General features: G+C 43.2%; 1 pseudogene; it reads right to left on the bottom strand.

Annotated features, from left to right (window-relative positions):
* Positions 1-49006: 49006 nt before the first annotated feature.
* Positions 49007-50169, bottom strand: LOC133901528 (phosphatidylinositol/phosphatidylcholine transfer protein SFH6-like; annotated as a pseudogene).
* Positions 50170-72089: the final 21920 nt, after the last annotated feature.

Genomic DNA, 72089 nt, shown 5'->3' with positions numbered 1-72089 from the left:
AAATCAGCACAAAGTGTGGCATTCTGGGCTTGGCCATAAGGTAATCGCATCGAGTCTTTCGACTCAGTGCATTGGCGACCACATTTGCATTGTTGGGATGATAATGAACTTCCAGCTCATAATATTTGATCAACTCGAGTCATCTATTTAGATTAGTTTGAGTGAAGATATACTTGAGACTTTTGTGATATGTATAGATATGACAAAGATTACCCAATTGGTAGTGGCACCAAATCTTCAGAGCGTGCACAATTGCCACAATCTCTAAGCCATGAGTTGGATAATTTTCTTTGTGCCACTTCAATTGGCGTGAAGCCTAAGCAACAGCCCAACCTTCTTCCATGAGGACACATCCAAGGCCGTTGCAGGAAGCGTTGCAATAGATGTCAAAACCCTTGTCCACTTCAGGTTGAGCAAGAACAGGAGCGGTGGTGAGCAGCTTATTCAAAGTTTGAAAAGCTGACTCACATTCACCCGACCACTCAAATACACTTCATTGCTTCAATAGCTCAATCATGGGCTTAGTGATCTTGAAGAAGTTCTCAATGAACCAACGGTAATAACCCACTGTAGGGATCGGTGACGTCCTAAGTCGGGGGTGAATTTGGACACTTAGAATTATTCCGGCTCCAAAATCAATACAAGATAAACATATATCAATTTCTATCTAAATGTGCTCTAGGTTTATCTAGTGTGTCTACTCTACCAATTAAAGCGCTTGCAACCTATCTAAGAAGGTAAATTGCAAGTAAGTAAATGGGGAAACGTAAATAAGGTAGAAAAAGCAAACTCAGCACAAGGATTTTTTTTCCATGGTATCTATGGCATGAATGCCACCCCTAGTCCATGTTGGAGCTTCACAAGGATATGCTCTTGGTTGCCACCCGGTCACGGCTCTTGAGCCACCAAGTCACAAAGGCAAGGCCTCCACCCAAAGGAGCATAAAAGCAACCAAGGCAAGGTCTCACAACTAGCCTCTCTTCGAGTTCCTTACCGCCGTGATCACTTCGGAGCTTAAGCCACCAAGGCAAGGGTCTCCACGTCCCCGTACACGGTTCTCGTCACCGCTCCACACCAAGTCAGAGGGTCAACAAGATTGAAGTCAGAGGGTCAACAAGCTTAAGCAACTCTGGCTCAAGTTGCCGGCGAGTCACCAAGACTCCAAGATGCTGGCGTACCAAGAGATACAAGCTTGGATCACTCCTTGATCCACTCTCTAGGAAGCAATCATCTAGAAATACACTCTCTAGGCTTATAAGCACTAATCACCCTCTAATGTTGTGCTTAATTTGCCTTGGATGATCACTTTAAGCACTTTGGTGGCTTGGATGTTTTCTGAAGTGTATATGGGTTTCTCTGGACAGCCGAACAACATTATATATTTTGGGTATAACTTTTCACTCCGAACTCTAATTTTGATGATCTTGGGCTCTATGGAAAGCTTGTGAAGAGCTCGATAAGATTACATAGAAATCCATCCCATTTGATCACATCAAAATTCATAGAACAAGTCCAATTCATTCCTCTCTTTATTTCGACTTTGGTGACTTCTCTTTTGTTGCATCCATGAGACCTACTAAAGTATATACTTGGCAAACATGTTAGTCCCATTGACTATGTTGTCATTAATCACCAAAATCACTGTCATGAACTATAGGGCCATTTTCGCTACAATCTCCCCCTTTTTGGTGATTGATGACAACACAATCAAAGCAGGTGAAAAATAAATAAATGATGTCAATGCCAATTTTAAAAATCATAAACGAGCACAAGATCTTAGCACATTGCTTGGATGCGTGTTCTTACCATTTAGTCCCCCTTTGTGGTGGCTCCCTCTTTCTCCAATGCCGCTATCTCCCTTGATTGACCTAAGCAAGAGCTTCTCCCCCTTTGCTAACATTCATGTATCTTGCACTTTCTACAATATCCCCACCTTTGTTCATCTTGCATTCCTTGCTTTGGTCATCAAACTTCTCCCCATTTATCAACAATCTCTCAAAAAGGACTATTTGCACATGTTGAACTCAAAGGAAGAACATTAGAGCACATGGGAGAGAGCTTCACAAATCATGATCCAATAAAAAAAGATGCCAATTGTAATGATACCAATTGTAAGATTCACCATGAAAGCACGGTTATTTTGAGGAGGTTGGACATGTCCTTTGCCCTTCAATCTCTCCTCCTTGAGCTTCTCCACTTCTTGCTTGAGATCATCATTCTCTTGTGCAATGAGTTCATTAAATTGTTCTACAAGAACATTCTCAACACAAATCTCTTTGCAAAGGAGTGAGCTAGATAAAGCATATAAATTATCACAAGAAGTGGAAGCATCTACCTTAGAGAGGTAGACTACTTAAAAGGGACCTTAGTTTGAGATTCAATGCACTCAAATTTAGCCTTAAGCTCTTCATGCTCCTTGTTTAGCAAATTGAATTTGCAAAATAATTGTTCATAATTAGAAACAAAGGTAGCAAAAATATCATTAAGTGCATTGAATTTCTTAAGCTCATTAGATTGTTTTTTAAGGGCCCTTTGTTGCTCATTGATCAAAATGAAGGAGTTCATCATAGGAAGGAGTATTCTAATAGGATTCATCATCACTTACATCGCTATCCATACCTTTGGCCATAAGGCACTTGTTAGATGGCTTACGAGACGACTTGTGTGAAGATGACCTTGAGGAAGAGCTTCTCTTGGATGAGAGGATGGTGAAACTTTCATCAGTTGATGATGAGCCCATGACTCCTTCAAATACGATCAATACTGCCAATAATCCTCAAATCATACAAGTCCAATTACAAGAGCACGTGCATGACAATTAGACTACCAGGTGAACTTGTTTCTCGTTGTTCATGCTTTCTTGGATGGATTCCTACTAAATTCTTGTGATGATTTATTGCTTAAACATGGGAGAAACACCACAACCTTACCTGGAGGTCACCCCTCGAAGGTCAAGTCTACTCGGACTCGAGGCTGAGCTCTAGTCGTGGTCATGGTCGAAGTCGTGGTCATGGTGGAGTCGCAGGATAGCACCTCAGTAAAATGGGCATAACTCTCTCATAAGAAGTTTGTTTTATCCAATCTTGGACATTCTGAAAAGCTTACGATGAGCCCTTTCCAATGGATATAAGCTTGACAAAATATTCCTTATAATTTAGTCAGAGACAAAGAAATAAGGTGATACACCACTGTTTTGGACCTAGTTGGGTTTTGTAATCGTGTCGGGGTCAGAGTCCAGGTTTTGTACGCCTCTTTCCATGGTTGCATAACCCTAAGTAGACCTCCTCACGTCCCTCTATATAAAAACAATAGCGCTCATAGTTTAGGCTCGGGTTGATCTTAGATTATTCTGTTTTAGATTGTTTTGCTATTTATCGGTTTGTTGAACCCCAACTCGAGTACTTCATTGGTAATTAGCAATATTCAGATTGCATCTACCTGTTTTTTCTTGTGTTCTCGATTCATTTGCAGGAAAAGCCTTCTTAGCAAGGTTAACCACTTCTTGGCATGGTTGATAACCACGGAGTAGTGGTGTAGTGTTTCAAGGGTTCTCGATCTGTTTGTCGGAGCCTTTGGATCATCAACGTCGAAACTCCACCAATTGACTTATCATATTAACTTTCGGAAGATCAGGCAAATGCGCATCAAGTGGTATCAGAGCCTTGATTGCCCGTTAGGTAATCTCAGTTATCCCCTTTATTTTGCCGTTTTCCATTACCTAGACTCCAGAAAATTGCCCCACAAAATTATTTAGATCTTAGTTTTTTCTGCTGTCCAAACCACTTTGTGCCTTCGCAATTTTGTTTTTAGTATTCGCGTTGTTGAGTTTGAATAAATCGTTGGTGTCTTTGTTGCTAGTCGAGTCATCGTGATCTAGTTTGTAGTGTCAAGTTTTGTTTTTTAGTTGTTGTGTATCTCGACCTGCCCTTATCTGCAATAGTCGAGATTGTGTCTCTAGTCAAGTAAACCATCAACTCAAGTTTAACCACTAGTCGAGTCGACCATCAAGTTGCCTTCAACCACTAGTCACTTTAACCATCTACTAGAGTTTGACCACTAGTCGAGTTGACCATCTACTCGAGATCGACCACTAGTCGCTTCGACCTTCTACTCGGGATCGATCACTAGTCGTTCTGACCACCCATTCGGGTTCCGACCAGACACTTCGACCACACACTCGGGGTCCCGACCAGTCACTCTGACCATCTGCTTGGGGCCCGACCAGTCACTCAGATCACCCCCTCGGGTCCCCACCAGTCATTCCAGCCACCCACTCGGGGTCCGACCAGGTACTCCAACCACCCACTCAGGGTGCCGACTAGTCACTCCAACCACCTAGTCGGAATCGCCCACCTTCTCGGATCCAACCACCACAGCCGAAATAGAGGTAGCCAAAGTTTATAGAGAGAGAGAGAGTATCTTTTATTAACTTTATACCCCTGCTCTCTGGAAAAAAGTTTGTGACCCACATACCTCAGTAGCCTTAGAAAAGGCAGTAGAATAGTTTTTGAGTTTGTGTTACATTTGCAAAAAAAAAGAAAAAAAGAAAAGAAAAGCAAGCAAGAAGAAAAAAGTGCAAAAAAGAGGAAGCAAAAAGTGAAAAAAAGAGAGAGAATTAAAAAAAAGAGAATCAATTTGCATTGCGAATTTTGTTCCATTGTGCTTGTGTCTGTTATAGTTTTTGGCTTGCTTGAGCTAGTTTTAGGATTGTGTTCGAGCCAGCAAGTGTGACGAGTACTGTGGACTTTTATTCAGCTTTGCTAGTCTAATTTCAATTATTGCTATTTGTTGCTACTAAATACTGCCTGTCCAAGGTACACCTTCTCTCGATCAGAACAGTTTCTCCCCTTGAACTACCTCACTCGCACCTCATAAGGTATCACGAACCAGCCACCGGTTGTGCCAACTGCGGTGATTGGTAAGAACACTTGCAAGAACGTGGTAAGACGCTTGAGAGTGTGTGACTCCACCCCCACCACCTAGTAGTCGATAGGGATAATTTATCTTTTGTTATTTTCTATCTTCAACTAACTATGGTAGGAGAAGCATCCGATGCACAGGAGTGCATTTTGAGGGAAGAACTCACAATGGTGTTAAATGATCATGGACAAGCAATCAATGACGACATCGATAAGAAGCTTGCGGAGATAAACACTACATTGCAGTGAATTAATGATAGTATTGCCATGCTTCATACATGCTTTGATCGAGTGGTTAATCAGCCACCAAACCATAGGTGTGTGGATCCTCGTGGTGCAGACCATGAGCAAGAGGAGTCCGTTGCAGATGATGAAATTTTGAGACAAGAACAAGACGCCTTTGATGCACGACAACGGGACCAATTAAACTTCAACCTTCAAGGTATGAGAGGTAATAGTTTTCAGCAACATAACTTACATGGTAATGATGATCCATTTGCTAAGGTTATGTTTACCATACCATCTTTTGCGGGTGCTTATGATGCTGAAAAGTATTTAGATTAGGAGATGATGGTTGAACAGAAGTTTAATGCTCATTTACTTTCTGAAGTGCATAGAGTTAGGTAAGCCACTAGTGAATTTAAAGTATTTGCAATTATCTGGTGGAATAGAGTATGCATCGATGGATTAGCGCCTACCACATGGAATGCTTTAAAGGTTGCTATGCGTAAAAGATTTGTTCCACCCTCTTTTAAACGTGATTTGCATAAGGAATTAGTGCTTAAACCAAGGTGATAGATCCGTAGAAGAATATTATCAGGAGCTACAAATTAGTATGTTGTGTTGTGATGTTATTGAGGATGAAGGGGCTGTAATGGCATGCTTTTATGGAGGATTAAGACGTGAAATTAAGGACATAGTTGATTACAAAGAATACAATAGTATTCCTAGATTGTTCCAACTTGCATGTCTAGCAGAAAAATAATTGCAGGGACGACAGTAGAGGCCAAAGAGCAAATTTGGAAGCCCAACCACTTCAAAATCAATACCGAGACAAGTCAAAATAACCCCACGTTCAGCTACATGGTCTGCTGCCCCCATCTCGAGTAGGGTGCATTCAGCAATACCTTCGACACCGTCACACACTCCCGAGGTAAGCAAATCTGTAAGTGTGCAGGGTCCAGCCAAGAGCTCTTCTTTGGTTGCTTCTACAGGCCGATCGACCAGAATTGTATGCCACTGATGCAAGGGAATTGGCCATGTCATGAAAGATTGCCCAAGTTAGCGAATGTACATTGCAATAGAAGATGGTGGGTATGTAATTACTAGTGATGCTGAGGATGAATATGCACTTGCAGCTAACCATACAGGTGATGAATACGAACGGATATCGACAATGAGGAAGAATTGAGTGCAACTGATATGGAGAATTATAGGACACTCATTGTGCAGCGAATGTTAAGCACTCAAATGAAGCAAGCGGAACAGCTACAGTGCCACAATTTGTTCCAGATGTTCCTCATAGTCAAGGATTATCGTGTTCGAGTAATTACTGATGGAGGAAGCTGCAACAACTTGGTAAGTTCAGTTATGATCAAGAAGCTTGCCTTGCCGATAAGAAACCATCATCACCTGTATCATATTCAATGGTTCAACAACAATGGTAAGGTGAAGGTAATGCAAATAGCCAGAGTGCATTTTTCTATTGGTTTATACCATGATTGTGCTGATTTTGATGTACTACCCATGCAAGCATATTCACTTTTGTTAGGACGACCATGGGAGTTTGATACTGATGCAACACATCATGGTAGAAGTAATAAGTAGACCCTTAGGCATAAAGAAAAGAAAATAACTTTTCTACCGTTAACCACTAATGAAATTGTGTTATATGAATAAGAGATAGCTAAAAATAAGAGAAAAGAACTTGAGAATGAATCTGAAAATCAGCAAGTAGACGAAAAGGTTTTTCCACCAAAAAAGGAAAAAGTAACAACAACTTCTATGTCCGATGGAATTATACTAAAAGGGTGAGTTATGCTTGCTACCATACTAAAATTTATGCTAATGAGCTACCATGCTATGCTTTGATATGCAAAGAGGCCTTAATTTCACTCGAGAATATATCTTATGCTTTGCCTCCTGCTGTTGCTAACCTTTCGAAGGAGTTTGTGGATGTATTTTTGATAAGGACATCACTCTTTCGGATACACACACACCGAGTATTCCTCCAACAATAGGTCCATTGACACGAGCTCGTGTACGTCAACTAAATCATGAGGTGAGCTCGTTCCTTAGTGTTCCTTTATATTTTGATAAGGATAGGATGCTACTAAATAATTGTGATGTATTGTTACTTAAGAACACGGGAGAAGAACAACAAGGGCACCCAAGCCAAGGTGGAGGTCCAATCAAGTTCGAGTCCGTTTTGGAGTCCAGGACCAGCCTGCACTAAAATCATCGCTCAGGACATATACGGACTCCGTTTTCGACGTTCTACACATGGTTGGAAAGCTAAGGAGATAAGCTTTCCAACGGGACTGGTCCCATGTCCAAATTCTTTCTGAGTCAACAGAAATTGTCAAAACAAGTGGACATCCATAATCTGTCAGGGTGTTGCGCCACCATCTTTTGGGCCGTGTAACGTGTTGGAGTCCATTAGGGACGCATCCAGGGGTCCTTGGCCGACCCTATTCTTTTATATACAGTAGCCTCCGCCTTAATTAGGGTTGGGTTTTGTTTAGATATTGATCTACACACAGATTGTGAAATTTTCGCTCTTGTTCCGGACCGACTAGGCCGCCGCAAGTGTTTGTGGAACCCCGACTTCGAGTGCTTGAATTCTATTTGCAATATTTCAGATTGCATCTTCTACGTTCTTGCTTGTGTTCTCGGTACGCTTGCAAGGATTGAGCCTTCTTAGCGAGGTCAATCGCGCGACACGGTTGATTACCAATGGAGCTGTGGTGTAGTGATTGTAAGGGAGACGATCTGTTCGGGTCGAAGCCTTTGGATCATCGACGTCGAGTTCTCCACCTACCGACTTATCGCTACCTATCGGAAGATCAGGCCAACATTACTCATCAACTGGTATCAGAGCTTCAGGTTGCCCGTTAGGTAATTTCGTTTTTCCCCTTTAGATTAGTATGTTTTTCATTACCTAGAGTCCAGAAAAAGCCAAAAAAATTCCGTCAATTTCCGCTGCCCTAGAACCCTTTGTGCCTTTGCAATTTTTGTTTTCAGTTGCGCGTTGTTGAGTTTGTGTCCGTGGTCGAGTCTTGTTGCTGGTTTTAGAGTCGTGTTCTTGGTCTTTAGTCAACGCTCCGTGCTGTTTTGATCACGCCGTTATCCCATCGCCACCATCCCCACCAACAAGTCGAGCCACCACATTACTCGATTTGCCACCGCGAGCCGCCTTGTATTACTTTCCGCCACGTCAACCCTAGATAGGTCGCAAGCCGCCTTGTATCAATTGCCCTGCCACCGCTGCCCTCCTTGTTCATCTCGCGATCCTATTGCTTGCAAGAGGTCAATTTCTGCAAGAGGTGCTTTGAAAAAAACCCTAACTCGACAGGGGTTTAGTAAAACGGCCATAACTTTCTCATACGGACTCGGAATCAGGCAAAAAAAATTTTCACGAACATCTACAGAAAAAGTTACATCCGTTGCTCCCCACCTTGTCAAGTTCTGCCGAAATTATTTTCCCAAATTCGGCTCGGAAGATTGAGTATTCGAGCCGCGAAGTTTCCGCACGCTTTTTAGAGAACGTGCTTGATTTTCTATAGGCCACATCTTGCATCCGTTTGAGCTGAAAATTTCTGTGGTTGTTTCTTGTGTGCTCCTAGTTCAGAAAAAAATATCAGAAAAATACGAAAAAAAAATTTCGTTATTCCTACTAGTGCTAAAAGACAAAAAAGAGGAGCACATAGAGAACACCCAAATTATTGTGCTATTTGCTATGTCTTTCTCTGATCATCCTTTTTAGCTTTGTTTCAGCTGTTGTGCTAGGACTAGGGATACGTGATAGACCAGCAACTGTGATTCATACTTTGGACACTTATTTAGCTTTGCTCATCTGATTACAGTTATTGCTAATCCTTGCTACCATATTGTGCCTTTCCAAGCTCCAGCTTCTTTGATCCGAACAGGTTCACTCTTGCAATCATCCCACGCTTCCAGACTTGTCACCGGTTGTTCCTCCTTGCTGTGTTGGTAAGAACATTTGCAAGAGCGTGGTAAGACGCTTGAGTGTGTGTGATTCCACCTTCCACCACCTAGTAGTTGATAGGGATAATATTGTGTTGTCCTTTATTTTCTACTAACCATGTCAGGTGATGGCTCTCCGTCGGATTTTAAGGATTGTGTGTCCAAGGAAGAACTCAACAAAGCCTTGCAGGATCATACTAGACTATTGACAGACATTAGAACAAGCATTGCTAACCTCGTCACGCGAGTCAACGACCTTGAGTTGCGACAGCCACCACAGGATGATGAACATTCACATGATGATGATACTAATAATGGTGACCAAGAAGATGGTGAGGTTTTTGTTGGGCAAGATGCGTGTGCTGAGCAACGTCCTCGTGCTGAACAATTACGTCGTGACCAACAACAACGTCGTCAAGGTAATGGAGGTAATAATGTTAATCTCAACAGTCGCGATGATCCTTATTCTAAGATTAAGTTTTCAATGCCTCATTTTGATGGTGCATATGATGCTGATGCTTATTTGAATTAGGAAATGACGGTTGATCAAAAGTATAGTTCTCATATGGTTCCTGAAATGCATAGAGTTAGACTAGCCATTTGTGAGTTCATGAATTATGCTATTATTTGGTGGAATGGTTTAGTTTCTAGTGGCTTAGAACCTGAATCATGGCCTAGACTAAAGCATGCCATGCGCAATAGATTTATTCCTCCTGATTATACACGTGAATTGAAAAAGAAATTGCAGCGCTTAAATCAAGGTTCTAAATCTATGCATGATTACTATCAAGAGCTTCAAATTGCTATGCTTCGTTGTAGTATACAAGAGGATGATGAGGATACCATGATTCGTTTTTACTCCGGGTTGAGACGTGAAATTCAGGACCTTGTTGATTATAAGGATTACAATACTACCAATAGGTTATTCCATTTTGCTATCTTGGCAGAAAAAGAACTGCAGGGTCGACAACAGGTGCAGAAATTGCAGAACAATTTTGGGAGTACATCTACTTCACGAGTACCACCGGGACAAGCAACAACATTCCCTTCTACATCTACATGATCTGCTGCCCCCTCCTCCAACACTTGGGCGCGTTTAGCAGGAGCACCACAACCATCACGTGAGGTGAGCAAATCTACTGTTTTGCAGGATCCAATGCCAAGCTCTTCTTCAGGTGCAGCTAACACGGGTCGTACAACGGGCATTGTGTGCCGTCGCTGCCAAGGTATTGGCCATGTCATGAAGGATTGCCCAAGCCAGCGAGCATACTCCGCAACAGCAGATGGTGGATATGTTAGTCATAGTGATGTCGAGGAAGAATATGCATTTGAAGCTAATCTTGCAGCCGATCATGACATGGATAGTGAGGGGGAGGAGATTAGTGGTACCGCTGCCACGGAGAGTTATGCAGCACGCACCTTCATTGTGAAGCGAGTTTTGAGTTCTCAAATGGGGCAAGCGGAGCAGCTACAATGCCATAATCTGTTCCAGACATTCCTCATTGTCAAAGATGCACGTGTTCATACCATAATTGATGGCGGGAGTTGCAACAACCTCTTGAGCTCCGATCTTGTGAAGAATCTTTCCTTGCCAACACGTGCACATCCTCATCCATACTACATTCAGTGGTTCAATAACAGCGGTAAGGTTAAGGTAACACAATCTGTGAGAGTGCATTTTTCTATTGGTTCCTACCATGACTATGTTGATTTTGATGTAGTGCCTATGCAAGCATGTTCACTTTTGTTAGGCCGTCCTTGGGAATTTGATACCGATGCTACACACCATGGTAGAAGTAATAAATACTCTCTCATGCACAAGGGAAAGAAAATCTCTTTGCTTCCTTTGACACCTGCTGAAATTGTGCAATGTGATAAAGCGCTAGCTGAAAAAGAAAAGAAAGAACGTGTTTTGGAATCTGAAAATCAGCAAGTAGCTCAATCTATTTTCCCACCTAAGAAAGAGAAGAACACACCTAAGTCCGAAGGCATTAAGTTAAAGGGTGGTGTTTTGCTTGCTACTAAATCTGACCTTGCTAAAATTCAAGATAATGATATTTTGTGCTATGCTTTGGTATGCAAAGAGGTTTTATTTTCAATTGATGATATACCTAGCTTTTTGCCTGCTGCTGTCACTAATCTTTTGCAGGAGTATAAGGATGTCTTTCCAGCTGAGATACCCCCAGGGCTGCCACCATTGAGAGGGATAGAGCACCAAATAGATTTGATCCTGGGAGCGACTTTGCCAAACCGCACTGCATATAGGACCAATCCGGAGGAGACTAAGGAAATTCAACGACAAGTCCAAGACCTTTTGGACCGTGGGTACGTACGAGAGAGCCTTAGTCCTTGTGCTGTTCCTGTTCTTTTGGTTCCTAAGAAAGATGGTACATGGCGCATGTGTGTTAATTGTAGAGCCATTAATAATATCACAATAAGGTATCGTCACCCTATTCCTAGGCTAGACGACATGCTTGATGAGTTGAGTGGTTCTATTATTTTCACGAAGATTGACTTGCGTAGTGGTTACCACCAAATAAGAATGAAATTGGGAGATGAATGGAAAACTGCTTTCAAAACTAAGTTCGGTCTATATGAGTGGTTAGTGATGCATTTTGGTTTAACTAATGCGCCTAGCACTTTCATGAGATTGAAGAATGAGGTTTTACGTGCTTTCATAGGAAGATTTGTGGTGGTGTACTTTGATGATATTTTGATCTATAGCAAGTCACATGAAGAACACATTGATCATCTACGTGCTGTTTTTACTGCTTTGAGAGAGGCACGTTTGTTTGCTAACCTTGACAAGTGCACCTTTTGCACGAATAGAGTTGCTTTTCTTTGCTATGTTGTTACTCCACAGGGAATTGAAGTGGATGAAGCTAAAATTGAAGCCATCAAGAGCTGGCTGACCCCTGGGACTATCACACAGGTGAGAAGCTTTCATGGCCTTGCAGGGTTCTATCGGCGTTTTGTGAGAGATTTCAGCACCATTGCTACCCCACTCAATGAGTTGACAAAGAAGGGCGTTCCGTTCCAATGGGGGCCAGCACAAGAACAAGCTTTTAATACTCTGAAACATAAGCTTACGCATGCACCTCTACTCCAACTTCCGGACTTTGGTAAGACTTTTGAGTTAGAATGTGATGCTAGCGGCATTGGAATTGGAGGAGTGCTACTACAAGGAGGTAAACCCGTTGCTTATTTTAGTGAGAAATTGAATGGGCCATCTCTGAATTATTCGACATATGATAAGGAGTTGTATGCTTTAGTGCGAGTTTTAGAAACATGGCAACATTATCTTTGGCCCAAGGAGTTTATTATTCATTCTGATCATGAAGCTTTGAAACATATTAGAAGCCAAGCCAAACTGAACAAACGTCATGCTAAATGGGTTGAATTTATAGAGTCATTTCCTTATATCATTAAACACAAGAAAGGTAAAGACAATGTCATTGCAGATGCGTTATCTAGACGTTATACCATGCTGTCCCAACTCGATCATAAGATTTTTGGTTTAGAAACAATTAAAGGATTATATGCTACTGATTTGGACTTTAAAGATGCTTTTGAACATTGTAAAGAAGGAAGAACTTGGAATAAATATGTGCTGAATGATGGATTGCTATACCGGGCTAACAGGCTATGCATCCCAGCTAGCTCTATTCGCCTATTGTTCTTGCAGGAAACGCATGGAGGTGGTTTGATGGGACATTTTGGAGTGAAGAAGACCGAGGATGTACTGGCTGCTCACTTCTTATAGCCTAAGATGAGGCGCGATGTCGAGCACTACGTGGTACGCTGCACTACTTGCAATAAAGCTAAATCTCGCTTGAACCCACATGGACTTTATATGCCTCTTCCTGTTCCTAGTGTGCCTTGGGAGGATATTTCTATGGATTTTGTTTTAGGATTGCCTAGGACCAAGAGGGGGAGGGATAGTATATTTGTCGTTGTGGATCGTTTTTCAAAAATGGCACATTTTATACCTTGCCACAAGAGCGATGATGCTACAAACATAGCTGATTTGTTTTTCAGGGAAATCATTCGCTTGCATGGAGTTCCTAACACCATTGTTTCAGATCGTGATGCAAAATTTTTGAGCCACTTTTGGAGGACACTTTGGAATAAACTTGGGACAAAGATGCTGTTTTCGACGACATGTCACCCTCAAACCGACGGACAAACGGAGGTTGTGAACCGCACATTATCCACCATGCTGCGGGCTGTTTTGAAGAAAAATTTGAGGATGTGGGAAGAGTATCTACCCCATATTGAGTTCGCTTACAACAGATCAGTTCACTCCACCACCAAGGTAAGTCCGTTTCAGGTAGTATATGGTTTTAACCCCTGTGCCCCTATTGATTTACTTCCTTTACCAACATCCGAGAAATTGAATTTTGATGCTAAGACACGTGCTGATTTGATTATGAAAATGCATGAGTTTACTAAGGAAAATATTGAAAAGATGAATGAGAAGTATAGAACTTATGGTAGCCAAGGTCGGAAACATATTACTTTTGAAATTGGTGATCTTGTGTGGTTATATTTGCGCAAAGATAGGTTTCCTGATTTGAGAATGTCTAAATTGCTGCCTCGAGCTGATGGTCCTTTTCAAATTGTGGAAAAGATCAATGATAATGCATATAAGCTTGAGTTGCCTGCAGATTATGGGGTTAGTCCCACATTTAACATTTCGGATTTAAAGTCTTACTTGGGAGAAGAAGATGACATTGCGTCAAGGACGACTCCAATTCAAGAGGAGGAGGATGATGAGGACATCACTCTTTCGGATACACACACACCGAGTATTCCTCCAACAATAGGTCCATTGACACGAGCTCGTGCACGTCAACTAAATCATGAGATATGAGGTGAGCTCGTTCCTTAGTGTTCCTTTATATTTTGATAAGGATGAGATGCTACTGAATAATTGTGATGTATTTTTACTTAGGAATATGGGAGAAGAACAGCAAGGGCGCCCAAGCCAAGGTGGAGGTCCAATCAAGTTCGAGTCCGTTTCGGAGTCCAGGACCAGCCTGCACTAAAATCATCGCCCAAGACGCATACGGACTCCGTTTTCAACGTTCTACACATGGTTGGAAAGCTAAGGAGAAAAGATTTCCAATGGGACTGGTCCCATGTCCAAATTCTTTCTGAGCCAACAGAAATTGTCAAAACAAGTGGATGTTCAGAATCTGTCACGGTGCTGCGCCACCATCTTTTGGGCCGTGTAACGTGTTGGAGTCCATTAGGGACGCGTCCAGGGGTCCTTGGCCGACCCTATTCTTTTATATACAGTAGCCGCCACCCTAATTAGGGTTGGGTTTTGCTTAGATATTGATCTACACACAGATTGTGAGATTTTCGCTCTTGTTCCGGACCGACTAGGCCGCCGTAAGTGTTTGTGGAACCCCGACTGCGAGTGCTTGAATTCTATTTGCAATATTTCAGATTGCGTCTTCTACGTTCTTGCTTGTGTTCTCGGTACGCTTGCAAAGATTAAGCCTTCTTGGCGAGGTCAACCGCGCGACACGGTTGATAACCAACGGAGTTGTGGTGTAGTGATTGCAAGGGAGACGATCTGTTCGGGTCGAAACCTTTGGATCATCGACGTCGAGTTCTCCACCTACCGACTTATCGCTACCTATCGGAAGATCAGGCCAACATTACTCATCAATTTCCAGCTGAGGTACCCCCGGGATTACCACCTATTTGAGGGATTGAACATCAAATTGATTTGATTCTGGGAGCCACTTTGCCAAACCGTGTTGCATATAGACCAACCTGAAAGATACTAAGAAAATTCAGCGACAAGTCCAAGACCTTTTGGACCGCGGCAAGTCATATGAACTACACTTCTATCACTTCAATGATATTTTTAATGCTTTGAGAGATGCACGTTTGTTCGGTAACCTCAAAAAGTGTATTTTTTGCACGGATCGAGTCTCTTTTGTTGGCTATGTTGTTACTCCATAGGGAATAGAGGTGGATGACACAATAATAGAAGCCATAAAGAGCTGGCCAACTCCTGAGACTGTTACACAAGTGAGAAGCTTTTATGGTCTTGTGGGTTTCGATCGGCAATTTGTGCAGGATTTCAGCACCATTGTTGCTCCATTAAATGAGTTGACAAAGAAAGGAGTAGTTTTTAAATGGGGACCTACAGAAGAACAAGCATTCAAGTTGTTCAAAGAGAAGCTCACCCATGCTTCATTGCTCCAACTCGCTGATTTTGGTAAAACCTTTGAACTGAAATGTGATGCTAGTGGAATTGGAATTGAAGGTGTGCTAATTCAAGAAGGTAAACATGTTGCTTATTTTAGCGAGAAATTAAGTGGGCTAAGTCTGAATTATTCCACTTATGACAAAGAATTGTATGCTTTAGTTCTTGTGCTTGAAACTTGACAACATTATCTATGGCCCAAATAATTTGTTATACATTCTGATCATTAATCGCTGAAACATATTAGAAGTTAAGCTAAACTGAATAAACGACAAGCTAAATGGGTAAAATTTATTGAGCCTTTTCCATAAGTCATAAAACATAAGAAAGGTAAGGACAATGTGATTGTTGATGCGCTTGTAGGCATTATATCATGTTATCTCAACTTGATCATAAGAGTTTTTGTTTAGAGACCATTAAGGACTTGTATGCTGCTGATTTAGACTTTAAAGAAGTGCTTGAACATTGTAAAGAATAGAAAACATGGAATAAATATGTGCTGAATGACGGATTGCTCTATCGTGCTAACAAGCTATGCATTCTAGCTAGCTCTGTTCGTCTTTTGTTGTTGCAGGAGGCACAAGGAGGAGGATTGATGGAGCATTTTGGAGCAAAGAAGATTGAAGATGTGCTGGCCTCATTTCTTTTAGCCAAAGATGAGATGTGACGTCGACTGATACGTGTCATGTTGCACCACTTGCATTAAAGTTAAGTCTCGTTTAAATCCACATAGTCTTTACATGCCTCTTCCTGTTCCTAGTGCATCTTGGGAGGATATTTACATGCATTTGTTTTAGGATTGCCTATGACAAAGAGGGGGAGGGATAGTATATTTGTAGTTATGGATAGATTTTCTAAAATGACATATTTTATACCTTGTCATAAGAGCGATAATGCTACAAACATATTTGATTTGTTTTTCAGGGAAATCGTTTGACTACATCGAGTGCCTAATACTATCTTCTCAGATCATGATACAAAGTTTTTGAGTCACTTTTGGAAATCACTTTGGAATAAATTGGGGACGAAACTGCTGTTTTCTACTACATGTCATCCCCAAACCGATGGTCAAACAGAGGTTGTCATACATTATCGACCATGTTATGGGCAGTTGTAAAGAAGAATTTGAGGATGTGGGAAGAGTGTTTACCACATATTGGATTTGCTTACAATAGTTCGGTACACTCCATAACCAAGGCAAATCCGTTAACGATAGTGTATGGATTTAATCCGTAAGCTCCTATTGATTTACTACATTTGCCTACTTTTGAAAGACTTAATTTAGATGCTAAGAAACGTGCTGAATTTATTCTTAAGTTGCATGAAACCACTAAAAAATATAGAGAGCATGACTGAATAGTATAAGATTGCTGGAACTAAAGGTAGGAAGGAAATAAAATTTGAACCGAGTGATTTAGTTTGGTTGCATTTGAGGAAGGTTAAGTTTCCAGACCTAAAAAAGTTAAAATTGATGTCAAGAGCTGATGAACCATTTAAGATAATTGAGAAAATCAATTATAATGCATACAAATTAGATCTACCTATAGATTTCAGGGTTAGTCCCACGTTTAATATTTTTGATCTGAAGCCCTACTTGGGAGAAGAAGAAGAGCTTGAATCGAGGACAACTCCAATTCAAGAGGGGGAGGATGATGAGCCCATGGCTCCTTCGGATATGATCAATACCACCAATAATCCTCAAATCATACAAGGTCCAATTACAAGAGCACGTACACAACAATTAGACCACCAGGTGAACTCGTTTCTCACTGTTTATGCTTCCTTGGATGGATTTCTACTAAAATCTTGTGATGTTTTATTGCTTAGAAATACGAGAGAAGCACCATAAACTTATCTAGACGTCACCCATTGAAGGCCAAGTCTACTTGGACTCGAGGCTGAGCTCTAGTCATAGTCGTGGTCGAGTCGCAGGAGAACACGTCAGTAAAACAGCCATAAATCTCTCATACGAAGTCCGTTTTAGGCAATCTTGGACATTCTGGAAAGCTTACGATGAGCCCTTTCCAATGGATATGAGATCAACCAAATATTCCTTATAGTTTAGTCAAAGTCAAAGAAATAATGTGTTGGACCACCGTTTTGGACCTAGTTGGGTCTTGTAATCGTGTCGGGTTCAAAGTCTAGGTTGTTTATGCCTCTTTCCATGGCTGCATAACCCTAGGTTGACCTCCTCATATCCCCCCTATATATACATAGTAGCCATCATAGTTTAGGCTTGGGCTTAGGTTAGATTATTCTGTTTTAGACAGTTTCGCCGTTTATCGGTTTGTTGAACCCCAACTCGAGTACTTCATTGGTAATTAGCAATATTTAGATTGCATCGACCTATTCTTGCTTGTGTTCTTGATTCGCTTGCAGGAAAAGCCTTCTTGGTGAGGTTAGCCGTGCCTTGGCGCGGTTGATAACCGTGAAGTAGTGGTGTAGTGGTTGCGAGGGTTCTCGATTTGTTCTGTTCGAAGCCTTTGGATCATCAACGTCGAAACTCCACCAACCGACTTATCGTATTACCTTTCGAAAGATCAGGAAAACGCAAATCACTTGAGTTTGATTCTTCATCGTCGTTCACCCATCTTCCTATGCTTGCAAATGCCTTGGCTCTTCCCCTTGTCCCCCTTTTGTTCTTGGTCTTTTTTTTCTCCTTCTTGATATGATCAATTGTTTTTACCAAGTCCTTCATGGAGATTGGGTGATCAATCTTGGCATTGATCTTCTTGATGTTCTTCGCCACTTCTGAGATGAGTTGGCAACTTCGAGATCCATCTCTTTATCACTTGAGGTGCTTTGGTCATCTTCTTCATAGCTCTCTTCATCATCTTCACTTGAGCTTGACTCTTGCTCTTGTCTCCTCATCCTTGCCTTCATGTGTTGACATTGAGCTTGCTTGCTTGTGAGAGCAAGGTTCTTGGTGTCGGCTTAGAAAGAAGCTTCCGCCCCTATGTTCATTATCATCTCATGGGCGGTGATCTTGCTGAGCACTTGACTGAGAGTCATCTTCTTGATGTCATTGTTGTCGTAGATGATGTAGACGATCAACTTGTACTTTGGAAGAAGAGCTTGAAGTATTCTTCTCACTACCTGATCATCTTCAATTGGTGTCAAATCTAACCCATTGATCTCATTGAAAAGAATATTCAAACGTGAGTACATATCATTAACACTTTCATGGGGTAGTTGCTTGATGCCATTAAGCTTAGTAACAAGCACATGATATTTCTCATTCCGCACATCCTTTGTGCCTTCATGTATTTCAATGAGACTATTCCAAATATCATGTGCTTTGGTGAGAGAATAAACACAATTAAATACATCAACACATATAGATGATAAAAGGATACTCTTTGCCGATGCGTCTAATTACCTCTCCTTATTGGTGATGTGTTGCCTCATCCCTTCCTCGATGACTCTCTAAATATCTAAGCCTCTAGCTTGTAAATAACAAGACATTAGAATTTTCCAACGCAGGAAATTTGTGCCATCAAAAAGTGGAGCACTATGGGAATCCATCCAAACCTCAGACATCACAACTCTAGGATGTTAAGCCTATCAGGAGCACGAGACTTCGATACCACTTGTAGGGATAGATGATGTCCTAAGAAGGGGTGAATTAGGACACTTAGAACTATTTTGGGTCCAAAAATAACACAAGATAAACCTATATAAATTTTTATCTAAATATTCTCTAGGTTTATCTAGTGTGTCTACTCTACCGATCAAAGCGCTTGCAACCTATCTAAGTAGGTAAATTGCAAGTAAGTAATTGCGGAAACGTAAATAAGGTAGAGACAGCAAACTCGGCACAAGGATCTTTTCCCGTGGCAATGGCATGAATGCCACCCCTAGTCCACATTGGAGCTCCACAAAGGATATGCTCCCAGTCGGCACCTACTCACGACTCTTGAGCCACCAAGTCACAAAGACAAGGCCTCCACCCGGATGAGCCACCAAGCCACTAGGGAAAGATCTCACCACTAGCATCTCTTCTGGTTCCTTGTCATCGTGATCATATCAGAGCTTGAGCCACTAAGGCAAGGTCTCCATTTCCATGTACATGCTTCTTATCGCCACTTCACACTAAGCTGGAGGGTCAACAAGCTTGAGCAACTCCAGCTCAAGTTACCGACGAGTCACCAAGACTCCAAGGTGCCGACATACCAAGAGGTACAAGCTTGGATCACTCCGTGATCCACTCTCTAGGTAGCAATCACCTAGCAACAAACTTTCTAGGCCTATAAGCACTAATCACTCTCTAATATTGTGCTTAATTTGCCTAAGATGATCCCTTTAAACACTTTAGTGGCTTGGATATCTTCTCAGGTGTATATGAATTTCTCTGGACTCCAGCTACCTCAAATGAATGAGTGGAGAGGTATTTATAGCCTCAAACTCATGCACTACCTGTTAACCCAACGGCTCAGAAAAAGTTCTTAACACCGGATGATCTGGTGAGAACATTAGTACTAACATCGGATCATCCGGTGAGTACACTCTCACAAACTAGCCGTTGAAACCCCCACTCAAGCCTTTGTGAACACCGGATTATCCTATGATGAGTCACTGAACACCAGACAAATGCACCAGATTATCTTATGTGCATATGTTCATTTTGGAGATCTCTGGAAATAATAGTCTGGTGTGTTTATTTTGTGAACACGGATCATCCGGTGAGTATAGCAGAAGAAACTAGCCGTTGGAAACCACTCAGACTCATTTGTGAACATCAGATTATCCTATGATAACTCACTGAGCACCGGACATATGCACCAGATTATCCTATGTGCATATGTTCAGTTTAGAGCTCTCTGGAAATAATAGTCTAGTGTGTTCATTTTGTGAACATTGGATCATCTGGTGAGGCAAAAGACTCCGCTTCAAACTTTCTGTGAACACCAGATTGTTTTTCATTGTTCTCATCGGATTATCCGATGTAGCACCAGGCTAATTTTGACGTGAGCACCGGATTATCTGGTCAAGTAAATTTCAGCAGAACAACATAATGTATTTTGGGTATAACATTTTGCATTTTGCTCCGAACTCCGATTTTGATGATCTTAGGCTCTATGGAAAGCTTGTGAAGAGCTCTCAATATTATATAGAAATCCATCCCATTTGAGTACATCAAAATTCATGGAACAACTCCAATTTATTTCTCTCTTTGTTTCAGCTTCGGTGACTTCTCTTTTGTTGCATCCATGAGACCTACTAAAGCATATACTTGACAAACATGTTAGTCTCATTGACTATGTTGTCATTAATTACCAAAATCACAATCATGGATTAATAGGGCCATTTTCATTACACCCACGAGTTCGAGAAAACTCTGGATGTTGGTGACATTCTTGGGTTGAACCCAGTTGAAAACCTCTTGTACTTTGCTCGGGTCAACAACAACTCCATTCTCAGACAATACATGACCCAGAAAAGTGACTTCTTTGAGCCAAAACTCGTATTTGCTAAACTTGGCATAGTGTTTGTGATCTTGAAGTTGGCCAAGAACAACTAAGAGATGCTCAAAATGTTCTTCTTCAGTCTTGGAGTATATGAGAATATCATCGATGAAAACCATGATAAACATGTCAAGTTTCTCCATGAAGACTGTGTTCATCAAGTACATAAAAAACACTGGTGCATTAGTCAAGCCAAAGGACATGATAGTGAACTCATAAAGTCCACAACAGGTAGAGAAAGTCATCTTTGGAATATCCTCTGGTCGGATCTTGGAGGAAACCTAAGCACCAATCAGTTGATCGAACAATATATCAATCCTAGGAAGTGGATACTTGTTCTTGATAGTGACCTCATTCAACGGACGGTAATCCACACACATACGTAGGGTTTGATCCTTTTTCTTCATAAAGGGTGCTCAACATTCCCAAGGTGAGGAGCTCGGACGAACAAAACCCTTTGAGAGCAACTCCGGAATCTGCTTCTTCAACTCTACCAATTCATTTGGAGTCATCCGATAAGACCTCTTTGTAATCAGGGCCGTACCGAGCAAAAGATCAATAGAGAATTCCACTGCTTGGTCGGGTGGCATTCCTGGTAATTCTTCTAGGATGACATTAGGAAATTCACAGACTACAGGAATATCCAAGAGACATGTGGTTGCAACGCTCGTCAAAGAATATAAGTGGGGACTACCCTCTCCAAGGTGAAGAGAAATTCGAATGCTCTTAGGATTCTTGAGAGAAACGACTCTCTTGGCGCAATCAATATGAGCACCATATTGGATTGACCAATTCATCCCTAGTATGACATCCACTCCCTTAGTATCAACCAGGACCAAATTCGTAGAGAATGCAACTCCTTCAATAATAATCTTGGCCAAAGGAACAAATTGATTGGCTAGCAACTTAGCACCGGGAGCATCAATACAGAACGAAGAAGGTAGAGTCTGGGTGACTATATTGCAACTTTGTTTTTAACGATTGTTCAACAGATATTCATCTAAATTCAAGATCTACCAAACCATGTCAAGTCCATAATTTTTGTAATTTAATTAGTTTTTAATATAATCATTTGATTGATTGTTGGTGTGTGTGCTTTTGATGTATGTTGTGTTTGTTAGAGGAAGGCGCATTCGAGGAAGACCCAGAGGATCCGGAGTTTGAACAAGGAGCAGACGAGGACTTCAATGAAGACAAGTCTTACACCGTTGATCATGTTGATCCTATGTTTTCAAATACAACCCGTAGAGCTATTGTTTCAAATTATAGGGATATGCATGCTTAAGTTAATAACTGTAATTTTAAAGAATATGCTAATATAGTTATGACCTAGCTTGGTTATGCCATGCCTTGATATTGTCACCTTTATTCTGTTGAAACCCTAGAAGGTCCCCAACATCAACTATAATGATTGTTTGGACGGATACTTGTTTACTAGAATGCTTAGGATTGCTTTGCTCAAATGAAAGAACCAGGATGATTACATATGTAATCATGCCTTTTCAAAAAAATGTGAAGTGTTGTGTGCATGGTGTGTGTGTGTGAGAGAGATTTGTGTTCTTGGAAAACTCTAGTGTATTGTTGACGGGGGTGAGTAAGGTACCCCACAAAGGTGGAAACTACCTTGGAGCAAAGTTCTCCTTTGTGGTGTTCTTGCTGAGAGACACTTGCCTTGGTCGTACAAGAACTAGTTCGCTGTGACATCCTACCTAGTATTCAATCGTACAACCACATAACCCGAATGGGCAGGACTTGACCCAACCCCTTCAACTTAGTTCGGTACCCACTCAGAGGTTGGTTGTGGCAACAGGGACCAACAGAAGACTTGGGCAGTACGTAACCCAAGGTCTGGCTGGTGATATTGTTAAGGCTATGTCAGAGTCTTGGGTTGTTAAGTGCTCCCTCCCGTGGATATTCTAAGGCCCCTAGTATGTTAGTGCCCCACGGGTGGATATTGTGGCTACATTGTGAGGATGTTGCATCTCGTTATGATTGTTCCACCAGTTGCTAAGGTTGGAGTTTGAGCATATCTTGTGGTTAAAGTGTACAAACTCTACAGTGTTAAACCTATCCAGATAGCCATGTCCTCCGTCAAGGACATGCTATGGTTCGGTCACTATGATTAGCTTTCTGGTGTGAGTACCTCCTTGCCGTATGAGTGGGCAATGTGCCAGTATTTTCAAAAAGTGTTGGCTATGTGCCTAGAGTATCCCGGACTGTGTGTCCACTGGCAAAATAAGTGTGAGAACTAGCGGGACAGAAGTATCTCCCCCAGGGCCAACAACCCCATAAACTCAACTTATATGTTCCCTCAAAAATGCTTTAAGATAGTCTTTGCAAATTGAACCTTACATCAAAAACTAGATTTCTGCAAATCCTAAAGACTCTACAGCCTTATCCTTGATATACCTTTATGCACCTGATGCCTTCTCTTGAAGTAGGACTTGCTGAGTACCTTATGTATTCACTCTCGCTATATTTGGATTCAGATGATCCAGAGGTCGACTTCGTCGAAGGTGAAGATGAAGAATATGAAAATTTGGTTTCGTCTACACTCAAGCTGCCTATAGGGCATGGGTCATTTTTGCGTTATTTCTATTATGCTGTGAGGCTTTATTTAATTATACCTACGGGCCTTTATTGTAATAAACTCTATGTTGTACCCTAATATCATAATTTAATCGACATATGCCTGTGATGTCTACTTCTGTTGGAAATATATACGTACCAGCTACTGATCTAGGGACTGGTCTGAGTTGCACAAGGTGACCCGAAGGAGGGGTCCGACAAGCAGGGCGACGCTAGCGACTGGCAGGTGGTGTCAGGGTTCATGGCATTGGTGATGGGCATGGTGGCCATGTTCCACGTGGGCAAGATCATGCCGAAGCAGGCAATAGATGCGGCCGTGAGCGTTGCCACCATGGAGGTGATGGCCAAGAACCGGAGGCTGTAGAAGCAGCAGGTAGCCGGGCCAGACATGGTGATGGTGTCGGCCACACAGTACCAGGCACTGGTGAAGCGGCTGAGCGACCTGGAGGAGAAGGTGGCGGCGCTGGTGACGAAGGCCCCAGAGATGCCATGGAGAAGGAGGTCATGCCCAACAGGAGTTGCTTAAGGCCGCCATCAACCGCGTCGGGGACCTCAAAACCGAGCTCGAATCCACCAAAAAGGTACTATCACGTGACGCATCAGCTCTGCATTGCATATATATGAAGACTTCCTGATAGTTTCTAGTAGTAGTAATCACTAGCATCACATTCTCTAATCTTGAAATTAGCATGAAGATAAAGAATGTTAAGCATGAGCACCGACCTAACATGCCTGTCAAACAACGTTTGATTCTTGCAGCTGTTGGAGACATCTGTTGGGCAGCAGGAGGAGGTGCTGGCTTACATCGAGAAGAAGGAAAAAGAAGAGCAAGATGGTAGTGATTATATTACTTGTGCCTCGGTGTTTTCAGTTAGTACCATGCCAACATTTCGCACTAGCATCAGGAATTCGGGATAGCCTGCAGTGTTGGTTGATTGGTTGATTGGCATTCGAGCTTTGTGCATTGCTTCACTTGTCTCGTCTGATTTCATTAATGTTTTGCCTCCAATAGCAGAACCCGTTCCGTTGGTGAAGCGCAAGCGAAGATCCGTGGCCCCTGGAGCAGTGAAATCTCTGAATTTCTTGTGTTTCTGTGCCTGTGTCTTGTGGACCCCTGCTACTAAAACTAAAAAAAAAAGTATACACTGGGAAAAGGTATACAAAAGGTGAAACAAAAATGTCTACTATTGCTAAACTATCAAATTGATGTGCAACCATGAGTTTACCCCACTACTGTGCAGCTGCAGACTATGAAACATATATTTGTATCAAGTGTAAATCGCTCTCTGAAGCTCTGCCGATTCTGCCTGCGCTGATATGATTCAACAAGCGATTGATCGTCATATGCTAGTACATCACGTCCATCGACTCTTCCAGCACGAGCTCACAAGGTATAGCACTCAGTTAAAAGAGAGGATAACCTTATAGTTGCAAAATCTCCAGCTGACACGAGCCCAGCTGGCTTAGACTTGGCACGAGCAAGGCAATCCCTATGAGTCAGGTCAATCAATCACCGAGATTGTTGGAATATGTGTCGAATATGTGTACATAGTAGGTTACAGATAGATTTGAGCTGTAATTAGGTGGGACTAGGATTAGAGTCATAGTCGAACTCCTAATTCCGGCCCTTTAAATAGAAGATATCACCGTTGTAACCAATGAAAAGACTGAAACAGTTGGGGAGGAGCGCCCGTAGTCATGCCCCGAGGATGTAGGCAACTTGGCCGAACCTCGTTAAAAAACATCGTGTCTTGTATGTTGATCTTGTACTTAACTTGATGATCCTGGTGATGCTTTCGCTAAAATCCTAACAAGTAGTACCAGAGCGATGTTGAAAGATCAAGGGAAGACACGAGGATATGTTCCACATCGCGTAAGGCTTGCACGGGTCTGGGAAAGGGCGGCTCAAGGTGGAGCATGGCAGTGATCGACGATTCGGTCGGTGGATTCAGACACTTCGAGCGCGGCGGCTTGAACCGTCCGATGGGCGGCATCAACGGGGATCCGTCCAGACGTGGAGATCGGGTTGATGGAGGCTGGTGGCTGTTGTTCGATAGGGGTCAGTCAAACATGACGGTCAGGTTCGATGGTGCTGATGGAAGATGTCACGGATAAGGCGGCGACTTTGACTCACAGTCTGATTAATGGGCGGTCAATCTAGATCAGAGCGGCTGTTGTTTGCTCAAGGTGAGCAGCGACAGCAGTAACGAAAATTATGGTGGACTTCGAAAGTTGTGAATACGTTCAGAGTTGTGTCGCGCGGGGGAGGTCTCTGTCATGATGCACGCTATCGTCGGCAACTCGGTGTGTTGGCTGTGACGACTAGCGTGTTGGTGTGGGTTTCAGTCTGCTGGGCGCGCAGGCCGAGGAGACCCACTCAGCACGGCAAAGGAGACCCTAGCGCACGGGACACGTGCGGAGCGTGGAAGTAGAGTCGCACTCGGTTCAGTCCGGAGGCGATGACGGTCTCGGTGACGGGCTGCTTGACGGCTGGCCTCTGGGTGCACGCTCCTGCGGGATGAGTCATGCTGCAGCTAGAATTTGGGTCGATGGACATGTCGTGCGGGTGCGGCTGGTACTCGGAGGCTTGGTATTGGCTTGGCTGCAAGCGGTGGAAGGTTGTTGGCGTTGCAAAATGCAGCGGCGGTCCACATGCACACAGGAGACAGGAGTTAATGCAAAATGCAGCGGCAGTCCACAGGCACGCAGGAGACAGGTGGAGGTTCACGTGCTGCATGTGGACAGGTGGGTCCAATGTTTTGCATGCAAGAGGCTGGCATAGCACGGTAGTAAATTCAAGTGCTGGTGGTGGGGCTGGAATCTTGCATGTTGTGATAATGGAATAAAAAATAAAGTACATGTCTGCATGGCATGGGAATCCACGGGAGCAGCATGCACGGAGACGGCCGATGTTGCTGGTGTGTGGGCGCAGGACGTGGAGAGCACTTGGGGCTGGGCAGGAGGTGCTCTCGGCGGCATAAAAAAAGGAAGTCACGGGCAGCGATGGGATCGGATGGCTCAATTTATGAGGTTGAGCAATACAGTTCGGGATCGAATCCGGACTCTTTTCCAGTACTAGTCAGACATGGTTGGTTGGTTAGGAGTCTAGATCTGGTTGGATTTGTAATGTTCTCTCCGCTGGACATAAATATGAGGCGTGGGGTCCAGGCAACAAGGTGCAGCAACAGAGTAGAGAACAAAGGCAACCGAAGAGAAGTTCACGGAGGGATTGCAAAAAATTGCAATCAGGATATTCGTGGACCGTTACTTGTGGCGGTTGACGGTGAACAGTGGACAACTATCGAGCGGGTCGGCTTCGTTGTGTGCAAGCGGCGTTGTTGTCGACGGGGCTCAAGAGCGACGGATTGTGCGCGGACGGTGTACGTGACGGCGTACGCATAGTTCAACGTGTGCATGGCGGTGCGTCCAGGCGGGGCGCGGGTACGAGCGTGGGGAGGCGCGTTCAGCACACGTGATGATGAGGACATACTTTCCACGGATACACACCTTCCTACTACCACACAATATGATGAACAGGTGATAGAAGGACCAATAACGCGAGCACGAGCACACCAACTTAATCATCAGGTGAACTTGTTCCTAGGCTGCCCACAAATGTTTACAAGAATGGATTACTATTTAACTATTGTGATGATTTTATTGTCCTTAGGAACCAGGGAGAAGAACCACACAAGCCCAAGTATATAAGTGGAGGTGAGTTCAATTCAGATTCAGCCCTCCTGACAGCAGCAAATGATAAAGGCCATAACTATTGATTCCGAAGGATTCTCGGGGCCCATGAGTACTTGATGGAAAGATAATTTCGTCTACTTTCAGATGGATCCAGCCTCATCTCGAAATTCCTCCTGAGCTATCCGGAATCGTTAAAGAGAGTCGCGTCTATTTTCCAGTTCGAATCAAACTTGGGCCTTGTATTAGAGTCCAATTCGGCTTCCTGTGTTTTGGTTGAAACTTCTCCTCTTCTATCTCATAAATAGACAACCGCACACTCTTCTAGGGTTTGGGTTTTGATAGAATAGATCTAGCTTTTGCTACTTCGCCTTGTAAACGTGTGTGTCGGCTAGATCGCCTGATTACTTGTTTTCGGAACCCCGCCACTTCTGTTTTTAGACTGCGCTCTTCATCTATATTCGCAATTAAGTTTCTTGTTCATCTTATTCTTGCTCGTTCTTTGATTGCTTGCAAGAACAAATACCCTCGTGGTTAGGTTGATCGTGCTCCGAAAGATCACGAACAACTTCTGGAGTTGGTGTATCGATCGCTAAGGCGCAACGTTCTTGGACGGTGTAGTCGGATCATCAACGTCTATTCCACCTAAATCGACATCTACCCCTCTCATCGAAAGTTCGGGACCAGTGCCTCTATCAAGTGGTATCAGATTTCAGGTTGATCGGTGAGAGAGTTCTAGTTTTTCTTTTGCTTTACCTACAGTACACAAAAACCAAAACAAAAGTAGATTAGTTTTTTTCCCCGTGTTCGAAAACACGGTGTGCCCTTTACTAGTTCTGCGTAGTCGCGGCTTGTTGAGTTTTCAGTTGCATCATCTTGTCGAGTTGCTGGTCTTAGCGTCTAGTCCTTTAGAGTTTCGAGTTCTAGTCACGTTTGTGTCACCACCTCCACCACCACCACCACCAGAACCATCGCCGTGTTTGTTTACATCATCTGCTCACAAACTGAGTTGTAATATGCAAATGGGAGATCTCTGCAAGTGTGAGATCCTTGAAAAAACAAAGAAAAAAAAGAGCAGCAGTATACCCTTGGTCACAAAAAAAGTTTGAGTTGTTTTTTTGGGAGTTCTTTTTGACTTAGTGGAGGATTTCGAGCTCCTGCAAAAAAAAAGAAAGAAAAAAAGTGAAAAAAAAAGAAAGACGACGAAGAAGGGAAAAAAACAATTCAGAAGCTTGTGCTTGTGTTTTCTGTTTCGCTTCTGATCGGTGACTTCGTTTATGCCTAGGCTCGCGTCTCTAGTACGGTCTAGCCTAGGACCAGCACGGTACCATTGTTGAACGATTTTTCAACTTATTTTGACTTACGTGGTTCTAGTTTTTCCTTGCTACACTTTCAGCCTACCTAGAGCTCCACAAATGCGATTACTACTTCACAAGAACTAGCGACTGCAGCATCGATACAACCATTCGCTGGAGGTTGTTCCTATCTTTTCAGTTGCTATCACCTCCTGTTTAGCTATTAAGAACAAATAAGAGCTTGGTTGAACAGGTTGAGAGTGAGAGAATTGGCATACCCATATTCGAGTAGTTCATAGGGCATATTCTTGTGATTTTATTGCTTTGCTGTTTTTGTGGTTTTTCATTAGCAATGGCAGGATCTCCGAAGAATGCTACACCACCACATTCTCCTCGTACCAGGGGCATCATACAACACTTTGAATGCCAAGTTAGACTGCACACTGAAGGTCTGAATAAGGATGTGCAAGTGACCAATGAACGACTTGGTCAGTTGGAGGCCGCTCAAATTGACACAAACAGCAAGTTTGCAACCTTGGAGACTTATGTTGGAGAGATCAACACCTCTCTCGTGGGGATTTTGCAGCACCTAGAAGAGATGGGTCGTGCCCCTCCAATGGCTAACACCATTGCGGCCACTAATGGTAACCTTCGCAATAACAATGGTGATTTGCACAGCGAGGTAGCAGCAAACAACGACAACTATGCTGCTGACTTCGAGCTTGATGATGTGGATGCACGTGATCGACGTCGATTACATTTCAATCGCATCGGCATGGGTCCTATACTCCCACGCCGTGAGTTACATGACAATGATGAATCACTAGGAAAGATTAAATTCACTATGCCACCTTTTGATGGGAAATATGATCCTGATGCTTACCTCACATGGGAATTAGCTGTTGATCAAAAATTTGATTGTCATGATTTTCCGGAAGGTAAAAGGGTTAGGGCTGCCACTAGTGAATTTACTGATTTTGCTTCTGTTTGGTGGAGTGAATATCGTCGAAAGAATCCAAATAATACACCACAAACTTGGGATGCTTTAAAATGAATCATGCGAGCTAGATTTGTTCCTTCATATTATGCGCGTGATCTGTTACGTAAATTGCAACAATTGAGATAAGGTAGTAAAAGTGTAGAAGAATACTATCAAGAGTTGCAAATAGGTATGTTGCATTGTGGTTTAGAGGAGGGAGACGAGGCTGCTATGTCTAGATTTATGGGTGGTTTGAATCGTGAAATTCAGGGCATTTTAGCTTACAAGAAATACAATTCTGTCACTCGATTATTTCATCTTGATTGTAAGGCTGAAAGAGAAGTGCAGGGACGTCGTAGCAGTGCTAGGACTAATGTTTCTGCAGGTCGAGCAAGTTCATGGCAGCCGCGCATAAGTGCTGCTCCAACCAGCCGTGCTTCTGCGCCTTCTCCTACCAACAGTAAAACACGCTCTTCTACAACCAATTCCGCCTCTTGGGCAATCGAGGCTACAAAGAGTGCTGCACCAACACCAGCAAAGAGCGCTTCCTCTGTTGCATCTACAGGGCGAATGAGGGATATTCAATGTGATCAATGTAAGGGTTTTGGACATGTGAAGAGGGAATGTCCAAGCAAGTGCATCTTGATTGTGCGGGATGATGGTGAGTTTTCTTCTGCTAGTGATTTGGATGAAGATACATATGTTATGCTTGCAGGTGACCATGCAGGGAGTGGAGATGGTCATGATCAAGACAAAGAGCGCATTGGTGCTGAAGATGCGGACCGCTATAAGAGCCTCATTGTGCAGCGTGTGTTGAGTGCACAAATAGAGAAGGCGGAACAAAATTAGCGACATACTTTGTTTCACACTAAGTGTGTGATCAAGGAACGTTCATGTCGCATCATCATTGATGGGGGAAGCTGCAACAATTTAGCAAGCTCTGAGATGGTTGAAAAGCTTGCATTGAACATCAAACTGCACCCGCAGCCATATTACATTCAATGGTTCAACAACAGCGGCAAGGTAAAGGTAACACAGTTGGTGAGAGTACACTTTGCTATTGGTTCGTATCATGATTCTATTGACTGCGACGTTGTGCCTATACAAAAATGTTCTATGTTGTTAGGTAGGCCCTGGCAGTATGATAAAGATTCTTTGCATCATGGTAGAACTAATCAATATTCTTTCATGCATAAAGAAAAGAAAATTGTATTACATCCTATGTCTCCTAGTGATATTTTAAAGGATGAAGTTGTTAGAGCTAGTAAAGAGAACAATCAAAAGCATGCTAAGAGTGACAGTCATATTGTAGCAAAGGAATTTGAGTAACATAAAACGGGAAAGCCTAAATCTGTTCATGAGAAGAAAAATGAGATTAAATTGAAAGGTGCTTGTTTTCTTGCTACCAAGACTGATATGAATGAATTGGATGCTAGTACTTCTGTTTGCTATGCATTAGTTTGCAAAGAAGCTTTGTTTTCACTTGAGGATATATCTTCTTCTTTGCCTCTTGCTGTTGCTAATCTTTTGCAGGAGTACGTCTTTCCAAAGGAAGTGCCGCCGGGGCTGCCACCAATCCGTGGGACTGAGCATCAAATTGACCTCATTCCCGGGGCCTCCTTACCGAATCATGCGCCGTACAGAACCAACCCGGAAGTAACAAAGGAGATACAACGCCAAGTGCAAGAACTGCTTGATAAAGGTTATGTGCGTGAGTCTCTTAGCCCTTGTGCTGTTCCGGTCCTTTTAGTGCCTAAGAAAGATGGAACATGGCGTATGTGTGTGGATTGTAGAGCGATTAATAACATTACCATCAGATATCGTCATCCTATCCCTAGGTTAGATGATATGCTTGATGAATTAAGTGGTTCTATTGTGTTTTCAAAGATTGATTTGCGTAGTGGATACCACCAGATTCGCATGAAGTTAGGAGATGAATGGAAAACAGCAAAACTAAGTTTGGACTATATGAGTGGTTAGTAATGCCGTTTTGTTTAACTAATGCTCCTAGCACACTCATGAGATTAATGAACGAGGTTTTGCACACTTTCATTGGTAAATTCGTGGTGATATATTTTGATGACATTCTGATATATAGCAGATCATTAGAAGAACATCTTGGCCATTTACGTGCTGTTTTTGATGCTTTACGTGTTGCACGCTTATTTGGTAACCTTGAAAAGTGCACTTTTTGCACGGATCGAGTCTATTTTCTTGGCTATGTTTTTACTCCACAGGGAATTGAAGTTGATCAAGCCAAGGTTGAAGCGATACACAATTGGCCGATTCCTACAACGGTCACACAAATGCGAAGTTGTTTAGGACTTGCTAGATTCTATCGCCGCTTTGTGAAGGATTTTAGCACTATCGCTGCACCATTGAATGAGCTCACTAAAAAGGGTGTACCGTTTGCTTGGAGCGATGTATAGGAGAACGTCTTCAATACGTTGAAAGATAAGTTAACACATGCACCACTACTCCAACTTCCAGATTTTTCAAAGACTTTCGAACTAGAATGTGATGCTAGTGGAATTGGTTTGGGTGGCGTGTTGTTACAAGAAGGAAAACCTGTTGCATATTTTAGTGAGAAGTTGAGTGGGCCTAGTTTGAACTATTCTACTTATGATAAGGAATTGTATGCTCTAGTTCGAACTTTAGAGACATGGTAACATTATTTATGGCCCAAAGAATTTGTCATACACTCTGATCACGAATCTTTAAAGCATATTCACAGTCAAGGAAAATTGAACCGTAGTCATGCGAAGTGGGTTGAGTTCATTGAGTCTTTTCCTTATGTCATAAAACACAAAAAGGGAAAGGAGAATGTTATTGCTGATGCTTTATCTAGGCGATATGCTATGCTTTCACAACTTGACTTCAAAAATTTTGGATTAGAAACGATTAAAGAGCGATATGAGCATGATGCTGATTTTAAGGATGTGTTGCTGAATTGTAAAGAGGGAAAAATGTGGAATAAATTTGTCATCAGTGATGGTTTTGTGTTTAGAGCTAACAAGCTATGCATTCCAGCTAGCTCCGTTCGTTTGTTGTTGTTACAGGAAGTGCACGGAGGTGGGCTGATGGGACACTTTGGTGTGAAGAAAACGGAGGACATCTTTGCTGGTCATTTCGTTTGGCCAAAGATGAGAAGAGATGCGGAACGATTCGTTGCTCACTGCACTACATGTCAAAAGGCTAAGTCACGACTTAATCCTCATGGTTTGTATATGCCCCTACTTGTATCCTAATGTCCCTTGGGAAGATATTTCTATGAACTTTGTTTAAGGACTGCCTAGAACAAAGAAGGGGAGGGACAACTTTTGTTTTGTTGTGGATAGGTTCTCTAAGGTGGCACACTTTATACCATGTCATAAGAGTGATGATGCTACCCATATTGCTGATTTATTTTTTCGTGAAATTGTTCCCTTGTATGGTGTGCCAAACACAATTGTTTCTGATCGTCACACTAAGTTCCTTAGCCACTTTTGGAGAACATTATGGGGAAAATTAGGGACTAAACTTTTGATGAGCAATGTTGGCCTGATCTTCCGATAGGTAGTGATAAGTCGGTGGGTGGAGAACTCGACGTTGATGATCCAAAGGCTTCGACCCGAATAGATCGTCTCCCTTGCAATCACTACACCACAGCTCCGATGGTTATCAACCGTGTCGCGCGGTTGACCTCGCCAAGAAGGCTCAATCCCTGCAAGCGTACCGAGAACACAAGCAAGAACATAGAAGATGCAATCTGAAATATTGCGAATTGAATTCGAGCACTCGAAGTCGGGGTTCCACAAACACTTGCAGCAGCCTAGTCGGTCCGGAACAAGAGCGAAAATCTCACAATCTGTGTGTAGATCAATATCTAAGCAAAACCCAACCCTAATTAGGGTGGTGGCTACTGTATATAAAAGAATAGGGTCGGCCAAGGACCCCTGGACGCGTCCCTAATGGACTCCAACACGTTACACGGCCCAAAAGATGGTGGCGATGGGATAACGGCGTGATCAAAACAGCACGGAGCGTTGACTAAAGACCAAGAACACGACTCTAAAACCAGCAACAAGACTCGACCACGGACACAAACTCAACAACGCGCAACTGAAAACAAAAATTGCAAAGGCACAAAGGGTTCTAGGGCAGCGGAAATTGACGGAATTTTTTTGGCTTTTTCTGGACTCTAGGTAATGAAAAATATACTAATCTAAAGGGGAAAAACGAAATTACCTAACGGGCAACCTGAAGCTCTGATACCAGTTGATGAGTAATGTTGGCCTGATCTTCCGATAGGTAGCGATAAGTCGGTAGGTGGAGAACTCGACATCGATGATCCAAAGGCTTCGACCCGAACAGATCGTCTCCCTTGCAATCACTACACCACAGCTCCATTGGTAATCAACCGTGTCGCGCGATTGACCTCGCTAAGAAGGCTCAATCCTTGCAAGCGTACCGAGAACACAAGCAAGAACGTAGAAGATGCAATCTGAAATATTGCGAATAGAATTCAAGCACTCGAAGTCGGGGTTCCACAAACACTTGCGGCGGCCTAGTCGGTCCGGAACAAGAGCGAAAATCTCACAACTGTGTGTAGATCAATGTCTAAGCAAAACCCAACCCTAATTAGGGCGGTGGCTACTGTATATAAAAGACTAGGGTCGGCCAAGGACCCCTGGACGTGTCCCTAGTGGACTCCAACACGATACACGGCCCAACGGCCCAAAAGATGGTGGCACAGCACCCTGACAGATTCTAGATGTCCAATTGTTTCGACGATTTCCGTTGACTCTGAAAGAATTTGGACATGGGACCAGTACCGTTGGAAAGCTTATCTCCTTAGCTTTCCAACCATGTGTAGAACGTCAAAAACGGAGTCCGTATGCGTCCTAGGCGACGATTTTAGTGCAGACTGGTCCTGGACTCTGAAACGGACTCGAACTGGATTGGGCCTCCACCTTGGCTTGGGCGCCCTTGCTGTTCTTCTCCCGTGTTCCTAAGTAACAATACATCACAATTATTCAGTAGCATCCCATCCTCATCAAAATATAAAGGAACACTAAGGAACATGTTGGTGATATGCCCTAGAGGCGATTGAGTTTGCAGATTGGATCTGCTAATGGGCTTTAATATTGATTAAAGGACCATTAGGGTTTAGAGTCATAATGGGCTTTAATGTTGATTAAAGGCCCATTAGCGTGCTCTATATAAGAATAGGCAGGGGTCAAGGCGCATTGAGTTTTTCAGAAACCCTAGCCGCCTCCTATTCCCGAACTCCCTTCGAAACCCTAGCCGGGCGTGCGGTGCTAGCACACCGGCGCACGGCGATTCCATCCTTGTACGTGTGGATACCGTGGAGGTGCTGCTACTATTGCGGTGCTGATCTGCTCGGGAGTACTCGGGACGTACCCGCGAGTACTCGGAAGGTGCTCGGGACGTGCTCGGGACAAGGTTGACGATCGACTACTTGACGCGCACGACGTTGGATTGGTCTGCTCCAACTCTTCTTCCGCTGCACTGCTCGTCAAGTGATAACGATTCATGATCCCCTACTCGCATGGCTTCCTGGTTGAATGCGGTAGAGAAAATTTATTTTGTGCTAGCGTAGCCTACCCGCAACCCTTCAGTGGTATCAGAGCCATCCTGCGTAGTTTTCGATCTGGATCAGTCACATATAGAAGATATGTGATAGAAATAGATTAGATCTATTGTTTTTGATCAGTTCATATGATGGATTGATCAATGCACGGTTGGTTAGGTGAATTAGAGATCGGATGAGATGCCAGTCGATGAAACCACATAGCCAAAAAGATTAGCTCGATCTCCCACCTGTTTTTGCGTGCGACTTGCCCCTACCGGCTGGAATCACCATCGGGGCTAACTGCATGCATCGCGACATGGTCGGGAGAACAGCAGATCGAGGTCATGTGTGCTGTCATCGTTTCTGGAAAAACCTCACGCGATGATCAATGGGATTGATCTAATGGAAATTGAGACATTATGAATGACTCGGGACCGCCGTCGCGTACACGCATAGATTGTTGTAATAACATGATCCCATCATGACATTAGAATTTGATTCTACGCTTAACTCGTTTTTGCAGAGAATGTTGTGACTGGTATGGCCTTGTGATATGTGATGCATGTGTGTAATTTTTCATGGCCTGCGTGTCATGGTTAATTGCAGCCCAAAGCTGTCATGTTATTGTATAACGGCCTGCGTGTCGACTTGTGATGCTTCTTCTCATGTAATTTATCTAGTGCTATTAGGTGTAATAGACTAGAACAAGATCATGGAGATTTGAAGCATGATGACCCGGAGGACAGGAACCGTGGCGATGAAGATCACCATGTGAAGGGGCCATACTATGTCACAGTTAATATGATTGCCTGTGATATTTTTATGTTCCTGTCATACTATTCTTTCATGTTTTATATGTGGTGGATATGATTTTCATGATAGAGTAGTTTCCCTCAGAAAAATCAAGAGTAATTGATGCCCTTCCAATAGCTGCACCTACTAAGGTTTTGATCATTGTGTGGTAGGTCTGCCAAAGCAGGGTGCCATCATTTATCTTAACCAGTTAGAGTGGATGTCGGACATCCACACGCATAGTATTGGTTTACTTGATAAAGCTATCAAAATGGTTTTGGGCTTTGGGGCATGGTGTTGGGCGCCGGGGCATTCGATGCCACCCAGCAAACAAGAGTCACATAGGGATGTGATTAGCAAGGCGTTGCTTACCTATGTCACTAAGTTTCTAGCAGTGATGCCAAAGCTCACTAGAACTTAGTTGAATATGGATCTTGATCCTCTATATGTTGTTAGAGGGAAAACACATATAGTGGAGTATCTTTTGTTAAATTGTTTAATAGAAGATTCACATAGGCATAGTGCTGAACCTGCATTTTCTGCTGTAGATCATGGCACCGGCCGCTAGTAACACTTCCAGTTTTAATTTGCGATCGATTCTTGAAAAAGAGAAGCTTTCTGGAACAAACTTTATTGATTGGTATAGAAATCTGAGAATTGTTCTCAAACAAGAGAAAAAGGAATATGTTCTAGAGGTCCCCTATCCTGATGAACCAGCTGATAATGCTCCTGCCGCGGATCGGAGGGCTTATGAGAAGCACACCAACGATTCACTGGATGTTAGCTGCCTCATGCTTGCCTGTATGTCCTCTGAGCTTCAGAAGCAATATGAGAACAGGGATGCCCATGATATGATTGTGGGACTCCGAGGCATGTTTGAGAACCAAGCTCGGGCCGAGAGGTACAACACCTCAAAGTCCTTGTTTGCGTGCAGGTTAACAGAAGGCAGTCCAGTCAGTCCTCATGTGATCAAAATGATTGGTTACATTGAAAGCCTGGAAAAACTTGGTTTTCCCCTTAGCCCTGAGTTGGCTACGGATGTAATTCTCCAGTCGCTCCCTGCGAGCTTCGAGCCGTTCATTTTGAACTTTCATATGAACAGCATGGAGAAAAGCATGGCTGAATTGCATGGGATGCTAAAAACTGCTGAGGAAAGCATTAAGAAGAGCTCTAGTCATGTGATGATGGTTCAAAAGGATAGCAAGAAGAGAAAGCGCAAGGACAAGGCTAAAACTTCGGATGAGATCTCGAGTTCTAAGCCTAAACCTGTTGGAAAGCCCAAGGCTAGCCCTGCCGCTTCTGACATTTGCCACCACTGCCATAAGACTGGTCATTGGCGGAGGAACTGCAAATTGTACTTGGAAGAACTCAAAAAGAAGAAGGGAAGTAAGACTTCATCTTCAGGTATAAATGTTATTGAAATTAATCTTGCTACTCGTCCTGATGATTCATGGGTATTTGATACCGGATCAATGATTCATACTTGCAAATCGTTGCAGGGACTGAAAAGGACTAGGAAGTGTGCAAGAGGCGAACTGGATGCTCGCGTTGGCAATGGTGCAAAAGTTGCTGCGTTGGCCGTTGGCGTTTACTCCTTATCGCTACCCTCAGGATTAGTTTTGGAATTAAATAATTGTTATTATATTCCTGCCTTGGGCAAAAACATTATCTCTTCTTCATGTTTGGAAGAAGACGGTTATGAATTCATAATAAAGAACAAGTGTTGTTCGATATTTTTGAATGGTATGCTCTATGGTAATTGTCCATTAGTAAATGGATTATATATATTGGATCTTGAGGATATAACTATCTATAACATTGATACAAAGAAGCCTCGGCTTAATGATTTGAATCCCACTTTTGTTTGGCATTGTCGATTAGGTCATATAAATGAGAAGCGTATGCAGAAGCTCCATAAAGATGGTCTTCTACATTCATTTGATTTCGAATCATTTGATACATGCGAGTCTTGTTTACTTGGCAAGATGACTAAGACGCCTTTCACTGGTCAAAGTGAGAGGACAAATGAATTATTGGCCCTAGTACATACAGATGTATGTGGACCGATGAGTTCTACAGCTAGAGGTGGTTTTCAGTATTTCATTACTTTCACCGATGACTTTAGTAGATATGGTTACATCTACCTAATGAGGCACAAGTCTGAATCCTTTGAAAAGTTCAAGGAGTTCCAGAATGAAGTACAAAATCATATAGGCAAGACAATTAAATTTCTGCGATCAGATCGTGGAGGCGAATATTTGAGCCATGAATTTGGTGATCATCTAAGGCAATGTGGAATCGTTCCACAATTGACTCCAACGGGTACGCCACAATGGAACGGGGTGTCCGAGCGGAGGAACCGAACCTTGTTAGACATGGTCCGGTCGATGATGAGCCAATCTGATCTTCCATTGTCCTTCTGGGGATACGCTCTAGAAACTGCTGCTTTCACGTTAAACAGGGTTCCATCTAAGGCTGTAGAGAGGACACCATATGAGATATGGACCGGGAAGCGTCCCGGATTGTCTTTCCTTAAGATATGGGGTTGTGAGGCTTATGTAAAACGTTTGTCGTCTGATAAGCTCACTCCCAAATCTGATAAATGCTTCTTTGTGGGGTATCCTAGGGAAACCAAAGGATATTATTTCTATAACCGGGAAGAAGGCAAAGTGTTTGTCGCCCGGAATGGTGTCTTTCTTGAGAAAGAGTTTCTCACGAAGAGAGTTAGTGGGAGTACGGTGCAACTCGAAGAAATTCGGGAACCACTTGAAAGTGTTTCAACTCCTATTGAACCACAACTCGGTATGCAAGATGTTGCAGAACCTGTTGTCGAGACACCAGCCCCACGTCGGTCGGAAAGGTTCAGTCGTGCACCCGAGCGGTTTATGTTCCTAACTACGGGGCAGCGCGACATATTATTGTTGGACAATGATGAACCTAAGACTTACTCGGAAGCAATGGTGGGACCAGACTCCGAAAAATGGCTTGGAGCCATGAGATCCGAGTTAGAATCCATGCGAGAAAACCAAGTTTGGAACTTGGTCGATCCACCTGATGGTGTGAAAACTATCGAGTGTAAATGGGTTTTTAAGAAAAAGATAGACGTTGATGGAAATGTTCACATCTATAAGGCACGATTGGTGGCAAAAGGTTTCAGGCAAATTCAAGGTGTTGATTATGATGAAACGTTTTCGCCCGTCGCAATGCTAAAGTCTATTCGGATTCTCCTAGCAATTGCTGCATATTTCGACTACGAGATATGGCAAATGGATGTCAAAACGGCTTTCCTTAATGGAAACCTAAGTGAGGATGTGTACATGACACAGCCTGAAGGTTTTGTCAATCCGAAAAATGCTGGGAAGATTTGCAAGCTGCAAAAGTCCATCTATGGACTAAAGCAAGCTTCTCGGAGTTGGAATCTTCGTTTTGATGAAGTGATCAAAGGGTTTGGTTTCATCAAGAATGAAGAAGAGCCTTGTGTTTACAAAAGGACTAGTGGGAGCGCACTTGTGTTTCTGGTCTTATATGTGGATGACATATTATTGATCGGAAATAATATTCCAATGCTCGATGCTGTCAAATCTTCATTGCAAAAGAGTTTTTCAATGAAAGATTTAGGAGAGGCAGTATACAGGCATAAAGATCTATAGAGATAGGTCGAAAAGACTAATCGGATTAAGCCAGAGCACATACATTGACAAGGTATTGAATCGGTTCAATATACAGGATTCCAAGAAAGGTTTCTTGCCAATGTCACATGGCATCACTCTCAGCAAGAATCAATGTCCTAAGACATCTGATGAGCTCAAGAGGATGAGTGCGATCCCGTATGCTTCTGCTATCGGGTCCATCATGTATGCTATGTTTTGTACACGCCCAGATGTCTCCTATGCTCTAAGTGTTACGAGCAGATATCAATCGAACCCAGGTGAATGTCACTGGGCTATAGTAAAGAGTATCCTCAAGTACATGAGAAGAACTAAGGATATGTTCCTAGTCTATGGAGGTGAGGAGGAGCTCGTTGTAAATGGTTACACCGATGCTAGCTTCCAAACCGACAAGGACGACTCGAGATCGCAGTCTGGTTTTGTGTTTTGCCTTAATGGAGGTGCGGTGAGTTGGAAGAGTTCCAAGCAAGAAACGGTTGCTGATTCCACGACGGAGGCCGAGTATATCGCAGCTTCGGAAGCTGCAAAAGAGGCTGTTTGGATCAGAAAATTTGTTTCTGAGTTGGGTGTGGTCCCTAGTGCGTCCAGTCCAATGGACCTCTATTGTGACAATAGTGGTGCCATTGCACAAGCCAAGGAGCCTAGGTCGCACCAGAAGTCCAAGCACATACTTCGGCGCTATCACCTCATTCGAGAGATTATTGATAGAGGTGATGTAAAAATATGCAAGGTGCACACGGATTCGAATATTGCTGATCCGTTGACGAAGCCTCTCTCACAGCCCAAGCATGAGGCACACTTGAGCTCTATGGGTATTAGATACTTGCGGGATAGACTCTAGTGCATGTGAGAGAATGTGTTCTGTCTATGCTAATGTACTTTTGGATAATTGTTATCTGGTTCCATGAATAATTATCATTTACATTGATCAGCAAGTATGTGACTTGTTTGTGAAACTCTTTGTTTTTATGATGTTATTCTAAATAGTCCCTAATCTCATATCATTATGTGGGACAATAATGATTTATAGATTAGCACATTTGACTGAATGATGATCATGTTTCACGGATCATAGATATGGAGATATCAAATCAGTAATGTGGACACATGTTAGAGAACATGATGTTGGATAGACCCACCCTGAGATACTGCTGGGATTGTTATTTTTAATGTGCCATCAGTTGTTATCTCAAATGGTGTACCTACAGAATCCTTTGACCTGAGATCATCATTGATTCCAGAATGTGTAGTAACACACTTAGGAGCTTCCAAACGCTATTCCGTAACTGGGTAGTTATAAAGGTTGCTTTCGGGTATGTTATGAAACATGTCGTGGGATGTGAGTGATCAAGATGGAATTTACCCCTCCTAAATAACGGGAGAGATATCTCTGGGCCCCTCGAGGTAGTTGGATTGGAAAGTGCATGGCCATGCCAATGTGATTAAAGAGTTAATCATGGTGAATCCACTACTTGATCGAGTGAATGGTCGAGCTATCACAAGGGTGGCACGAATCTCGCCTTGAGCTTGACTGGTATCGTGTGGTAAAGGGATTGGTGCATGAGTATATCAAGGTTCAGCCGATATGATCTTTGTGTGCATTCGGGAGTCAATATGTCCTGCTAGGTACCGCTATTGACTTGCAATTCGGAAAAGGGTTTCCGGATAGCGGCCGTTTACACATGAACCTAACGGGTCACACACTTAAGGGGATGGAATATAAAACTTGTACTGACTCTAGTGCAAGTGGGAGATTGTTGGTGATATGCCCTAGAGGCGATTGAGTTTGCGGATTGGATCTGCTAATGGGCTTTAATATTGATTAAAGGACCATTAGGGTTTAGAGTCATAATGGGCTTTAATGTTGATTAAAGGCCCATTAGCGTGCTCTATATAAGAATAGGCAGGGGCCAAGGCGCATTGAGTTTTTCAGAAACCCTAGCCGCCTCCTATTCCCGAACTCCCTTCGAAACCCTAGCCGGGCGCGCGGTGCTAGCACACCGGCGCACGGCGATTCCATCCTTGTACGTGTGGATACCGTGGAGGCGCTGCTACTATTGCGGTGCTGATCTGCTCGGGAGTACTCGGGACGTACCCGCGAGTACTCGGAAGGTGCTCGGGACGTGCTCGGGACGAGGTTGACGATCGACTACTTGACGCGCACGACGTTGGATTGGTCTGCTCCAACTCTTCTTCCGCTGCACTGCTTGTCAAGTGGTAACGATTCATGATCCCCTACTCGCATGGCTTCCTGGTTGAATGCGGTAGAGAAAATTTATTTTGTGCTAGCGTAGCCTACCCGCAACCCTTCAGAACGACCTCACCTCATGATTTAGTTGACGTGCACGAGCTCGTGTCAATGGACCTATTATTGGAGTATACTCGGTGTGTGTGTATCCGAAAGAGTGATGTCCTCATCATCCTCCCCCTCTTGAATTAGAGTCGTCCTCGACGCAATGTCATCTTCTTCTCCCAAGTAAGGCTTTAAATCTGAAATGTTAAATGTGGGACTAACCCCATAATCTGCAGGCAACTCAAGCTTATATGCATTATCACTGATCTTTTCCACAATTTTAAAAGGACCATCAGCTCGAGGCAGCAATTTAGACTTTCTCAAATCAGGAAACCTATCTTTGCGCAAATGTAACCACACAAGATCACCAATTTCAAAAGTAATATGTTTCCGACCTTGGCTACCATAAGTTCTATACTTCTCATTCATCTTTTCAATATTTTTCTTAGTCAACTCATGCATTTTCAGAATCAAATCAGCACGTGTCTTAGCATCAAAATTCAATTTCTCGGATGTTGGTAAAGGAAGTAAATCAATAGGGGCACAGGGGTTAAAACCATACACTACCTGAAACGGACTTACCTTGGTGGTAGAGTGAACTGATCTGTTGTAAGCGAACTCAATATGGGGTAGACACTCTTTCCACATCCTCAAATTTTTCTTCAAAACAGCCCGCAACATGGTGGATAATGTGCGGTTCACAACCTCCGTTTGTCCATCGGTTTGAGGGTGACATGTCGTCGAAAATAACAGCTTTGTCCCAAGTTTATTCCAAAGTGTCCTCCAAAAGTGGCTCAAAAATTTTGCATCACGATCCGAAACAATGGTGTTAGGCACTCCATGCAAGCGAATGATTTCCCTGAAAAACAAATCAGCTATGTTTGTAGCATCATCGCTCTTGTGGCAAGGTATAAAATGTGCCATTTTTGAAAAACGATCCACAACGACAAATATACTATCCCTCCCCCTCTTGGTCCTAGGCAATCCTAAAACAAAATCCATAGAAATATCCTCCCAAGGCACACTAGGAACAGGAAGAGGCATATAAAGTTCATGTGGGTTCAAGCGAGACTTAGTTTTATTGCAAGTAGTGCAGCGTGCCACGTAGCGCTCGACGTCGCGCCTCATCTTAGGCCAAAAGAAGTGAGTAGCCAGTACATCCTCGGTCTTCTTCACTCCAAAATGTCCCATCAAACCACCTCCATGCGCTTCCTGCAAGAACAATAGGCGAATAGAGCTAGCTGAGATGCATAGCCTGTTAGCACGGTATAGTAATCCATCATTCAGCACATATTTATTCCAAGTTCTTCCTTCTTTACAATGTTCGAAAGCATCTTTAAAGTCCAAATCAGTAGCATATAATCCTTTAATTGTTTCTAAACCAAAAATCTTATGATCGAGTTGGGACAACATGGTATAACGTCTAGATAATGCATCTGCAATGACATTGTCTTTACCTTTCTTGTGTTTAATGATATAAGGAAAAAACTCTATAAATTCAACCCATTTAGCATGACGTTTATTCAGTTTGGCTTGGCTTCTAATATGTTTCAAAGCTTCATGATCAGAATGAATAATAAACTCCTTAGGCCAAAGATAATGTTGCCATGTTTCTAAAACTCGCACTAAAGCATACAACTCCTTATCATAAGTCGAATAATTAAGAGATGGCCCATTCAATTTCTCACTAAAATAAGAACGGGTTTACCTCCTTGTAGTAGCACTCCTCCAATTCCAATGCCGCTAGCATCACATTTTAACTCAAAAGTCTTACCAAAGTCTGGAAGTTGGAGTAGAGGTGCATGCGTAAGCTTATCTTTCAGCGTATTAAAAGCTTGTTCTTGTGCTGGCCCCCATTGGAACGGAACGCCCTTCTTTGTCAACTCATTGAGTGGGGTAGCAATGGTGCTGAAATCTCTCACAAAACGCCGATAGAACCCTGCAAGGCCATAAAAGCTTCTCACCTGTGTGATAGTCCCAGGGGTCGGCCAGCTCTTGATGGCTTCAATTTTAGCTTCATCCACTTCAATTCCCTGTGGAGTAACAACATAGCCAAGAAAAGCAACTCTATTCGTGCAAAATGTGCACTTGTCAAGGTTAGCAAACAAACGTGCCTCTCTCAAAGCAGTAAAAACAGCACGTAGATGATCAATGTGTTGTTCATGTGACTTGCTATAGATCAAAATATCATCAAAGTACACCACCACAAATCTTCCTATGAAAGCACATAAAACCTCATTCATCAATCTCATGAAAGTGCTAGGTGCATTAGTTAAACCAAAAGGCATCACTAACCACTCATATAGACCGAACTTAGTTTTGAAAGCAGTTTTCCATTCATCTCCCAATTTCATTCTTATTTGGTGGTAACCACTACGCAAGTCAATCTTTGTGAAAATAATAGAACCACTCAACTCATCAAGCATGTCGTCGAGCCTAGGAATAGGGTGACGATACCTTATTGTGATATTATTAATGGCTCTACAATCAACTGGATTGGGCCTCCACCTTGGCTTGGGCGCCCTTGTTGTTCTTCTCCCGTGTTCCTAAGTAACAATACATGACAATTATTCAATAGCATCCCATCCTCATCAAAATATAAATGAACACTAAGGAACGAGCTCACCTCATGATTTAGTTGACGTGCACGAGCTCGTGTCAATGGACCTATTATTGGAGGAATACTCGGTGTGTGTGTATCCGAAAGAGTGATGTCCTCATCAACTTTTATTCTCGACTACTTGTCATCCCCAAACTGATGGGCAAATTGAAGTTGTTAATAGAACTTTGTCTACCATGCTTAGGGCGGTTTTGACACAGAATATAAAGATGTGGGAAGAATGCTTGCCTCATATTAAATTTGCTTATAATCGTTCAATGCATTCTACTACAAAGCTTTGCCCTTTTCAAATTGTCTATGGCTTTGTTCCTCGTGCTCCTATTGATTTTTTATCTCTTCCATCTTCAGAAAATCTGAATTTTGATGCAGAACAACATGCTGAATTTATGTTGAAAATTCATGAAACCACTAAACAAAACATAGAGCACATGAATGCTAAGTATAAACTTACTTGCAGTAAAGGGAGGAAGCTTTTAACTTTTGAACCTGGAGATTTGGTTTGGTTGCATTTGAGAAAAGATCGATTTCCTACATTGAGGAAATCAATGTTGATGCCTAGAGCTGATGGTCCTTTCAAAGTGTTACAAAAGATTAATGATAATGCATATAAGCTAGAGTTACCTGCAGATTTTGGGGTTAGTCCCACTTTTAACATTACAGATTTGAAGCCATACTTGGGTGTCGGAGGATTAACTCCTGTCGCAGGGATCCCGAGAGACCCCTTTTTAGAGATTCGGCCGGGGGGATGATCCTGAATAAGTTCGTCGGAGAAATAAATGGACGTGGAAATAAATGCAACGACTGGTGGTGTGGGATGATCGACCTAGTGCAAAGGGAAGTAAATGCACCGGAGTTTAGACAGGTTCGGGCCGCACGGGGGCGTAATACCCTACTCCTGTATGGATGCAATAACCTTCCCTGAGGAGGATCCCTCAGGGATATGTCTGGTTACAAGAATATATTGTCTAACTAAGAGCTTGAGGCTCCTTGCTCTAGCTCTGCTCAGGCTTGCTTGCAGTCTTCTTCGTCTAAGTGTGGCACGGTCGATTGCTTGGGATTGTTCTCTCCTCCGATGTTTCGATGTCTTGGTCGTGTCTCTGATTCAATCTATCTTTGATCTTTCGATCCTCCTCCTCTCTCTGTATGCCCATCCTTTTATGCACTCACCGGCCATGACATACCCCGAACGGGAAAGAAGGGGCACAAGTTCCAAGACGCCACGACTGAGAAAGGCGTCATCATTCCCTCTGGGCGAAGTGACAGGGGCGGTGGAAAAACGCGGCGTGCGTCCGATCACCCGTCACTGTAGACGCCCTAGCGACGGGCGCCGTTGAGAGGGCCCACAGGGCAGCCACAGAGGCACCCAGCGCACCTACCCTGTCTTGTCCCTCTGCCACGGCAGGGTGGCAGGAGGAACGCCTTGATCCCGACAACGTTATCCCAAGATACACCGGATGATACGGGACGGGACCCGTGCAATTAATGGCCCCACGCCTCCCTGCCAAAGCATGGCACGGACTGACACTGCGGCGGGAGCAGTTGGGGATGTCAGGATGTCAGACCGCGCACGCCCATTAAATGCGGCCTCGGACCTCTGACTGGTTGACACCTCGTCGGCGGGCCCCTCGGGGAACCTTCTGGGTCGTCGGGGCACCGAGTGCTCGGGGGTACTGTTTACCTCCCCGAGCACTCTCTCCCGAGCACTCTCGCACGAACCTTCGCGGAACCGAGTGCTCGGGGGATGCCACGTGCAACCCCGAGCACTCTCTCCAGAGCACTTTTGTACTGATCCTCAGGGAACCGAGCGCTCGGGGGCTGTCGTACGCAGCCCCCCGAGCGCTCTCTCCCGGAACTTAGTTTTTCTGATCACTGGGGGACTAGGGTGCTCGGGGGCGACCAAGCACCTCCCCGAGCACTTTCTTCCCGGTACTTGGACTCTGCGGGTCATCGGGGAACTGGGGTGCTCGGGGACCAGAGGTTGTGGCCCCGAGCACCTTCTTCCGGAACATAGATTTTCCTCATCCCGCTGGAGGGACCTCGCGGGATGGTGACACGTGGCGAACGGCTGGCCTGGCCTCGGGACTCGGGGACCCCCGGTTCCTGATGCACCGACATTGGGAGAAGAGGATGAACTTGAGTCGAGGACGACTCAAATTCAAGAAGGGGAGGCTGATGAGGACATACTTTCTACGGATACACACATTCCTCCTACCGCACAACACGCTGAACAGGTGATAGAAGGACCAATAACACGAGCACGAGCACGCTAACTTAATCATCAGGTGAACTTGTTACTAGGGCTGCCCACAAATGTTTACAAGATGTATTACTATTTAACTATTGTGATGATTTTATTGTCCTTAGGAACTAGGGAGAAGAACCACACAAGCCCAAGTATATAAGTGGAGGCGAGTTCAATTCGGATTCGGCCCTCCTGACAGCAGCAAATGATAAAGGCCATAACTGTTGATTCCGAAGGATTCTCGGGGCCCATGAGTACTTGATGGAAAGATAATTTTGTCTACTTTCAGATGGATCCAGCCTCATCTCGAAATTCCTCCTGAGCTATCCAGAATAGTTAAAGAGAGTCGCGTCTGTTTTTCAGTTCGAATCAAACATGGGCCTTGTATTAGAGTCCAATTCGGCTTCCTGTGTTTTGGCCGAATCTTCTCCTCTTCTATCTAATAAATAGACAGCCGCACCCTCTTCTAGGGTTTGGGTTTTAATAGAATAGATCTAGCTTTTGCTACTTCACCTTGTAAACGCGCGTGTCGGCTAGACCGCCCGATTACTTGTTTTCGGAACCCCGCCACTTCTGTTTTCAAATTGTGCTCTTCATCTATATTCGCAATTAAGTTGCTTGTTCATCTTGTTCTTGCTTGTTCTTTGATTGCTTGCAGGAACAAATACCCTCGTGGTTAGGTTGATCGTGCCCCGAAAGATCACGAACAACTTCTGGAGTTGGTGTATCGATCGCTAAGGTGCAGCATTCTTGGATGGTGTAGTCGGATCGTCAACATCTATTCCACCTAAATCAACATCTACCCCTCTCATCGAAAGTTCGGGACCAGCACATCTATCACGTGAGGTACACATGAGCGGGATTCAACGGTCTGCAGCAACAGGCAGATGGCGTCGATGGCATCCAAATTCGAGGTGATGAGATTTGATAGGACTGGCAACTTCGGGCTTTGGCAGACAAGAGTGAAGGACTTGCTAGTACAGCAGGGGATCCTGAAGGCTCTTAGCGATAAGAAGCCAGTCACGGTAGATGATGACAAATGGGAAGAGATGAAAGCACAAGCGGCGGCGACAATAAGGTTGTGTCTCTCTGATCAGATCATGTACCATGTCATGGATGAAACATCACCTAAGAAGATTTAGGATAAATTGGATGATCAATTCATGTCCAAGACGTTGACTCAGAAGCTCTATCTGAAGCAAAAGCTGTATGGCGATGGTGATCTTCTCGTGCTATCAAGTGAAAAGTCTTGTGGTGAAGCATGGCTATTAGATTCGGCAAGTTCATATCATGCAACATAAAACAAGGAGTGGTTCTCTTCATACTCTGAAGGTGATTTTGGTCTTGCTCACTTGGGAGATGACACGGGTTACCGTGTTATGGGAGTCGGCAATATCAAACTGAAGATATATGATGGACAAGAAGTGCTACTTGAGGGTGTGCGGCATGTGCTGAGACTTAGGAAGAATCGAATATCGCTTGGATTTCTGCATGGAGAAGGTTGGCTGTATCAAGCGTTGTCAGATAAGAAGACCTTGAAAATGATGCAGGATGGCAAGACTATGATGATAGGTGAGAAGACGGGAGATCATCAGTACAAGCTGAAAGGTGAAGTAATAGAGGTGGGAGCTGCAAATTTTACGGAATATGTTCCTGGCGGCGAGGCATCCTCGTTGGACTATTCAGGAGGAGTAGCGGAGATAGACGACTCAAGTCTAGGTACACGGAGGTTCACACATGGCGGACTCAAGTTGGCGTGCATATTCGGTAAGGTGGAGTTTATTGGAATATGTGTCGAACATGTGTACATAGTAGGTTACAGATAGACTTGAGTTGTAATTGGGTGGGACTAGGATTAGAGTTGTAGTCGAACTCCTAATTCCGGGCCTTTAAATAGAAGGCATCACCGTTGTAACCAATGAAAAGACTGAAACAGTTGGGCAGAAGCATCCGTAGTCATGCGCAGAGGATATAGGCAACTTGGCCGAACCTTGTTAAAAAACATTGTATCTTGTGTGTTAATCTTGTGCTTGACTTTATGATTTTGGTGATGCTTCCGCTAAAATCCTAACAGAGATAACTAAATCATTGCTGGAAGATAAACACGTTCTTCATCTGCTAACAGTCCACCCCTATCCATCGGCTAACTAACCAACCAACAAATTATTGCTGTCACGAAACAACCGGAACGCGCGACAGAACTAACATAATAGCAGGTCCATATTCTAGGAAGCAGCCAACAGAGGAATTCAGGGTGGAAAAAATACATTTTATTTATCAGAATCTTCTGTCGATTTATATGTTAGGAAAACGGACGGATCGCAGGTTACATCTCAAATGCCATATTTGGCATCTCATCTCAGCAAGCAGAAATTGAACAGCAGTCTCTCCGGGTCCTAATAGCAAAACATTTGTTTCGTCTTTCTCTGCGGTAGGCAGTTAAGACGTTAGAGACTGGTAAAGATATGAGGAAATAGCACAAGAACCAGAACAACGCAATATGATTGACAAACTTAGCCTTGGCGACCTCCTTCTAGTCAATCTACGCAAGCAGCTCCTCTTGCCTGATAAGAGCGCGCGTCATGCAAAACCTAGAGAAATTTTGCACATGCACATGGTGAATAAACTTACATAGCGGTAAAAATAAAATCTTATTAAACTTAAAGAGACTCAATTTTCACATAATCTACTGAAAGAACGATAGGCAATATATACTAATACCATTGTGCAGCTCAGAATTACCTTCTTCGTTACAATGAGTTCAGCTTCCAATGCATTCACACGTCAGACGGCGGCATTAAGCAACTCTTCCTTATCGCAAGGCATTTCAGAAGCCTTTTCTTGAAGCATCTGAACCTTCTCTTCAAGCTCTCCCAGCCTTTGCAAGACTGCTGCAAATAGGTCAGCTTCAGCAAATCCAGGACTTGGAGTCTGGATACGATGCCGTGTAGTTTTCTTCTGACTCATTTTTATATGGTAATCTCCATGTGGCAAGATCTTTCACAGATCGAAACAGCATTACAATAGCCATAAGAGCAGCAACAATCTTGTCCCAAGAGCTATTGGATGGCCTTGTTGTGGAAGTCACAGAAGAGTAGTCTGCATTAAAAACAAAATAGAAATGTCAGGATCTGCCAAAAACCAACAGAATTTTCAGATCATACAATTAGATTAACAAGATCAGGCCTTTGGATGGGAAAGGCGTCTTTCGAGGTTGCTCTCTCTTCCATGTAGCATCAACAGCCTGGTCAACGGCAGGTACATCATATTCAGGGAGAGAGTAGAAAAGCTAGCAGCCCTGACCATTTTGACCTGAAGGGAGAAAGACAACATTAATTCCATCTGGCATAATCCATAGTCATGACAGAGGGCAAAGGAGAATAGGCTGCAACCCTGATGACATAGACCAGGAGGGGGGAAATAACAGCATCCGCTAATACAATTAAGATTTCAATGCACTTGCAGACAATATAGGAAAAGATCAGCTGCTAACCTCTTCATGAAATGGGGTCAACTTAGGATGAGAGATGTAACTTCTCAGGGCTTTAGAGGTGGTAGCATCGTCAGCTTCTCAGCCAGACTCAGCGGTTGATCTGTTACTCCCTCGCATCTATCATTTCATGTTAAAGCAGGACTTGGACAGGACCTCTCAAGTTTTTCGTCAAAAATTGACCACCTCCAATTTGCCTCGAAATTTTTGAGACATAGTGCTACATCTAAAAGTTAGTGCTGCACAGACGTTTCATCAATCTGAGTTACCAAAGTCATAATAAAAATATTTGAATTTACAGTTTTCAACTTTATGGTCAAATATGTGGCTTTTCATTGATTTCTTCCAGTTTTACACTAGATCCAAGCTAAAAGTTTGTGGTCAAGTATGTGGTTCTATCAGTACTAGTGTTAGACATTTATTTGTATCTATATGGCTTCAAATAAAAAATAATCAACTACAAAGTTGTAGATCTCACATATAAAGTTTTTCTACATCCGACTAAGTATCACTACTACAGAACAGTACATCACTATCGACTCCAAAACTCCTTCACTGCCAGTTTCGGAGCCGATAGTGGGTAAGAGAAAGTGGTAGTCAGGGACTATCACTGCTGGCTCCATGGACCGGCAGTTAAAGGGGTTATCACTACCGGCTGAAGGATTTAGCCGGCAGTGATTCCTTGGATATCACTGTCGGCTAGTGGTTTCAGCCAGTAGTGATACCCAAGGCATCACTACAGGCAGTGTTGTGCCTCCCCCCTTCTACTCCGGCCCTCTCCTCCCTCTCTGTCCTCTCTGTCCTCCCTTTCTCTTCTCGATCTCTCCGTCTCTCTCCCACTCAATACATGCATACAATGAGATATGTGTAACGTAAATAAATAATAAAGGCACCTTCATTAATACATAGTAATTCATGTCACACATATATACATAACAGTTGTTAAAGGTCAACCCCGAAAAGTGGGCGAGTTGAGCTAGTCCAGTATCCCTCTACCTCTCCCGTGATGTGGATCGCGTCTCTGCACGAACGGCTGATGGCGTTTGTTTGTGAGGGGACACAGGGGGGGGGGCGATGGTGGTGGAGCGAAGGACCCAGCCACGCCTGATCGACTATAGCGTAGCCTAAGCTCCAGGCTTGTCGGCATGTCAAAGACATCAAAGTACAACTCCTGAACGCTAGTATGGTTTGAGCATTCGGCCTCCTCCGCAGCGCACTGATGGGCCACCCTCTCGTCCTCCTCCTCTTGGGCATAGGACGCTGCTTCTTGCTCCTCCGCAGCGCACAACTGACGGGCCATCCTCTCATCCTCTTTCTCTTGGGCACACTGACAGGCCACTACTTCTTGCTCATCCTTCGCATTATCGGTGGAAGGCCATTCTGTCGAAGAGTCATCCGACGATACCAAATTTGAAATGCGCCTTCATTAATACATAGTAATTCATGTCCTATATTAATACATAGTAATTAATGTCCTTCATTAAAATGGTGTCATTTGGCGGTATATAAGCAGTCTAACCCTTGGGTAGACTTCCTCCTTGTCGCATACTCTGTACTAGAAGGTACGGTGTAATCTGAAGGTTTGCCACAAGTCGACAGCATGATCAATTCATCAAACTCACCGTTTGGGTTGATAACATGTTCCATGAAGAACCCAGTGATCTGTTCTTGAAGGGCATTTATTTCTACAGGTTGTAACTCTTTTGTTCATAGTTTGGAGCGCTGCATTTGAAGTCAAAAGAATTAAAACTTGAACACGTGTAGAAATTGAAAAGAAGGCATCAATATGTTATTTCATACATCAAGATCATTGAACCTGACAGCGTCTCCGTCCAGGCTGAATCTGTGCATGAATGTTAGAACATAAAACGCGCAAAGATTCTTCCCAGGTTGCTACCTCATACACTTCAAGAGGAAATGATTCGTTAGTGGAACGAATTGAACCTTTTTATTCAAAAGGAAATGCAAGACATGAAAATTCCGTGTGTACCGGAAAGTCGAATTTTACACTATACTCCTTCCTGAATGGAAAGTGAATAAAACTCTTTTTACGGTATCTTGTGTCTGCATGCGCGGTTCTCCATTCTACGAAATAGAGAAGTTAGCCATGCAATTTCAAGGTACAATCATATAACGTGATTTATATGCATAAGTCACTTACAGAGTCCACGCTCTAACTATAGCAACGTTGAGGGAATCTTTCTTGTACACTTCATACAAGTCCTTGAAATACACCCAGAAGAAGCCATCCCTGTTGAGGAAATATTCATCTGTGTATCTTACGGGGAACGCCTGCAAACCCTGCCTGGATTGCTCCAGGTACCATTGATGTAATCGGCGCATTTGAGTTGTAAGGTTTCTTTCTGTACCTAGTTTGACCAAAGGTTTGGTCAACTCAAACAACCATGTAACATCCAATGCAATATCTGCTCCCACAATAAGCTGTGCTAGTTCTTCTACTGATAGTCTAGAAGTATCGAGGAAGTTCCTAATGCTTGGAGCATCCTGAATGATTGGAGTTGATTTTCTCTTGGCCTACTTCTTACTGATACATTCATAGTCACTCGATGGTTTATTTGAAGCCGCGCCCTGTAGCATCTAGGCCCCTAGGTAAGAGGTAAGAGTTTTAGTGATTAATGACAACCGTATCATTATGACTAACATATGTGCTTTGAACAGTATAAAAGAAAAAGAAAACCTTATTCGACAATGATGCATTGATACTCTTGCCCGTTAAAGAGCTTATATGGACGATCAAAGGACCGGTACATGAAGGATAAGGATCTTCTAGTTCTAAGTGTCACAAGGAGATGAAGGACACTTAGAGTAGTATAGGTTCTATTTCTTTTTAGTCTTTTGACCGTACTATAAAGAGGGGTTAAGAGTTGTAGCTTGACCTAGGTGAGTCTAGACATAGTCGATGCACACTTGTGACTTTCTATTGCTAGGTTGGACATAAAAGCTTTTGGTTCAGTATCCAAGAAGTTAGAACTCAAGACGGCTTTGAAATAGATACATTCAGCGAAAATTCAACTCACCGGATGATCCTCTGTGTAAAGAGTGATCTCACCGGAGCAAATTCCTAAGAGTTCTGACTTGAAAATTTGTTGAAGACCACACCGGATAGTCCGGCATTCGAGTGGTGAGATCACCGGAGAAATATTCGCAGTGAAGTCTCGGATTAAGTCTACACACCGGATGGTCTGGCGTAGCAAAGAGTAATCACCGGATGAATTTACACAGAGAGGTTGCAAACTATCATCTGGCCCGTTTCAATGCGCCGGATGATCCGGCGTAAGTCCGGATTAAACACCGGAGGTTTAACGGCTAATGGAACAGTTAACGGCTATTTTGTCAGAGGTATTAGCACCGGATATTCCGATGTGAAGTGAGTTATTCACACCAGAACTTCCGGCGTTAAGAAAAAATTTTGGGTTGTTAGGCAACGGCTAATTTTTGATCCTTAGCCTATAAATACCCACCCATTTGGACCTCTCAGTATCTCTTGCGACCCTGTAGCAGCTCATACACTTGGTGTGTCATTTAGAAGCAAGAGAGAGCACTTGTGCCAATTCTAAGTTCTTAGTTGAAGATTAGGGACTTCTTTAAGTGCTTGAAGAGTAACAAGTCTGCATCTAGCTGTTGTCTAGGCTTGGTCTTTGTCAAGTGAAGCTTGAGGCTTGTTACTCTTGGTGGTTGGCAACACCTAGACGATCTTGGTGATCGGAGGTTTTCTCGGTGAGCTCTTGGAGGCCTTGTGGGAGCCCCGAGAAAAGATGATGTACTTGGTTTGATGCCCGCCAATCCGGAGATGGAGAAGGGGCAATCAAGAGGGAGCACTTGAGTCTTGGTGACTCAAGGGGGAGCTACATCCTTGGTGGATGCTCCAACGAGGACTAGGGGGAAGTGCCAACTTCTCGAAACCTCGGGAAAAAATCGGTGTTCTCTTCTCCAACTATTTACTTTCCCGCATTTTACTTTGAGTATCTTTGCTATTGCGAGTCCTTCTTTAAAATTCTCTCTCTTGGCTATCTTGCTTGTTTAGTTGCCTTGTCCTAGTTTAAATCACGTAGTCGCATTCTTTTTATTTAGGCTAAGGTTTTATTTGTTTAAGCGGTAGAAGTTTTAATTAGCGCCCAATTCACGCCCCCTCTTGGGCCATTCGATCCTTTCAATTGGTATCAGAGCCACGTGCTCTTGATAGGCTTAAAATCCTAGAGAAATGGCCCCGGGGAGCGGAAGTAGCGTGCCAAGGTTCGAGGGAAAGAACTTTGCCTATTGGAAAGTTTGCATGGCGAGCTATCTTGAGGCTATTTCCCCTGAGTGTTGGCAAGCCACCTCTGTTGGGTTGGATCAACCTTTTACCGAACAAAAAGTTAGGTGGAATGCTACGGCTAAGAATGCTATATTTGAGGAAATTAGTGAAGAAGTTTTCTCTAGAGTTAGAAGCAAAGAATTCGCTCATGACATTTGGGTCGCTCTGTGTGAAATTCATGAAGGGTCTAGGAGAATTCGTGAGGAAAGATATCATGTGCTTATGAATGCTCTAAATCAATTCAAGATGTTTCCAAATGAATTATGCAATGACATGTATACTTGTATGAACATGATTGTGGAAGAAATCAATTCCTTTGAACTCACCCAATTGTCCGATGGAGACATTATTTGTAGGATCTTGATGGTGCTTCCCAAGCCACAATACAATATTGTCATCTCTCTTCTTCATGAAAGGGACATCAATGACATGACCATCACTGATACCGTGGGAAAGATATGTGCTCATGAGATGTTCTTGTTTGGAGATCATGAGTCTTCATCCAAGAAAAACCTTGCTCTCAAAGCAAAAATGGTTGACAACAACAAGAAGAAGATGAAGCTTCCATCATCAAGTGAAAGCGATGAAGATGATGATAATGATGAAGATGATGATGATGATGACTCCGACACCGAGCTTGCTCTTCTCATGAGAAGAACTACAAGGATGATCTCTAAGTTTCAAAAGAAGGGCTACAACTATGATCCCAAGAAGAACAAATTTCGCTCAAAGAAATTTGACAAGTTCGGTGGCGGAGACAAGAAGAAGTGCTACAATTGTGGTAACCTTGGTCACATATCATATGATTGCCCTCATCCCGACAAGAGAAACAAGAACAAGTCCAAGAAGCTTGATGCAAGTGAGGATGAGGATAAGCACAAGAAGAAGGATCAAGACAAGAAGAAGAAGAAGCTCTTCAACAAGAAAGGTGGAGGACGTAAGGCCTACATTTTGGTGAATGGGTCTCCGGTGAAAGCTCAAGTGATGATTCAAGTGATAATGATGACAACAACTTCGCGGGTCTCGCTATAGTCAATGATGATCCACCTCTACCTCCACCACCTATGTGCCTCATGACAAAAGGTAGCAACAAGGTGAGTAGTGAGGAAGATGATAGTAGTGATGATGATGGTCTTTCTCCTAATGATCTATCTAAGCTAATGAATGACTATGCTATTATTATCAAAAGGCAAAAGGCTAAAATCAAGTCACTTGAAAATGCTAATTCCATGCTTAGTTCTAGTCGTGATGAGTTGCTTGCTAAACATAATAATTTGCTTAAGAAACATGATGAAGTTGTTGCATCTAGCAAGTCTCTTGAGGCTAGTAACTACAAGCTAAAACTTGAGCATAATAGCTTGATGTACAAACACCAAGAACTTGAGTATGCTTATGATGCCATTGATCGTAGCTTGAATGATTTGGTTGATATGGATGTAGTTAAGGTCAATGCATCTACCTCTTGTGATGATCTTCTTGATATACCATGTTATGTTACATCATCCTCTAAGTCTAACCATGCAAGGGAGCAAGAGCTTGAAAGTGAGGTTGCAAGTCTCAAGTCTTGTGTAGCCCGATTGACTAAGGGGGAGTACAAGCACAAGGAAATTCTCATGAAGAATGCTTTATACTACAACAAGAAAGGACTTGGATGCTTCCCTAACCCGGTAAAAAGGGGAATGAAGACACCGGAGATCAAGAATTGTTTCATCAAGGAAGTTGGTTCATATTGTCAACATTGTCAAGTCACTGGACACCACACGAGGGAGTGTCCAATTCCTACTAAACCCCTTCCTATTTTGCCTTCTAAATATAAGTCCACATTTAATGATCATCATTTTCTATTGCATAAGCTTAAAAATGGTAAAATCATGGCAAAATTCATTGAAACTCAAGCTAAGGGCAAACTTTCTAGGCAACTTTGGGTGCCTAAATCTCTTATGTCTCACATGAAAGGTACCAAACTTGGTTGGGTACCTAAACAAAAAGCTTGATCACATGTGTGTAGGTGAACTACAAAGCTGGTGGAAAACATTGGGTGCTTGATAGCGGATGTACACAACATATGACCGGCAATGTAACGATGTTCACCTCTCTAGAAGATGAAGTGGGTGATCACGATAAAGTCACCTTTGGTGATAACTCTAAGGAAAATGTGGTAGGTTTGGGTAAGGTGGCTATCTCAAAAGATCTCTCTATTTCTAATGTTCTTTTAGTAGAGTCACTTAGCTTCAATTTACTTTCCGTAGCTCAACTATGTGATTTAGACTTCACATGCTTATTTAGTGATGTTGATGTTATCATAACTAGTAAGAAGCATAATGACCTAATATTCAAAGGTTTTAGACATGGGCATATCTATCTTGTGGATTTTTCCTCTAATGAAGCTAGCTTGACTACATGTCTCTTCACCAAGACATCTATGGGTTAGCTTTGGCATCGTCGGCTTGCACACATTGGGATGAGCCAACTCAAGAAGGTATTCAAGAATGGAATGGTGGTTGGTTTGAAGTATGTGGTTTTCGAGAAGGACAAGTTGTGTAGTGCTTGCCAAGCGGGAAAACAAGTTGCAAGTTCTCATCCATACAAGTCCATGATGTCTACATCAAGACCCTTGGAACTTCTACACATGGACCTCTTCGGACCAACTACCTACAAAAGTCTTGGTGGTAATCTATATTGTCTTGTCATTGTTGATTATTATACAAGATACACTTGGACTTTCTTTTTAGATGACAAGGGCAAGACCGTTGAGATCTTCAAAAAGTTCGCAAAGAGGGATCAAAATGAGTTTGAGTCCACACTTGTGAAGATCCGGAGTGACAATGGCACGGAGTTCAAGAACACTCAAATTGAAGATTTTTGTGATGATAGAGGCATCAAGCATGAGTTTTCATCAACCTACACTCCTCAACAAAATGGCGTGGTGGAGAGGAAGAACAAGACCTTGATCACGCTTGCAAGAGCAATGTTGGATGAGTATAGTACGCCGGAGAAGTTTTGGGCGGAAGCAATCAATACGGCGTGTCATGCATCTAACCGAGTCTACCTCCACCGACTATTGAAAAAGACGCCATACGAGCTTCTCATTGGGAGAAAACCCAATGTCTCCTACTTCCGGGTGTTCAGGTGTAAGTGCTTCATCTACAAGAAAAAGGAACGCCTAGGCAAGTTTGAAAAACGTTGTGATATTGGTTTTCTTGTTGGCTATGCATCAAACTCCAAAGCATATCGAGTATTCAACAATGCCACCGGTTTTATTGAAGAAACTTGTGATGTGGAGTTTGATGAATCTAATGGCTCCCTAGGAGAAGATATTTTTTGTGATGATGTAGGTGATGAACCCTTGAGAGATGCAATGAAGTATATGGCAATTGGGGATATCAAGCCTAAGGAGGATGATGAAGATGTACCCTCTACTTCAATTCCGCACACCTCAATGGCACCCCAAGTTGATAAAGATGAAGACAAGGATGATCAACCACTTCCTTCACATGACGTCTATATCTCTCAAGAGAAAGCTCAAGCTCAAGCTCAAGATGTTGGACCACCACAAAATATACCTCAACAACCACAAGTGAAGCATACACACATTTCCAAGGATCACCCGATTGATTTGATCATTGGGAGTCCATCTAGGGGAGTACAAACTCGCTCTCGTCAGTGTGCTTCATTTTGTGAACATTACTCGTTTGTCTCTTGTTTAGAACCCACACATGTAGATGAGGCTCTCAAGGATCCGGATTGGGTGTTGGCAATGCAAGAAGAACTTAACAACTTCACCCGCAATGAGGTATGGATACTTGAAGAGAGGCCTCAAGACAAGAATGTGATTGGAACCAAGTGGGTCTTCCGCAACAAGCAAGATGAACATGGTGTGGTGGTACGCAACAAGGCAAGACTTGTCGCACAAGGTTTTGCACAAGTTGAAGGTTTGGATTTTGGCGAAATATTCGCTCCCGTGGCAAGGCTTGAAGCCATCCGTATCCTTCTTGCATTTGTTTCACATCATAACATAAAACTTTATCAAATGGATGTGAAAAGTGCATTCTTAAATGGCCTTATTAATGAACTCGTATATGTTGAACAACCCCCCGGTTTCGAATATCCTAGATATCCTAATCATGTTTATAGGTTGGTCGAGGCGCTTTATGGACTCAAGCAAGCCCCACGAGCTTGGTATGAACACCTACGTGACTTTCTCATCAACCAAGGATTCAAGATCGGGAGGGTGGACACCACATTGTTCACAAAGATCATCGACAATGAGCTTTTCTTGTGTCAAATTTATGTTGATGATATAATATTTGGTTCAACTAACAAAGAGTTTTGCAAGAAATTTGGTGACATGATGTCTAGGGAGTTCGAGATGTCGATGATTGGCGAGCTAAATTACTTTCTTGGATTCCAAATCAAGCAATTGAAGGAAGGGACATTCATCCATCAAGAGAAGTACACGAGGGATATCCTCATGAAGTTTAAGATGGATAAGTGCAAGCCAATCAAGACCCCCATGCCTACAAATGGACATCTCGACTTGGATGAAACGGGTAAATCGATTGACCAAAAACTCTATCGTTCTATGATTGGATCACTCCTTTACCTTACCGCATCTAGGCCCGATATTATGTTTAGTGTATGCATGTGCGCTCGTTTTCAAGCTAATCCTAAGGAATCACATCTTAGCGCGGTAAAAAGAATCCTTAGATACCTAAAGCATACACCTAGCATAGGCTTGTGGTACCCGAAAGGCGCTAGTTTCGTACTCCTAGGATACTCGGATTCGGACTTTGCCGGATGCCGTGTGGATCGCAAGAGTACTTCGGGTGGTACTTCGGGTGGGTGCCACTTGCTAGGAAGATCCCTAGTCTCTTGGAGTTCTAAGAAGCAAAACTCAGTAGCCTTGTCCACAGCGGAAGCAGAATACATTGCCGCCGGAGCATGTTGTGCTCAAATCCTCTATATGAAGCAAACCTTGTTAGACTTTGGTGTTCGTCTAGAGAAGGTTCCACTCCTTTGTGATAATGAGAGTGCCGTAAAAATTGCTAACAATCCAGTTCAACACTCTCGCACAAAGCACATTGATATCCGTCATCACTTCCTAAGAGACCATGTGGCTAATAATGATATCTCTCTTAGTAGTGTTCGATCGGAAGATCAATTGGCGGATATCTTCACTAAACCTCTAGATGAAGCCACTTTTAGTAGATTATGAAATGAACTAAATGTGATCGATTCTTCTAATGTCATGTGATGCCTTGTCATGTAGATGCATTCATAATAGGACCTTGTCTAACCTTCTCAAGATAGTGGTGAACATGGGTTTTGCTTGAGATGGTGGGTCTCTAGTTTTTCTCAAGGCATGTTGTTGGGTTCACCATGAAGAAGCTTGAGAAGGGAAATAATATGACAAGATAGATTAATTTTATGCTTCGCATTCACATGTCATATAATATGCACTCATGCTTACTTTCATGAATGTACCTTGCATTGCATTAGCATTGGCGGTAGAGAGATCACAAAGGAGAATATCACTCTTTGAGATGGTTGTTCACTCTTGATGTGAGCATACAACTCTATAAGTGTGCTTAAATTGATATAAGTGCTTAATGCCAATTGAGTCATGACCTATCGAATTTAAAGTCTTAATCTTTAAGTTCATAGGAAATATGACTCAAACATTTCCTTTTGGAATTTTATTCCTTTTTCTCTCGTTCTTATTTGCCTATTTCAAAAATTATATATGGTAAAGCCTTTTTGGCAAATATTTGCAAATGAGTGTTTGAGAGGGTAAAGATTTCACTCAAACTGGTCCAAATATGTGTTTTTGTTGAGTGGTTTGTTTAAAATTTGGACTCAGTGAGAGATTTTAGTTCAGCGCATCACTTTATCACCGAATGATCCGGCGTCTGCTCAAAGTTATCACCGGATTATCCGGTCAGCTCAATGAGAACGAGCTCAAAAGGATATGCACCGGAAGGTCCGGTTGTCAGTACATGCCTCAGAGGAACGTCCGGCGTGCAGAAGATTTTTTTTTGGGCAGTTTAAAAGTGCTCTCTGGAAAATTTGTTCCGGCATTTATCCGATGTTCAGTACATACCTCAGAGGAACTTCCGGCGTGCAAAAGATGTTTCTTCAGCAGTTTTAAATGCTCTCTGGAAAATTTGTTCCGGCGTGTATCCGGTGTTCAGTAGCCAAGTCACCAGACTATCCGGCGCTCACAAACTACGGTGAATATGTCTCTGGAATTTTGATCCGGTGTCTTTCCGGCGTTAAAATCCTATGTCAGCGGATCTTCCGGTGTTCACAAATTTGAGCGGGCCCCGCCTATCATATAAACCTTTCGTCGAGGCGCCCGTCTTCAGTTTTCCCGTCGCCGCGCCGAACTCGCCGCCCATCCTCTCCCTCGTCGCCGACCGAACTCGCCGTCGCCGCGCCAAGCAGCGCCGCCTTGATCACCGCCATCCTGAGCGCCACCGTCACCGCGTCGCCTCCTCTCTCCACCGAGCTCCCGGTGACCCCCCCCCCCTTCCTCTGCGCCGCCGCTTTACTCCATGCCGCCGAAAAACCAGCGCCGCCGACCATCTTCTCCGATGGACCTCCTCCTCACCGCCGCCACCACAAGTGCTAAGGTGTGGTGAGCTCAAAATCCAGTCAAATTCTCAAACACGCCAAACCCTAGATCAAATTCAATGAATTCATTCAAATTTCTTCAAATCTCCATCAAATCTTTAGCAAACTTTGCTTCATTAGCTCAATTTTCAACTCATTGCCATCTATTACATACACATTCATTGATCTATGCTAAATTTGGTCAAATTCATGCATATCCATGCAAATTCAATCAAATTCCATCCAAATTCATGCAAATTTGAATCAAATTTTTGAAATTTGTGAAAATTGACTTTCAATTATCATAAATTGAGTATATGTTCATCATTCTTGAGTTTCAATTGTCAAAATCATCAAAGATCATCCAATATTACCTTAGTTTCTTGTTTTTCATCAAATTGTTCAAATTAGATGAAAATTCTCTGCAAATTGATCCATTCCCTTGTATCGTAATCCAAATCCTAGCATGTTCATCGTTTTTCCCATCTTTTACATGCTTAGGGTATGTTTAGGCTTCTTTTCTTGCAAATCTAATAAACTCTATGCGTTCTCTCATCTCGGCATTATCTTTCATCTATTCAGATGGGTCGAGAGCGCACTGACAAGGGCAAGGGCAAGATGGTTCAGAAGGCTAAGAGGACTCCATCTGAGAAGGAGTGGGAGAGAGCTACTGCAGCCGTGGATGCCTACAATAGGCAGCAGCAGGGTCAGGGGATTCAGATCAGAGACACTGCTACCCTTGTACGTCGATCTACTCGTTCCCGCTCTGCTAGAGGAGTGAGCTCGACACCTTCCGGTCAATTAGACAGCCGGAAGAGGGCTCATCAGGAGCCAGAGCCCGAGGAGGAGGAGCAGCAGCAGCAGTTAGGAGAGCCTCAGCCACACGCTGAGAGGCGTTTGCATGACTTGACCTCTTACAAGTCACCAAAGGTCAAGAAGCTGCGTTTTGTACCTATTGATGAGTGGTTTCCTGAGGAGAGAGAAGAGGGAACAGATCCGAGGTTCTATACCCTTTTGCAGGAGAGCTTCTATGTTTCATATCAGAAGCTGAAGGTCAGTTTGAGCGTTCACAAGACGCTCAACTGGAGATATATGAGGATAGCTGCAGGGGGAGCAGATGTGAGGCGTCATTTTGATTCTATTCTAGGACTCACTGACCTGCTGACAGATGTAGATCATTATGTTGAGGACTGGGTGAGAGTCTTCTATGCTACAGCCTGGATTGCAGAGGATTGATCTTTTGTGCAGTTCATGTTCCAGGGAGACTTTCAGAGGCTGTACAGGACATACATTCTAGAGGCTTTGAGGCTGCAGGAGTCTGACAGGAGCTTGCATGAGATTGTTTATCCAGGAGCCAGTGCTCCTCGCCGCGGTCTGACTGGAGGGATTTTCCCGACTGATGACCAGATCCGACCTTTGTTCAGGCTGCCGTTCCCTCCCGGTTCTCGGAGACTGCCAGATATGCTGATCCCCGAGGTGCGCGTCATTCATAATGCTCTGAGGCACAGTTTGCTACCGAGGATTGGGAACGCAGAGTCGATCACCAACCTTCAGCAGTGGCTCATTCTATCCATCTTCACTCACCAGCCGTTCGATATTGTGGACTTCATTCTGTGTGAGATTGAGGATGTGATCGCCGATGGGAAGACGATGGTTAGACAGCAGCCATATGCCCATATCATATCTTTCCTGCTTGCTCAGACCACCAGACCCCCAGAGTTTTTTGAGACTTATGAGTCCTCTCGGTCCTTCAAGGTATATGCTCCAGCTCCTCCTACAGACATACGTCATGGTCAGCGAGCGATGGCTCACGCTCAGGAGCAGATCCCTCCTGAGGATAGAGAGAGAGTGGCTGCTGAGGATGAGGCACTTGCAGAGGCCGAGGCTGAGTTACCACAGGCATTCTTAGACATAGCCTCTGACAGTGACTCCGACTCTGCGAATCAGGAGTTCTTACCGTCTCTCCCTCGACGTCATGATCATGAGGCAGGCGGGTCTGCTCAGGGTGCACAGCATTCAGCCTCCTTTCCTTCAGCACCTGAGATGACCCCCCCAGTGCCACCTCCTGCTGCATCATCTTCAGAGTTTTCTCAGTTCCTGCAGCAGATGCAGCAGCAGCAGCAGCAGATGATTATTCAGCAGCAGACAGCTCAGGAGGAGAGGCAGCTGAAGTATCAGGCTGATATTATTCGCCAGCAGGACTAGCAGACATTGATTATTCAGTCTCTCCAGCAGCAGCAGCAGCAGCAGCAGGCTCTGTTGGCCGACAGGGAGACCAACACTCGGCTCTTCTCATACTTGCTTCAGCAGCCAGGGCAGCAGTTTCCAGCACCAGCTCCAGTCCCTGGTCCCCTCCCTGGCGGCAGCACTAGTCTGCTCAGTACTCTGGAGTCCAGCTTTCCACTATCTGCTCTTTTGGCTACCGGAGTTCTCTCAGAGCCTGTCGGGACATCTCAGAGGCCAGTGTTACCATCATGGACTTCACCTCTGCCCATTGGTCCTCTACGCTTCGAGGATACTCCCCAGCCGATAGTTCCTGAGCAGCAGCAGCCAGTCGTGCCTCCACCAGTCCCTGAGCCTGCACTTCATGAGCCAGATGCTATCCTTCAGTCAGTGCAGCGTCAGATTGATGAGGTGACAGCAGCTGCGGGGCACAGTCCGTCCAGCTCAGATGATGGCTCTCAGTTTGTCGTGGCCCCCTCTTCGGCAGCAGATCCTCAGTCTCCTCCCGCTCCAGATGCTTAGTTGTGTCCTAGTTTCCTCTTTTTGGTGCTTCGATGCCAAAGGGGGAGAGTCTAGTGATAGGGGGACTTGGTAGAGAGAGAGTAGCTGTAGAGTCTTGTGAGTTTTTGATTCAGGGGGAGGGAGCTTAGATTTTTGGGTAGTTTTAAGTTCAGATTGTTGGATCTTTTGATTTTTTGATGTAATGATAGGCCATTTGGCTCTCTATATGGATGTGTTTCGCTTGTCATTACATTACTTTCATGCGCGCATAATTCTTATTTATTCTATCACTTTTTCTTGCTCAATTGATATATGCCGATGATTGCATAGTTTGGTAGGATGCTCTTCAATTTCACATCTTTACTTCTAGTATGTGTTGTCATTAATCACCAAAAAGGGGGAGATTGTAGCATCTAGGCCCCTAGGTAAGAGATAAGAGTTTCGGTGATTAATGACAACCGTATCATTATGACTAACATATGTGCTTTGAACAGTATAAAAGAAAAAGAAAAACTTATTCGACAATGATGCCTTGATACTCTTGCCCGTTAAAGAGCTTATATGGACGATCAAAGGACCGGTACATGAAGGATAAGGATCTTCTAGTTCTAAGTGTCACAAGGAGATGAAGGACACTTAGAGTAGTATAGGTTCTATTTCTTTTTAGTCTTTTGACCGTACTATAAAGAGGGGTTAAGAGTTGTAGCTTGACCTAGGTGAGTCTAGACATAGTCGATGCACACTTGTGACTTTCTATTGCTAGGTTGGACATAAAAGCTTTTGGTTCAGTATCCAAGAAGTTAGAACTCAAGACGGCTTTGAAATAGATACATTCAGAGAAAATTCAACTCACCGGATGATCCTCTATATAAAGAGTGATCTCACCAGAGCAAATTCCTAAGACTTCTGACCTGAAAATTTGTTGAAGACCACGCCGGATAGTCCGACGTTCGAGTGGTGAGATCATCGGAGAAATATTCGCAGTGAAGTCTCGGATTAAGTCTACACACCGGATGGTCCGGCGTAGCAAAGAGGAATCACCGGATGAATTTACACAGAGAGGTTGCAAACTATCATCTGGCCCGTTTCAATGCGCCGGATGATTCGGCATAAGTCCAGATTAAACACCGGAGGTTTAACGGCTAATGGAACAGTTAACGGCTATTTTGTCAGAGGTATTTTCCGATGTGAAGTGAGTTATTCACACCGGAACTTCCGGCGTGAAGAAACATTTCTGGGTTGTTAGGCAACGGCTAATTTTTGATCCTTAGCCTATAAATACCCACCCATTTTGACCTCTCAGTATCTCTTGCGACCCTTTCTGCACATATGCTCTGTTCAGTGTGCCCTTCCAGTTCTTAAATGAAATACCCATGATCATTAGTGTCTTACGCTTAACTAATTCCATATTTGTCCCTTCAGGGGAGTCAAACTTCTCTAATATCTTGAGCCACAAGATGTCATTCTTGATTAAATCAGGAACCACGTGCTGATCACCTCATTCACCATTCCACAATCTATAGGTGATGTGCACGTGATCCTTAACAGCAATCCCACAGACTGACTTGTAAGCCCCAGAATTCTCTCAGGTGCAGTTTGCTCCTGTAACGTCCCAAGCCCAGAAATGGCTTAGACCCACTCACACGTTGGGTGGATCACACCTACGTATTAATCACTTTGCGCTTTCGTCCTCGCTTCGCGCAAAAAGGGTTGCAACCCGGATTAATATGCTTCTGAAGACCTGGTATTTAAGTCGGTTCAAACCCCGTTAGACTTCCGATACGGGATAATTCCCGTGAAGCTACAGTGTTTCGCGCCTCACTGCAGCTACAGTAACCGGACTTCTATTTTTCCCGAGCTCTCACTTTCATTTGGGCCACACAGCACACACCGACTGCTGCTAGCAGCCCGGCTGCTCCCAGCAGCCCAGCCGGCTCTAGCAGCCCGGTTGCACTTGGGCCCAGCACCCCCACACAAGGCCCACCGACCACACAAAGGCCCAGCCGGCTGCTCCCAGCAAGCCCAGCTGCCACCCTCGACATCGCGTAGCTACAGTAGCCTCCGTGCTACAGTAACTCGCGATATTTTCCATCCTCTTAATTTTTTCTGGATCTCACAATCTCCCCCCCCTTAGAACTCGACGTCCCCGTCGAGTGGTTTGAACCGAACTACCCTTGCGGGACAATTATACAGGATCTCACAGCTCCTCTGCTGGTGAGACCTCTGTGATCACAAATCATCCCATAGGAATCTTCGAGAGACCTCAGACACGATGTCACTCCTGGAATTGCTCATTGTCGTGACCCTCCGGAGCATAAAGCATCTGCGCATAAGCCAAAAAACTATTGGGAACCTATACGATAATATGTAAAACAGATGCATTCATCTACTTATGAATTACCTCATTGCCTCTATAGACGTCTATTTGTTAGCTTGAGGAGTGGCTGGGGCTACCTTCTTCAATGTTTGATGGTGGCACTACATCTCCTTCTGGCACTTGGGCCGGATCGGTGGTTGGTGATGCCATTCCTTTCTGGAAGTTCTGCATACGATGATGATAAGTGGTTGATTAGTCTACATATAGAGAGCTAAGGAAAGAGGGAGATAGAGATAAAGCTGACGAGGGAGGGAGAGAGGCTATCGAAAGAGTGAGATAACAATGAAGGAGTTGATAGATAGAATGCATGCACATACAATATTGTAATTGAGTACGTTAGAACCACATTTAACAAAAAAAGGTCACATCTAACGTAGCAAAATAGGCATAAAGATACTAATAATTGACATATTGATCTTATAAGTCACATCATCTTACATAGCAAAATAATGATTATTACAACCAGAACTAGGATTATAACATCTTTATATGTGAAATCACACTTCTTCTTATTTTCAAAGTTAGTCAATTTTAGCTCGGCTTGGATGACGTGACGATTGTATGCCGCGACAGCTTCATATTTGGACTAGTATCCTTTGTAACATGCTCCTTTAAATCCATTAACTTGTGCATGGCATTCCTCCCATCTGGAGAACACTCCACTTTGCCGGCCATGATGAACAACATACCATGTCATAGTAGTCCTAAATTTTAGATAATAGGCATAAATGATATACTGTGCAGTGCTTTTCATACAAACTCATCATGATAGTGCATTGATCAGTACTAAAATAAGCATAGCATCAGAATCTATATATTAGGGTGTGTAAGAAGAAAAGCAACAAAAAAAACAAAAATCAGTCACCAGCATCATATGCAACCACCATCCAATAAAGAGTCTATTATTTGATTGATCCACATCAGATTATGAAGATAATTATATACGACTGCAAGCTCGACTAGGATTGTGAAAAGACGTGCAAGGCACATGTGTAATAACCATCCCAATCGAGCTTTGCTGTCATATGTATGGAAAATAGTTCTCCAATTTCTTCATTTGCAAAAAAGTAAAACAAGTATGAAAACATTGCGATTTTTAATACAACACATAACATGAATTGAACTATGCTAGGGCTGAACAACATACCATGTCATAGCTGATGCGTGTTTGCCCAATCTTCAGAAAGGTAATATGACAAGTCGATTGGTGGAGCTTCGACGTTGATGATCGAAAGGCTCTGAACAGAACAGATCGAGAACCCTCGCAATCACTACACCACTACTTTGTGGTTATTAACCATGCCAAGATACGGTTGACCTCGCCAAGTAGGCTTTTCTTGCAAGTGAATCGAGAACACAAGCAAGAATAGGTAGATGCAATCTGAATATTGCTAATTACCAATAAAGTACTCGAGTTTGGGGTTCAACAAACCGATAAACGACAAAACTTCCTAAAATAGAATAAGCTAAGCTAAAGCCAAGCCTAAACTATGACGGATACTATGTATATATAGGGGGATGTGAGGAGGTGAACCTATGGTTGTGCCGTCATGGAGAGAGACGTACACAACCTGGACTCCGACCCCAACCATTGATGACCTAACAGGGCCCACATTAGTGATGCAACACCTTAATTTATTTACTCTGACTAGACTATAAGGAATATTTGGTTGAGAATAAATCCACTAGAAAGGGATCATTATAAGCTTTCCAGAATGTCCAAGGTCGCCTCAATCAGACTTCGTATGTGAGAATTATACCTGTTTTACTGACGTGATGTCCTAAGACTCCGAGTAGACTTTGGAGTTCAACTATGTTGGAGCAAGAGATCATCTTGCCCCAGCAAATACAGTGACAGTTTATTCTAAGGAGAAGATTCAAGCTTGGAGATGAAGTTCAAGAGGAAGGAACACCACAGGTGTATTGATAGTAAAAATATGGACCGGACTAAGGGGGGTATCACAGAAAGACTTGTGATTGTGCTCCTCCGTGTTGTGTTGAGCATGCTCTCCTGCTCAGATGACCATGACCCCTTATTTATAGGGTTGGGAGTAGCTTAGCATACAAGTTACCATTATGTGCAAAATATCCAGGATTTGGCCGAGTTACATGGTCTTATTCTGGATAACTACTTTTTACCCTACATAGAAGATAAATATCTACCACGGTAACTATTGGGGTGCCTGTACCAAGTGGGGTGAGCCGGCCACCAATTGCGGCCCGGCACCGTGATGTCAGGGTAACCTCCATTGTACCAGGGTGTCACGACGACGCCCACTAGCCTATGTAATTAATGCAGGTCACTTCCTTGCAGGCAAAGGATGACCGATGTTCCTCTCCTGGTAGATCTTTCTTGAGGCCCGATGGCCTACCCCGTAGCCTTGAGTAATCCTGCCCAAGCTCTGGAGACAGGGGCTCGGGGGGAGGCATGGCTCCGGGAGATGGAGGCCTCGGGAGGCATGGCTCTGAGAGATGGAGGATTTGGGAGTCATGGCTCCAGGAGGTGGTTACTCCGAAGCTTTGAAGTCTAAAAGCACCCTTCGGGAGGTGTGAGCCCATGGGCATGGGCCAGTGAAGCCAAGGGGCCATCGAGGGTACTTAACAACGACCCCAATGGTAGCCCCTCGTGAGGGCAGCCCATCACACAACATCTTCTCTAGATCATGGACATCGGTGTCGGTCAACATCTCCTCTAGATCATCATCGTCCAATATATCTCCGGCAAGCGGCATATCGATGTATTTCGACCGAAATATCGGTGCACATGTCTTCGTCTTCTCTTCCAATGTATTGCCCTTCCTGTACGGTCTCAGCTTCACGGTGCTCGATCCAACGGGTATAGCCAGGCATCAAGTGGGAATGTATCTCCTGGGTGGTGAAGAACTGCTTCTTATTCTTGCAATCGACGCATGGACATCACATGTATTGAGACTGTGTATTTGACTTGTGCGCCGCGGCTGCTACCAAGAAACCCTCCATATCGTTCTTGTCCTCTGCGCTCACACAGCTCGCATCATACACCCATCTTCTGTCCATCTACAATTATATCATTATTGTAAACCCAAATTCAAAATATCTAGAAGATTTTATGATCACCAACAAATAAATTACCACACCATCTCCTACCGGCAATTGGCCCGGGTTGGAGGAGCTGCCTTTTGTATGCTTTTGCGTCCGCTTCTGATGAGTATTTGTTGGTGCCATCCCTATAAAGTTTATTTATTATTCAACCCTTATCTAGGACTTATTAAGGAAAAATGAAAAATAAATAAGCTCATACTTAAAGTTTCTACATTGGAGGTTGCTAATTAAATAAAATATAAAAAATACAATTGGATCTTGCTACATACCTAAATATCATGGCTAATTTTTCTAATTCATTAAAAAATAAAAAATAAATTTGCTCATACCTAAAGTTTCCATATTGTAGACTTCTAAATTTATTCCTATGATTCATTAGGATCAACTTTGAAGATTTGCCTAGGTCTCTATAGGGATAAGATCAACTTTGGTTTTCCAGGTAAGATTTTAAGTTAAAATGCTAAATATAGGATCAACCTTGGGGATTTCAACTTACTTGACCTCAAGAGGCTCCTGCTAGAAGCTTGCTTGCTGTTGGGGAAAAATACAGGGTTCACTTGCCCTAAGAAATGAAGAAAAGGCAGATGAGCAAATGGAGAGGAAAGAAGGGATTTTGTTTGGGTAGCTAGAGAGAGCTCATCTAGACCTCCTTCTTAACCAAAATTGAGCTTGAGTGGTGGGGGAATCAATGCGGGAGAAGGGATTTAGTGGTTGTTGCCATAAGGGATTTTGTGAGGGAGAGAGTTCTGAAATGGCTCTATTAGCTCTAGGTAGAAAAAGGTGGGGAAGAAGAGGATATCACTGCCGGCTCATATATTCCGCCAGCAGTGATGTAGAGATATCACTGCCGGTCAGTAGATTAAAATGACAGTGACGAGGGTGGGTGCATCACTGTCGGCTTAATCCATTAGCCGGCAGTGATGACCCATATCACTATCGGTTCATAAGCTATGATGGCTGATTCTTACCACGCGGCTAATGAATTTGCAGTGATGCCCCATCACTATAGGCCCATGAGGAACTGGTAGTGATGGGCCAGCATATAAGCCCAGTTCTGTAGTAGTGTATGAAAATGATATGAATTTTTTAATATGATTGTCATCAACTACAATTGAAACTTTGTTGAGATTATTTGGGCATTTAATGACCTCAAATTAAAAAGTTTTCCACTACAAAGATGTAGATCTCATCGAGGGCTACAATTTTCATGTAAAAGTTATCCCCTTTAGATATCATATGGAAAAGTTATAATTTTTTTAAGACAAGTTGCCCTCTATTATCACTGCTGGCTTTCACACGAACTTTCAGTGATACCCATTATTACTGCCAGTTCATAACATGAACCGGCAGTGATACTTGATGAACTATCACTTCCAGTTCGTGGCTAGAACCGACAGTAATAGTTTAGGTATCACTGTCGGCTGGTGCCCTCACCCGGCAATGAAGCATCACTGCCAACTCAAGCCATCGGCAGGTAGTGATGCCCTTCATCACTGCCAGCTCCTAAGTCATATTGACTAATTCTTGCTGCACAATTTTTGAACTGGCAATGATTCCCATCACTACCAGCTCATAAGAAACCTTCAGTAATAGGCTGGCATATTTTTTAAAAAAGATAATATTTTTATCATTCAACTATTGAGCACATTTTTTGCTTTCATATTTGAGGATTGCATCTCCGTCAACTGAGTCTATAATCTTTGGCATTTGCATTTGAGGATAGCTATTACATTCATGTTTGATCTATCTGTATCCGGTAATTTTTTTAAGAAGCATTCATTTAGTTCAACTAGTGACCATAAACAGATATATTAGAAGCCAACTAGTGGTCATAAATGGATACATTAGAAGCCAACTAGATCAGACAAATGCTATGAATTGCTACATAAAATCATATAAAATTTCTACATTCCAAACATGCCTTTAGAGATGGATCAACTAGATACAATTGCATGCAATGTATATTTGATAAATGCTACCTGTGTCCCTAGATCATATATATCTAAAGCTAGATATTAATTATTCCCTCCAATCAAGAATATACGGTGTATTTGTTTAAAAAAAATCAAATTTCATAAGTTTTGACTGACAATTAGTTAAATTATATGCATATTTAGTATACAAAATTTGTTTCAATAGATTTGTATTTCAAAATACTGTTAGAATGATGTTGATTTTATATCAATTGACAATATTATATAAAAAATTAATGGTCAAAATTTACTTTTGATGACCTTTTCAAAACAAAATATGTCTTATATTCTTGAATGGATGAAGTATATAGTAGTAGGTTATTCAGTTATTACTTATTAGAACGGTGTAGCTGCCATTGTGCCAGAAATAGTTGTGGGGCCGGAGACAGTGGGAGGGATGGAGGGTCAGGTAGGTCATGCACGCATGAAAAAAACTGCAATCACTACCCTTCTTCTTCCTCCCTCCATCATCCCCTTCGCCCTCTGCAATCTCTCGAGGCCATCATTTCCGAGGTAAACCAATCAATTCACTCCTCATGTGTCACACCCGGTTTTAACGACCAAAACCAGATGCGGCTTATGTGTGCTCAGGATGTTCAACACACATAAGGATGTCATAGGTGAAGTAACAAAGCAATACTTTTATAAAATAACGTTAAACTCTTACAACAATTGACATATATTGTCTTCTATGAAGATATCTGCAGCGGAACAGAAGCACTGGTGTCCAACAACACCGCAGGCAACCGACCAAGAGACACGTGCCTAGAACGTCACAACCTCGTCTTGATAGTCTTCAACATCTTCACTCACTGAGCAGCAGCATACATGTCACACAGTATAGGGAAAATAGCAAGTGTGAGCACATAGAGTACTTAGCAAGTGGGGGAAAGTAATGATATGCAGGCTTATATCAAGAATAAGCTAACACAGGTAAATTTGCGTAAATGCGAGTAAT

This window comes from Phragmites australis, chromosome 20 (assembly GCF_958298935.1).
Source record: "Phragmites australis chromosome 20, lpPhrAust1.1, whole genome shotgun sequence".
Taxonomy (NCBI): domain Eukaryota; kingdom Viridiplantae; phylum Streptophyta; class Magnoliopsida; order Poales; family Poaceae; genus Phragmites; species Phragmites australis.
Note: the sequence above shows the minus strand (reverse complement) of the source record. Positions and strands in the feature narration are given on the sequence as shown.